Source organism: Ascaphus truei, chromosome 4 (assembly GCF_040206685.1).
Source record: "Ascaphus truei isolate aAscTru1 chromosome 4, aAscTru1.hap1, whole genome shotgun sequence".
NCBI classification, from domain to species: domain Eukaryota; kingdom Metazoa; phylum Chordata; class Amphibia; order Anura; family Ascaphidae; genus Ascaphus; species Ascaphus truei.
In genome coordinates this window covers 104,194,789-104,255,736 of record NC_134486.1, presented here as the reverse complement: position 1 = coordinate 104,255,736, position 60,948 = coordinate 104,194,789, and the positions used below count along the sequence as shown (strand labels likewise).

Sequence of the window (60,948 nt, the reverse complement as noted above, 5' to 3'; positions counted from 1 at the left end):
TAATTACTTTTTGCACACACACTGTATATGCCAGATCTCGGTTTATGATGATGTAGATTAGTGGTCTCCAAACTTTTCATTACGAGGGACACATCGTATATTCTACACATTTTCGCGGGCCAAAGGGAAAAAAAAAATATATATCTTTTTATATATTTTATAAAATGACTACATTTTATTTGGATTTTTTGGGGTAATCAGAATGATATGATCCAGAACAAAGAGAGAAATGTAACAATTACAAAGAAAGAAAGCCGTGCTTACACTGGGAAATGATATCTAATGAGATAGATATATCTATTTTTTTTTTCCCCAAGTTGCTGCGGGACGGATAAAATGTTGTGTGAGGCCTTGATGTGGCCCCCGGGCCGTATTTTGGAGTCCCCCTGATGTAGATGATCCTTTTGGACCATATAGACCCTCAAAATGCAAAAAAAAAAAAACACACAAACAAGCACAAGTTTTACATTCATTTTTATTATAGTACCATCTTTGTAGCATGTCCAAAGGCACATCTGAGCCCTCCAGTTAACCAGTCTCTTGCATTACATTGAAATGGGTCAAATGCTTGCACTAATGAATTGATGTAGCGGTCATTTAACAAACAAATAATCTACTTCTATTATTGCATACATACAACACATTCCATTATTACGCACATTACAGAAGGACATAACTGTATTAACCCTCTGGGTGCCTATAGACGTGGCTACTACATCATGGCACCTAGCACTCCAGGGGCCCCATGGTGTCAAATGCCCCTCGTTTGTCTACGGGAGATGGCGTTCTGCACTCCAGAGGAAAGCTGTGTGCAAGTGGAATGGGAGGACTCGTCCCCTGCTACTCCATCATCGCGAGTGCTGGAGGGGCCGTGGCACTCTGGGGCAGCTGCCCCATCCGCACTCAAAAGGGGTTCAACCAAAGTCCACTATGCCTCTACAAGTCATGACAGTAAGACGGACAAATTATAAACAGTTTATATGGTTTGAAATATTCTATTCTCAAAACATGCCCGGTGTACAAGAGAGACCATGGGATACTCATTTCTTACTGTCAGGCGGTGCAAAAAAGCATTACATTGCTCAATTTTTAAGCAGCCAAGGCGATAACGCTGCCATTCCATGTAGGACCAAAATGAACTGATTGTAAACCTACATTATCATTGCAGAGTCCAATCTTTAGGCGATAAAAAAAAAAAAGTAATCTATAAGCAAAGTTTGAAAAGAATTCTAATGTTGCTTTTGATGGGTTTGTAAAACTGTAAAATGAGACGCGGTTGTTTGAGATTCCTTAACTTCTGCCAGTCTTATGTTTGCAAATTAAGGACCCTAAATCTCTCCAAGTTGGTCCGCTGACCAGGAGGAGACCTGAATAAAGCCAATTTGTTATAGTAAATATAGTGAAGTGAAAAGATTGAGGGCTATAAAACACCTTCCAGTTCATAAAGTGAATTAGTAGAGTGTTATGGCATAGCCTCGCTTTGTAAATAGTCCTTAATCCATCATGATATAAAAACAATTTCCCCCAAAAGGGTTTTTTTTTATTTTAAACTTAATTTAAAGGAGTCACTTGTATAGCAAATGTAGTTTTAGTACAATACAAACTGTTACCACCTTTCATTAAACAGCAAATGCTTACATAGGCACATATACAATATTATTAAAAGCACAATGATATTGTATTCATTAGATTGTATTTACATTACAGAATAACTGCAGCATGATGTGCCATTGTGTTACCTCAAATCCTGAGATTGAAAACATAAATCAGATACAAAAACACATATATAAAATTACCAGATTTATATATAATCTTTGCTAAAAGGATAAATGTACTTTGAAAAAAGTTCACAAGCATATCAGTCTTCTGCATCATCAGAAACATGCATCACATGTACTGTATACATTTGGGATGATATTAAAAGGTGGATAGAATAGTGCAGTCACCTAAAAATAGTTCAATAGTTGGGATCATCTTATAAACTTTAACTATGGCATAAAATATTTATGCATTATTTATTAAAGTTTCTCAGCCGCAAAACTGGAACACCACAAATACAAAAATACTGGACCACATTTATGACCGAGGAAAGCCGATTGGTTTCAATGCTGTAATAGGTTTATAAATAGGGGCATATAAATAATGAATGTAGACAAGTAAACCCAAGTGTTCACTACTAGAGCAGTTGGCAATGCAGCGTTAAAGGTGCAATACTTCCATGATGTACCGGGAATATCATAGGAACTTTGCTCATATTCTAGTGCAGGAGTGGCCAACCCCAGTCCTCAAGGGCCACCAATCGGTCCGCTTTTAAATATATATCATTGCTTCAGCACAGGTGGCTCAATCAGTGGTTCAGCCGAAGACTGCACCACCTGTGCTGAAGCAGGGATATCCTGAAAAATCAGACCTGTTGGTGGCCCTTGAGGACTGGAGTTGGCCACCTCTGTACTAGGGGGGGTGATCTGGCTGACCCCCCCTATTTTAGTATCTGGCATCTGAAGCGATGACATGAGCTGGAATTGAGCGAGGTCCGATAGCACCAACATCTGGCACTGTAAAATGTAACACCCATCCATTTCGATCATAGCACAAATGTAAAACTCCTGAAAAGGCTGCAGAGAGGAAGCCGCCTGCCAACCACTTGGTAACTGGGACTTACGAGCTCACGGTTACTGACCCCGAGATGAAATAGATCTGTCGTACATTATATAGTTCTACTTCTCTTGCATCTTTACTGCGCAACCTCCTCACTCACTTTAAATTTACTTATGCAAGAAGCTTCAGTGAACAGGACCAGATTGGTGTGCAATGCAAAAAATAGTGAACGTGGCTATAAAAAAGTAGTCAAAAAAGCTTTGTAGTGGGGTCAAGAGAGTAATGGAAATAAAAAAGGAACATGGACTTGCATAATAGATCATATGTGGCTCCATATTTAAAATCATAAAAATATATCATTCGTTTATCTCTTTAAAAAAAAAAAAACACAACAAAAAATTCCCATCACAGTGTAAACATGTTATGCTCTTATGGCAAACAGTGTCCCTCTTATGAAGAGCCTACAGTCTGTGTGTTACCGTCCGAAAATGTACCAGCTTGCAAAGCAGCGTCACAGTTTAATATTAAGAGCCCTTTTCCTCAGTGGAGGATGAACAAAAATGCCCAGAGTCACATTCTTCACAGTTCTTCACCCAAAAGGGTTTCATGTGCGAAGTTAGTTCGGTATATTCATATAGTAAAAAGTTGCGCCCAAGGCCCAGCTGGTTTCTATGTTGTCTATTTTTTTAACAAGCTGTTAAGAGAAGAACACGTGTTTTATTAAAGTTTTTTAGCATATTCAATAGTTTTGTCTTTACACAAAAATAAATGGTGCGGTTTAATATAAAATACACTTCAAATAAATTCGACAAACAACAAGTCGGACTCTTGCAAATGGAAGTAATAATAATAACAACAACAACAACAACGTTTGTGTTAAAGCAGCATACCATGTAAAAAATAAAACCTTTATAGGTGGGAAGCAAGAGGTCTCGGGAGCAGAACCGCATTCATTTCAGCTCCGGGGACCCAGTGCTTCCAGAGATACTTACCGCTGAAGGTGCTGCCAGTTCTTTGAGGTTTAAATAACCCGCGTCACACGGCCAATAGGGAGCCGCAACGGATGTCATCGCAGCTTCCTATTGGCTCTAGTTGAGTGAAGAAATAGTCTATTAATATTTTTTGTATCTCTCTCCACCCCGGTATTATAAATGGCGCTATTGCTAAACACCATCGTCAAATCTCAATTCTTTAGAGAATATGTACAATTCAAGGACATGTTTAATTTAAGCAATTAGTTGTCTCAAGGGGTATTATTATTTTTTTTTTAATGAAAGTATAAATTTACCTTCAGCTCTTTCTCGTCTGGAAAACCCATATCCTGTAGGAGGACGGTTATATATGTCAGATCCATACAAAGGAATGGACTTTTTGCTGGAGCCTTTTCTGTACTCTTACATTCTAAAAAAAAAAAAAAAAAAAAAGGAGCAAGTAAAACAAGATATTACTACGGGATACCAAACCCCCAAAACATGGTGACACTATGCACTGCATTTTCTATTCCTAGAAAGGTTAGTCATGGTTATATTTATGAATAAATATAAAGACAAAAACAATTAATCACAGGTGAGCAATACCAAAATCTCTGCAGTGTTAGAGCTCAGGAACCCACTAATTAGGTCATATATTATTAAATATAATATTAAAAGACCCAAGTGTGAGAATGGTGTTCCCATGTGAAAACGGGTAATTTGCCATGGAAACACTTCTCGGCCTGTTCATGAAACACTTCCCAAATGTTCATATATTAGTATTTTATCTGGTAGTGTTAGGACTTGCGAACAGGGTCTGCCTTGTCAGGGCTCGCAAGCTTACAATGCTTTGGCCAAAGGGTTAAACTAAATGACCCTTTTTCAAGAGAATATATAAGTATTTCACTGTGTATTTTGTCACGTTGGATGTAGCATTGGGCTTCTCTGTCGACTGTTATATACATATGCCACGCTCAATAACTCTTTTTGACACATATACAGCTAAACCCCGTTATAACGCGCCTCGCTATACCGCGAATCAGTTATAACGCGGTCTGAGCATGGCTCCCGAATTGAAAGCCTCCATTTTGCTTACCTGCATCTCAAATTTTCCATTTTGCCGCCTTACACTCTCCTCTTACAGCTCATCTCTCTCCTCTTCCTGCTGTCCACGTGCTCATCTCTCTGCCCGTCGTGTACCATCGGGGTTTTTTTTTTCTTCAAACATTCAATTCAATGCTTTATTGACTACCAGACACAGACACAAATAAACATTAATACATTTTGTACAAAACACATGCAGGGATTGAACTCGTGACCTTCTGATACCAATGCCTTGCCTCTTACCTCTACACCATAGGCTTGGTGTGACAAGACAGAACCTATAAATATATTTATCCTCTACAACACAAGGTACATGTCAATGTAAAATCTTAAGTCTATTTCTAGCTGTCTTTGACATCACACAGTTCTGTGGTCTAGTGGAAGAACTTCTTACCAACATATGCAAGGGTCCTGGGTTCAATTCCAGTATGAAATGGTATAATTAACTTTTTTAATAAATTATTATTTTAATTATGTTGTATAATTTATAAATATATAATTCTTTATTAAATAATAATTATTCATTAATCAATAATGATGTATTAATAATAATTCATTATTAATCATTCTTTATGATTAATTATGTATTATTAATAAGTATGATTATTAATTATTATTAACAGTTAATTAACAATTATTACTAAATACTTAATAATAATTATTAATACTTACTTATTAATGAAACGTATTAATACTTACTAATTATTAATAATTAGTATTAATAATTACTTAATAATTATTAGCACCCAATTAGTAATAATAATTATTAATACTTAATTATTAACAACAATTATTAATACTTACTAATTATTAATAGTTATTAAGTATTAATAAGTTTTATTAATAATTAAGTATTAATAATTATTATTACTAATTGGGTATTAATAATTATTAGGTATTAGTAATACTTATTAATTAGTCAAAATTATTAATTGTTAATGATAATTAATAATCATACTTATTAATCATAATATAATTAATAATACTAGTATTATTAATTAATAATTATTAAAAAATAATTATTAATACTTAATACATAATTAATTAATTATTAATTAGTTAATTAACTGCTAATAATAATTAATCATCATACTTATTAATAATACATAATTAATCATAAAGAATGATTAATAATGAATTATTATTAATACATCATTATTGATTAATGAATAATTATTATTTAATAAAGAATAATAAAGAATTATATATTTATAAATTATACAACATAATTAAAATAATAATTTATTAAAAAAGTTAATTATACCATTTCATACAGGAATTGAACCCAGGACCCTTGCATATGTTGGTAAGAAGTTCTTCCACTAGACCACAGAACTGTGTGATGTCATAGACAGCTAGAAATAGACTTAAGATTTTACAGTGACATGTACCTTGTGTTGTAGAGGATAAATATATTTATAGGTTCTGTCTTGTCACACCAAACCTATGGTGTAGAGGTAAGAAGCAAGGCATTGGTATCAGAAGGTCCCGAGTTCAATCCCTGCATGTGTTTTGTACAAAATGTATTAATGTTTAATTGTGTTTGTGTCTGGTAGTCAATAAAGCATTGAATTGAATGTTTGAAAAAAACAATGGCATACGACGGCAAGAGAGCAGAGAGATATGAGCACGTGGACAGCAGGAAGAGGAGAGCACTGGTAAGGCGGCAAAATGGAGATTTAAATCTGTAATGAGGAAGCTCCAGAGCTGATGCCGGTGAAATTTTAACGCGACCCCGGTTGTAACGCGGTCTTTGGGTTGTGGACCCCAAGGACCGCGTTATAACGGGGTTTAGCTGTACATATATATTTTGTGGGGGCTCAGGGGTTCCCAAAAAGAGCTTGCTGGGGTTTTGTGTGTTTTGTCAACTTAAATATATAGGCTGCATATTGATGAAGTTAAACAAACTTTGCATCCATATGTTCTTACCCTTCTTGGCTGCCATCTCAAAGTCTTTAACCTTTAAAGTGCCACCAAGCTCTGGATCTGAGGAAATAAAGTTAGATAAGAAATGCATTTATTTTTCCCATTGTGCCAAGAGTCAGGATGAGTAGTAAATTCACCGACATACAAACAAATTACCCTGCAGACATTCCCCAACACAAAAAAGCCTATTTCACATCCCAGGCAGCTTTAGGCTACTCCCCCACATGCCTTCTAAGCAAAGAATTCCAATGATATCCCCAAACAGTCACAGGAAGCTAGTGGCAAAACTGGTTACAAGTCAATTGTGTGCTTGAGATTCAGGCCAGGTCCTTCTTCAGCAAATATGAATACAAAAGTAGGACTGGATCATTATCACGCAGACGATCTGGAATTGCTTGGCAAGTATACTGGTGGCTAATGTTTGTTACCCAACGACGTTAATTTATTTTGGCACAGAGACCCGAGAATGATCCTCCGAGATATTGAAAGTTCTCTTTTAAAGTTATTTTACCACAGAGCATAAACAGGAATATTAATCCTCAAGGCATAAAGAGGTAAAGTGGTTTTGTTGAAGATCAGTTTATGTAGTCAAGATCACCAACCTGACCACTACATCGCCCCTCTCTCCCTAAACAAACATACTCCCAAAGCTGTGTTTACACACTGGGGGAAAAAAGTCAATAGCTTGTTTGCTTGTATCAGCCCTATAGCAGATTCCTATACAAATCGATCCCCACCACTTGATGGACCTTAAAAGGCAGTCGGTGCTGCAGCCACTAAATGAGTTAAAAGTAAATACATATATAGCAATGGCTTACCTATCAACTGAGCATCTACAGCCCGGTCAAAGTAATAAGAACATGCATAAAAGAACAGCTGTGTTGCTTCACTGGCCTTGTGCACTCTCTCGCTTAACACGTTTGACACTCTTTTGTAACATGATTCATACAGGGGTATTTCTGAAACAAAAATAAATACATATAATAGTTTTATAGGGTGTCTCTGGCTTCAGCAGAAGTGGACCGATTAATGCAATTCAGTTTTGAAAATGGTGGTTTCAAGCTAGTGACTTGCGGTATAAAAAGTGCTTTAGGCAACACATCCCCTCTGCTTCCACGGCTGCGGACACAGGATCAGGTGGCAATGCCCCCGGCTTTCCCCACTATGGAAACAAATATTCACCATGATGGGTTCTACTCCAAGTGTGACCATCGGGCCTGCCTAAACATTACAGTAAAACGGACAACTCATACTTCTAGCGGCCAGGTGTTGCATCGCAGCCATGTGGCGGAAACAAATGATCCCCGATATCAACATCAAGCGTAAAATTTGGTATGTGTTATCTATGGAGAAGATTACAGCCTGACTGCAAGATAGATCGAACCAATTTTTACCAATTTGGGAGCTGTGGCTAATTAAAGGGGGGCGGGCCAAGCTTTTGGCCTTGTTTAGGCACGGCTATAACTCACTGAACCTGCTGGCCCACGAACCCATGGATTTGAGAGGGAACCTGATAGATGAGTAGGGACAGGCAGGTTAACTCAAACCTATATATCAAGCAAGGGAACCTTCTTACTTGCTGAAGTGTTTATTTGGGGCAACAACAAACAAATAAAAAGGTGGAAAAGTACTGAGGGAACACTGGGACATGAGAGCAATGGAGGGGAAGGGGAGCTATGAGGGAAGTGGGTTAAATGCAAGATATAGGGATAGCTAAAAAAAATTAAAAAAAATCAATAACTTTACCAGGATAGGAGAGATGTCTGCTCAAGATGGCTGCTGGTACTAAAAGACAGCAAGCTGGTCTGATGGGAAATTAAATGGGACAATACCACCTGGCAAGGGGTGGGGGAGCAGTCCATTCTGGTAAAAAGGCAGGGGGGTTGCCAAGGCAACTAGCTCAAGCTAAGAAACCCACAAGGGGTCGCAACAGATAGGCTGAGGAGTGCTGGCAGCCTGAAGACAGAAAACACAATCCTGTTCCAGGACAGCGACGGAAAATTAGTTATTTTGGCCCCCCACCCATTCCCTATTTTTTGTACCCCATAACTTATACTGCTAAATAAACAGTTGGAAAAAAAGCGCTTTAGAAATAAGAGGCAGGCGGATTTCTACCTCAAAAGAAGAGACAAAGCAAAAGCTGTGAAAAGAGCAAAGATCTACAGACTGACTAATGGATGCAATATTTTGATACCGAACTTATTGAAAAGTGATAGTGTTGTTTACAGCAGCGGTGCGCAAACAGGGAGGCGTGCCCCCCCCCTGATTTGTTTGGGGGGGGGGGTGCGGGCAGTTGCAGAGGTCCCGCGCTCTTCCCCAAGGAATTTAAATTAAATGCTGGGGGATCACGTGAGGCCTCTGCAACTCAACTTACCTTGATTGAGAAGGCTGCTCTGACGCGTCGCCATGGCACAGCGCGTCAAATGATGCCGCAATGCAATGTGACGTCATGTCACATGAGTCGCCATGGCAACGTGACCTCAAATGACGCCGCGGGGTTAAGCGGCGTGACCCCGCGGTGTCATTTGGCACCGGCACAAGAGGTGAGGGGGGTGCGAGCATGGGGGCGCAACGCTAAAAGTTTGTTTCCCCCTGGTTTACAGGTCATGACAAAGCATAGAGAGGAAAAAAAATAAAAATAAAAATTAGTTATGTAAAATGCCGTTTCCATATATGTTATCATAACCTAAAAAGAATCCAGCGTTTTCCAAAACATAAAAAATGCTACTTATTCTTCCTTGTACTTTCAATATATGGTACAACACAGAGCACGTTTCACAAAGCAATTTAGAATGAAAGTCAAATATAAAAAAAGGCAACATATGGTTTACCTGCTTGTCCTTTTATTTTATAGTTTATTCCTGCTTGATTGAACTCCGTCACAAATCCTGGCGTCAAACAGGGCGTTACCAACACCTCTCCTCCGTTCACTGTAAAATGATTTGGAGAAAAAAAAAAACACATGAATTTCTGGCACGAGACATTGACAATGCACATGTATCATTAATAGGACTGTGCTGAACTGGAAACACAAGAGACTGCAGTAACTCACAAGGCTTGCCTTCCACTCCTCCCAAGATTTTCAGTCTTGCCGACATCAATCCCAGTCCCAAATAACTGTTAAAGTAAAAACACAAACGTTGATGAATACCTTGGGGGGGGGGGGGGGGGGGAGGGGGAAAGAGCATTGTAAAGACAAAAACAGTCACTACAATGTTTTACTCAAATTCCCCAGGCCTGCTCTAATCTCTCAAACCTCATGCAGTGTTTAGGATGAGCAGGACATACTGTGGGGTGCAAGATCTGAAAACAGCTACAATGCTGACCGTTGGCCACCATTAATAATGGTAGTTGATTTTTTTTTTTGCATTGAGGGATTAGACCCTAACCAAGCCCTCTGTTTAAAGCAGCAGACCACGTTGCATTTCTCTCTTTTTGTTATAGGATTGAAGCAGGGGGTTTCTGGAGCTGAACTACGTTAATTTCAGCCCATGGGACCCTCTGCTTTCCGAGATACTTACTCATAGGGGGTGCCGGTATCTCCTTCATGTAGCAGCTTCCACGGTGCTTGTCCGGGCCAACAATGGCGGCTTAAATATCCTGCAGGCCAATAGGAAGCCACAACGTCATGCCTTGCGGCTTCCTATTGGCCCATGTGATGAGGGACATTTAAACATGGATACCGGCACCCCTCTCTACAGATGCATGTATCTCTGGAAGCATGGGGTCCCCGGAGATAGATTAAAAAATAAAAAAAAGCAAGAAATGCAAGTTTAATTACAAGTTAGACTATTGCCCCAAAATCAGTACTTCAAAAAATGTTAATAATTTGATGGGATTATTATTACACATGGATCTGCTTATCCATTGTATTTTACACATGTATAATATACATCAACACTTCTGAACTGGGATCTAAAGAATCTTTCATTTGTGATAATAAAAATGATACAAGCTACAGAAGAAAAATAGCCCGACGACGTATGTATTAATGATCTTCACAACAGTTTCCGAACCACTGCAATAAATAATTTGAAAGTTAGCTGAAATGCTTCAGATAAATACTCACCTATGAGAGTAAAGCGTGTACGTGGTGTTAAAGAGCCGAAAGGTGGAGATATAACCAGCTGGTGCACTAGGAAAAGTATTCTAAAAAGAAAACCGGTATGAAATAAAAGAAACTCAAACTGTATGTAATTCACAGATCATAAACCAGCAGAATATCTGGATAACATGTCTAGAACAAGGATATCCTACAGCACTGAAATCTTCTATAAAATAGACTACTTTCAAATGGTATCGAAAATACAACCACATTGTTTCATAGTCTCCACACACGCCAATTAGATTGTAAGCTCTTCAGGAGAGGGACTCCTTGCTTTCTCCCCATGTTACATGCATGTCTCGAAGCACTTCTCACAATATAGAGAAATTAATACAGATGGGACGTCTGTCAGGATTGTGAAACGCTGCGTACCTGGTGAGTGATATCAAAATATACATACAAATGGTTTCGTTCAGCGCTTCCCAACCGGGGACCCCAAGGAACTTGGAGCCGGCTGAGAATCACAGGAGTATACACACAGACGCAGAATGTGGTAAAGAAGAGGGAGGGCAGAGTAAGAAATAGGCAGAAACGGGGATAAAAATGTTAATGCAGGAAAACGTCTCATCTTTTAACCCAGTTTATATATGCATAAAATGTAGAGATGAAGGAATGGTCACTACTTTCTAGAGCACCAAACACAAGCGTGAAGAATAAAAAGTTCTTTATTGCAAAAAGCTGGACATCATGGAACAAAGCTCTGACGCGTTTCGTCCCGTGCAAGGGACTTTATCAAATAAAGTCCCTTGCACGGGACAAAACGCGTCAGAGCTTTGTTCCATGATGTCCAGCTTTTTGCAATAAAGAACTTTTTATTCTTCACGCTTGTGTTTGGTGCTCTAGAAAGTAGTGACCATTCCTTCATCTCTACATTTTATGCTACGTTTTTGAATGGAGCACACAGGAGTCTCCATTTGCAGCAGGTGACTATTCATCCACGGAGGGGCGGTATCCAGTTGTCAGACGCCGGATCACACCGCAACACAGATTCCCCAGTCCCAGCACAGCTGATCGCTGCTTTGGCGCGGCCCCTGGACGACCTGTGCGTGCACACGCACCATCACGTGGGTCCCCAGATCAGCGCGGCCGTCTGCAGAGGCACAGCTCCCAGACCATATACACCGGTGAGGTGAGGGGTTGGTTTGCAAGCCAGATCACAGTGCAGCGGTGCCTTCTGATGGCGTCTCCCTCAGGAACGCCGTACACGTGTTTTCTCCAAGCCACGGCACACCCGGCAGCCGTTAATGGTTCAATACGGGACATGATTTCAGTTCTCAACCTGGCTGGAAGGGGTGTATCTGATGCCAGTCGGTTAGGTTAGCAATATTGTGACTTGTATGGGTCACACGTTGTATGACGGTGGTCACATTTTCCTGTGCCCCTTGTCCACATTTGCTCATTAACCTCCGACTGGTTTATACATATACATATTATCACCACCCCACGTTCATCTATATCATATGCACTTTATACTTTATACCTGTTTGGAGACTCCAATTCTAAGCTATACCTGGACAGTGATTACATATCAAAATACTATACATATGATTGCTTAGCATTTGGATTACAGGAGTTCACTCTCCATTTTTTCTGGACAGTTTATATATGCCACTATGTGGAATCCCTAATCAATTACATCAGAACCAAAAAGGTACAATAGCTCCCCCCCCCTTTGCTTGTGTGGCGTCAAGCGACGTGACCCCATTTCCATGGAGACAGCAGTGTGACGTCACCCCGCGGCGTCATAGAGTCTGAATCAAGGTAAGTTTTATTGTTGCAGAGCACGCCCCCACTTTGCCCACCGCTGTTCTAATGTGTTAAGAAGTTGACAGGTCTCAAGTCCTACCGTCCCCAAAATGTATTTCTCAAACCTACAAAAACGTCATTGAGCATTAATGAAACGCAAAGATTAGGCCATAGCAATTAAAAAAGTCATTACATATATAAACTAGAGCGCATACGCATCTGGAATAATTTGGCATCTTTGCCACCTCATTGGTGTATGCGGAGAAGCACATGTTACTGAAGGTGCTTTGAAGCAGCTCTGAATTTTCTGCCATTTTGTTTTATGGTGCAACATAAAAATAAAATCTTGTAATGGAAGGACAATAGGAGTCTGGTCTCTTTTCTACCTTCTCAAAGCCTAAAAAACAAAAATGGCGGCAAACTTAGAGATGCTTTAGACATGATGTAGAATGTTAGCCTTGAACAGCTACAGCAAGGTCTCAGCAGATCGTGGCTTCCCAGCTTCTTGGTGAGGCACTTTGTTTTTACAACAAAAAACAACAACAACAACTCTGCTCCCGGCTGGTAGTTTTCCCCCAGTAGAGAAAGAATTTAAAGATTTTTTTTCAACCAAGAGAAAATCTAGCTTTTCATTCTTGTTATTTTGTACAAAAAGAAGAAGTTTGATGAAGTTAGCAGCTGAGCAGTTCTATCAGCTCTAGTAGGCGAGCCAGGGTTGGGCCATTTAATAGAACCCTTTGACTGGCGATCGTGCCGATGTTCTGATTGTGGCGTCACTGGAGGCCAAAACACCCTGGAAAACAATCAGCTAAAAAATAAAAAAAGGCCATGATGCAGCCACTACGTGGGGCCCCTGGGAGTACCATACTCCATGATGTAGTGACTGTCATGGGGCACACAAAGGGTTAATGAAAGGATACCAGGTCTGGCCATCGCATACGCTTAAAAAGGACATCATACAGGTAGTCCTCGTTATCCAACGTTTCCCTTCACAACAAATGGCATATCCAACGCAACCTTATGGGCCGTTTTTCGATGCCGGAATTCGTTATCCAACGCTCACCGCCACTGATTAACACAGGACTCACTTTACAGCGGTTTCACTATCCAACGCTACTTCCAGAACGGATTCCGTTGGATAACCGAGGACTGCCTGTATACTGTTTTACAAGAGTAAATACCCAAACATTACCCAAGTTAAAAGAAACTAAATGTAATTGTATCTTGACTTTTGAACGGGTAGAACAAGGCGCAGGTGAAATAAAAAGGTCAAAACATGTTCTGTCCTTACCTTACTGTAAGGATAAAATGTGACTTGTGTGGATCCTCCTCCTAGATCCAACACCCCGGCATGTTTCTTTTCTAGATTAGTTAAACTACCTGAAAACATAAGATAATTTGTGATAGATAGATCACACACACACACACACACACACACACACACACACACACACACACACACTTGGTATAACACTTTCAATGCCCACATCAAACTGCTGAGTGTGTACTTACCCATCAAAAAGTTTACGGTGATCCAAGCAAATATTCCTGGCAGAATTGATAAGATATTGGTTAGTTCCATGAGCAAAATAAAATAAAGTGCAGTGATGCATCAAGGGACTGGGCATCAACTGCAGTAAGGTGACTAGTCCCAAGGAGAAACAACTGTGTATCAAGGTCTAAGCCGTCAGTCAAGTAAGCAACCAGTTCTGACCCAAACAGACACATTTCGTTTTTGGTGTTTAATGTTTACGCATCAATACTTTTCACAAACACTATAGTTTACCCAGTTGAGTGTTTAAAAAAAAATAAATAATAGTTTTGTAACTTGTTGGATACAGTACTATTGGCAGCCTGTCCCCCCCACCTTAGCCATTGATACAAATAAAATAAAAATCTAATTTATAAATAAATTGGTGTCACAGATTTATTGCCCGTAATATTGTTTGAAGCTAGATTTTCAAATATGCCTTAAAAAAAATAAAAAATAAAGTTCTGTATTTTTTTTGTGCGGCTTGATTATGGTAAAGGCTAGAAAAAAACTGGTGGCCCCCAGAGATGTACAAAACTGGGGAGTTTTGGACATTCCCAACACGCAAACATGGATTTAAGCCAACACGTGCCACTATATTGCTTAGAATTACATGGCAGGAGATGTTAAGCAAGATTTTGCCAATCTCTTAAAAACCATTTGCTCTAATTTTCCCCCATCCCATTCGCCACCGTGCAAGTTTTATTTATAAAAAAACAAAAACACAAAACAAAAAGGTGCACGAATATGTGAGATGGGAAATGTTTGCCCATTTCCAATGGCCACAAACTTTAAAAAAGACATTGCAGTTTGACCATTTCTTTTTAAAGTCATACAGTGGGATCCCCTTTGCATCAGTATTACATACATACATATTTAGGAATGTATTACTCGAGCTTCACGTGGTACATCTGGGCTCTTAACATGATTTCTGGTATCTCACAGATACAGCTATGCATTGCAATCTCGCCATAATAATTTATTTACAACCATTAAAAACGAGGCAGGTTAACGAACTCACCTTCATCAGTTCCTTTCATTATGGAAACACTGTCATCTCCTACCAGGAAGGAAGAGGACTGAAATATTTCCTTTACCTAAAAACCATAAAAATAAAAACCATTTATTGTGGACAAAAAACAAACAATAACAAAACTAAAACACACAACAGGTAGATGAGTGACATAGGATTGATAGAGTACAACATTGACTTAATGCTTCCATTGTCTGAACATAGATCCGCAGGTTTAACCCTTTGGTGCCCACAGACATAGCTACTACATCATGGGGCCCCTGGAGTGCCAGACCCCATGACTTAGTAGCTACATCATAATCCAATAGCTCGTTTTCATAGGGGAGATCACCTTCTGTGTGTCTCCTCTTCTGTCCCATTATTAGTACCAGAGCGATCACAAGTGCCGGAGGAGCAGCGGCCCTTAAAGGGTTCATGGAAAGAAAACACATCAAGTCTTGAGCCCCTTTTTACTAAAGACGAGGCCCAAAACACAAAAAACAAACAAAAAAAACAAACCTGTCAGGGGCTGGAAATCTTAACAACATGTCCAAAAACCCATTTAACAAGTTCTTTTTACGTTACATTTGTAAAATCCTTCCCCAATTATAATCAGGGCCCCTTCGTAACCCTATAGCTACATCCGTCTGTCATTTACGCATTGGTCCGGTTACTGCTCGTTTGCAAAAGCTGCCATCCTACGACCCACAGGAAATGCATATGGTACTGTACATATATTTCAGGCAGGCCTCAGTACACACAAGGAGTTTGTTTGCTTTCTTTAATTGCCTGTCAGTTATGTCATCCAAATTACATATATTTGTTCTCCAAATAAATTGCTTGAGAGTGCCTTCAGCTAGTGCTTAGGGCTGGGGGTGGTGTTCTGCTAACAAGACGATCCTTCAGTTTCCTTGTGATTTTCCCTGATAATTCTGGTGCTACTTCATGCAGTTTAGCAGAACAGACTTAAAAATGCCAGGCCGATTCCTGATTTAATAATAAATTTGAACCGCAACCCCCCCCCCCCCCCCAAAGCTGAAAGTTGCATGCTTCAGCTCCGGGGGCCCTGTGTTGCCACTTTAAACACACAGTGCACCCCAAACAAAGGACTTGGCTGAAGGAGCTTTTTGTGCCGTGCTCCACTAATGACCCATGTTCCTTCCATTCCTCCTCAGGCAGCTCCCCAAGTCACACTGAAGTGAGACTTGGGCTGCATGGGAAGTAACTGACACGTTGCAGGTGATGGATGGAGTACAGCATGCAGCTCAGCAGCCAGGAGCTTGGTTGGACATTTGGAAAGTGGGAAAATACATTGGTCGGCAAGAGGGAGATATCAGCCTGCCGTTGTGGAGCTGCTATTTCATGCTCTGCACTGGACACTAGAATGATTCTGAAGATGTAAGAATGAGAACTGAAAGTTACAATAACTCCCATCTCCTGATTTTTATTGTTAAACATTGTGCCAAGTCTTCGGGGACAATTCTACACAGTACGAAGCGGCAGTACGGGCCGTTTTCTACCGAAAATCCCCATTAAAAAAGTCAATTTGGATTGTCGGCAGGAAACGGCCACTTCAGACAGTACAGAATAAGGCCCATTGATGCTTTTAAAGCTCATTCACTTGCAAGATTTAGCAAAACCTGTGCCTATTAAATCAGAAGTATTGATTATTAGCTAAAAACCAAGAAACATTTAAAAAGAAATAGATACACAACTAAATACTTAATAAAAAAAATTAAAAACAAAATATAAGAATTCACTGGTTTCCATTGCTTGCGAGTTAGGCCTTTTAAATTGCATACATTTCTAGCATTAAACAGGTAAATAAAATATTGCATAGAAGTCAACCGCTGCTGCAAACAGTTCAGCGCTGAATGACAATCTTTTCATGCAAGTCAAGCCAAGTATAACAAAAGGAAAATATTTATTTTCGCTCGACTTTCTTGGCTAGATCTGGCCTGGGGGCGCTGCTAACGGATGTGCATCCTTGTTGCAGGCCATATACAAACTGACAAATAATAAAATTAAAAAAGTTATATGAAGGAGACAAAGAACTGAAATGTAAAGAAATGACAGGTTGTTTGACATCTGAAAAAGTTGGAGTGACTTTAAAAAGGAGCAATTCCGGCTGTTTAAAAATTCTCATTTAAATTTGTTATTTTTTTTTTTACACAGGTTTGTAGCAGGGGGTCTCCGCAGCTGAAACCCATTCATTTCAGCTCTGGGGATCTCCTGCTTCCAGGAGGTACTTGCCTCCGTTGGGGGTGCCGTGCCGTTACCCGCTCCGGCTGAGCTAGTTTGGTTTTAAAGTTTAAAGCCCCCATTGGCTTAAGGAAGCGGAACCTGGTGACATCACGGCTTCCTATTGGCCCGCAGGGCGAAGGGAGCTTTGGAACTCCGCCACAATGTGAACCCTGGTATCGGAGCAGCTACCAGCATCCCCTACAGAGGTGTCTATATCTCTGGAAGCACGGGGTCCCCAGAGCTGAAATGAATGGAGTTCAGCTTCGGAGACCCCCTGCTTCAATACAATGTGTAAAGAACCCCCCCCCCCCCGGGTCTCATTGAAAGCTTCTACAAACGGAGACTTGAGGTTGATCTTTTTAGTGCTCTATATATTAAAAGAGGATATGCACTATGTGCCCCATTTGTTTTTTTTTTTTTAATGAAATACACTTTGTTTCTTCAAAGACAACACTATCCTGAGGTGAATATAATGCCTGCATGCTACTGATCAAGTCATTTTATGTGAGTGCAATACCTCCTGTTTAAACACAAAGTAAATGAACATACTACATTATATATTTTCCTCTTTTTAGCGTCCAAGCTCTTTTTGAACACCATTCAGTCAGCCAGCCATATTGTGGGGTTTACGACTCTGGTGGCTGCACTAATAGGGGCAGATTAGATAGAAGTACTATAATTTAAATATTTTAAGTGCATTTCTTTTGATACAATAAGTATTATCCGCACTTCTTTTTGGGTGGTAAAGTTTTTATTGTGTGCTTTCTTCACACACAGTACACAGCACTCCAAACAGGTAGTCAGTACGAGGTGCATGGTAAAGGGTGTAATATACTGGAACTGGCACACTCATGCGAACAAAAGGTAAAACGACAATAACATTTAAAAAAAAAAATTTAAAAATAAAATACATCCATTATGTTGCATTTCCTTGAAGTCCTGCGAGTGCCTCAACTTTGACCATGTCATTCTGTTTCAGGTGCACCCTAGCAAGCTATTCTAGTAGTGCATGCTGCAGATGATGTAACACACACACACACAAACACACTATTGTGATTACCTTATCAAGCAGCTTCTGTGCCTTGTCTCCTGGTAAGAGACGTAATCCAGCTGTAGCTTTGAGAACCAAAGGAGTAGAATCCCATAAATGCTTAGGTATTTCTTTCTCAGCAATAGTTAGCAGCTCAATTATTCCTGCTGTGCTCTGAAAGCATAAAAAAAAAAAAAAAAAAAAAAAAAAAAACCCAGTGAAGATTATATAAAATGGTTGATTCTAAAAAGTGTTAAAGGGGCAGTCCCACTTAGTGAGTCAACACCTCCCTCAGCAATTTATCAGTGCCATCAGCTTCCTTAGCAAGATTCAAAATCACCATTAATACCTTGCGTTCCCATGGACGTAGCTACTACGTCATGGAGTCCGGAACTCCAGAGTCTTCATGCTTGTTTTTGTAGGGGGGGAGGGGTGGGGGGGAGATCCAATTCTGGCTAATGTAGAGCTTAAAAACACAATCTTACAAAAAGATAAGGACTCCTCCCCTTCGGTTCCATTATCAGCAATAGATCACAAGTATAGGAGGGGCCACAGCACTCTGCTCACATGCCACCTCTGGCACCAACAGGGTTATGGTAAACGTTTCCTATTTTTACATATCTGTATATTGTGAAAACATGACTGACTTGTCTCAGAGTCTGATGAAGTTAGTTGCTAAATGTATATGTATGACCTTTGTAAAGTAATCATGATGCCATCATTAGTCATACAAAAGGAGATGCAATTAGATTTGAAGACAGACAGTCTTCTCACTAAATACTTTACATAACTTGAAAGATCATAGCATAAATACACACACACACACACACACACACACACACATCACTTATTTATGCTATACACAAACACGTGCTGTACCTTTACGACATCCTGGCAGTGTTATAAGTACAGCAAGAGTAATTCCACGTCAGCACAGATTGACAGTAAAATGTACGCGTTATGAAGACAACTTTCAGATGTTCCAACCTGTAGAGGTTTGAAACTCTGCATCACCAGGTACTGTACCCCAGCTGGCAATCTACCCATTGATCGGGTCGGCAGAAGTGTTGGCAATGCAGCCCAAGATTCAAAGTGGCCCAGTTTTAAGTGGCATGGTCGAGTTTAACAGGGAGTTCAACAGGAGGGAAACAATGGGACTACAGAACACCTACGGACCCTCAATCCTGGATGTGAACTACGTTGGAAAGGTGGACATTTTCTATCCCAGACCACACATCTCAGCACTAAACTACTGCTGCCATAATGCTGCTACTATTTATATTTGTTCTGACCTCGCTTCTTTTCAAAATACACATTTCTTTCTACCAGACCCATGTCTTCAACTCTATTCATATATCTCCATCTTCTTTACCCCTCAATAAAAACACCCACACAAATACTCTATTCACACCCTCTATCTACTCCTTCCTGATGCTGGGGATCTCCCCTAAGCCTGAAGCCAGACATACACACCTGATCTCACCTACGCCTCCCTGCCATCTCTTCCCCTTTAAAAATGGTGCTAACCTTTTCATATAACACCCATCTACAGCACTTATTCTCTCACCTGCTGTCTCTAAGTTTCCCCTCAAACCTCTTAGATTGTAAACTCTTTGGGGCAGGGATTTCCTTTCCCATTGTCTGATTTTTGCTGCACTTATTGTATTTTTAAAATTCCCTGTACTGTATTCTTCGTGAAGCACCGAGTACACTTTTGGCGCTATATAAATAAAGACATACAATACAATACAATGCTATTCTGTTCCCCGAAAGCCTTAATTGGTGCAATTCTAGGGCAAAATAATTGCACCATAATGTATCAAAGAGGAATTCATATTGATTGACATCACAATTTGTCTGCTTCACACATATGGTACAGTGTTTGTCCCACAATAGCACCACCACACGGCCGCCAACAGGGTGTGTCTGCGCCCTGGTGAGTCGGGGGGGGCCTGGCCGGCTGGCACTGCAAGTTGGGCCCGACTTCTAGCCAGGCCCGTCTGCCAGTCCTCTCGCGGCCGGGCCCCGGCTCTCCCTTAGCAGCAGCCAGCATGACTATCCCTCAGTCCCACACAGACGGGCCTCTGACGTCAGCGTGCTGGAAGCGCTCTGACGTCAGCCCCTCTCTGCTTCTGGTGCGCGACGGCATGAGAGTGAGGCCTGTCGGAAGCTCGGCGTGGGACAGAGGCATGCAGGCTGCTGCTAAGGGGAGAGTCGGGTTCCGGCCGCGAGATCACCGGCATCCGGGCCCAAACATCCACTGGACCCAACATGATCATCCACAAGAAGAGCAGTTCGTGATTAATGCGCTCCAGCACTGGATCCATGTCATTCAATTATAGAATAATTCAGGAAGGTGTTGGGATTGGGGCTAGTGAGCTATATAGTGATGAGAAGTCCCCTGAAGGGAAAAATGATCCCTGAAGATCAGGCTGGTGGTGATGACCCCTGTCAGATCCTCATTGAGATGGTCCCTGGACTCACAGCATACAACAATGCATAAATATAAAAAGTCAATGGTGCTCACATATATGCCCCAATCCTTGTGTCGTGGTTTGCGTGCAGCCAAGTATAGTTGCTAGTATAGTGGAAAAGAGAAAACTGGCGCACAGCCAATAGAGTGGGTCACCAAAACACTGAATAAAAATATTCCTTTATTGGTCCATATAAAACAAACAAACAAAAAAAAAAAACGGAGGTAGACACCCTCCTACGCGTTTCGTGTATCAAATATACACTTTATCAAGGTGTATATTGATAAAGTGTATATTTGATACACGAAACGCGTTGGAGGGTGTCTATCTCCGTTTTTTATATGGACCATTAGAGGAATATTTTGGTGACCCACTCCATTGGCTGTGCGCCAGTTCTCTCATCCACAAGGCAAGTCTTTTTTTTTTTTAAATACGTAGTGTGGGGGTAATTTTTATATGTATTGGGGAGGGTTTTTTTTTTTATCTGATGTGTGTGATAGAGATATATAAATATATATATATTAGATATAGATAGATCGCTATCATATATGGGGGGAGTAGAGGGAGCTCGTGAGGCTCGCAATACCACCGACATGGGGGGCCCGGCTTAAAATGTTTGTCCTGGGTCCCACGATTTCTGTTGGCGGCCCTGGCACATTTGCCTTCATACAGACCCCTCAGCTTAATTCCATTAAAAGTGAAGGGTTTAATGAAGAATAAGTTCAGTATCAGAGCTCCAGATGCTTTATGATTTAGCTGTAAAAGTGTACAAGTTGCCCTGGTCCTATTTTTCTGAGAGCAGTTAATAAGCCTGTTTCTCAGCAGACAGTTTATGTACATATGCATATACCCAGGTGTTCCAGGAGCCGCCTCCAGTATAATGTGCAGCAAAAGGGCAAAATAAAAAAGGGTTGAGACCGTCATGGCACCTACTTCCATTTCAATTCACCCGACCGATCTCAGATCTCTCATCACTGCCCCTTCTTTAACTGCTTTCATGCTAAAGGAGCCAGCAACTAATTGGTAACTTGGCAAAAGCAAAAATCTGTAGAACAGTTCTGTTAGACTTGGAGAAGACAGCTGTAATTTATAATACGATTCTCACAAATAAATATGGCCCATTTAATTTTGCACAAAATCGAAGTACTTGACACCAGTAAAGAGGACAGGATTCCACCGAACCGTGCTGGAGCGACTCCTGTATACATTTCAAAAGGAATTTAATACAAAAGTGGAAAAAAAAAGTCAAATTTCTTAGTTTTCTTTGTCATCCACGAGCCAGACCTTGACATAATATGACAGCCTTTATTGCCCGAAGCACATTTTCCGAACGTGGACCTGCTTAAGATACACCCTACAGAAGGGCATATACAGAGGAAAGCAAACCATTCCCTTGGTATATATTCTGAGGATTACAAAATGTACTTAAAAATAGGGAGGCCATGTGCCTTATTTACAAAACCACGAAATGATGATTCACTCTGATATATCCTCTTAACCATGTTACTGCCATTGGTTCATTACATTTGAAGGTGGTGACTGTTTAACACACACACACACACACACACACACACACACACACACACACACTAGTTAACACTTTATTCATATATATTTTTCCCTCGATTTACCTTATCTGGGTCATCAGCATATGCAGACAGTCCAGGCTTTAACGCTTCAAATGTTTCATGGTCTAGAATGGGTGCTCCTGGGGGGGTGGGGGGAGGCAGGAAATAAATACACATGTTATATGTAATAATAAAAACCACTCTACGTGTTTATATACTACTGCGTGGTGTACAGCACATCAACACACAAATACACAGTTATACTATTCTGCAAACTTCCTTTCCAACATATTTAGGGAAAGTCTGGTGCACGAACATGGAACTAAAAAAAGATGTAATACCTCCATGCTTTCTCCATGACTGGAGGTGTATTAATATGCAAACAGGAAGGGAAATGCATTTCTTGTCAAACATCAGTCAGATATTCTCCTTGTATGACTAAGCATGGACATATCTTCCAATTAAACACAATAGATGACTGTGCACATAGGTTGCAAGAGGAACGGTCTGCGCCAAACCCCCATCACATATCCTTGTTCCTCAGAAATTATTCTCTTGTTTCCACTACTTAAGATGTTCAAACATCTACATTTATAAACATGCTGACAAAACTAGGCATGCCCTTTAAAAACCCTGACATAAGCATGTTAGAGCAGCAGTCCGCACTGATCTCAGGGAACAAGATACTAACATAGGAGTTAAATTCATATAGGTTTCCATGGGGGAGAGGGGGTGGAATTGCAGTTTTAACATCAAACTACAAGCCAGGGAATAGGCAATAGTAACAATTACCATTACGTCATTATTTAAAAAAAAAAAAAAAAAAATCACCTTTGACAACTCCTTACAGTTTGTCTATAATGTACACACACACACACACACACACACACACACACACACACACACACACACACACACACACACACACACACACACACACACACACACACACACACAGATCAGTTCCTTAGAAGACCCAGGGTACATACATCATGCACAATAACACCGATTTCTATTTATAGAACAAAATGTTTTGCGGGTTACAAACCCTTTATAGACCAATGCGAGAGTGCTTCATAGTCCTAATTGTGTACAGTGTTTTGAGACCTCACAAGTCTCTTGTAGATACTGTAACTATGGAGCATGAATGGTGACTTTCTTTACAATGTGTGACAGCTGTAGAGCACTTTGTTTGTTTTTTGCCTTAACTTCAAACTCAAATACCCCATTACGTATCTCAATAAACCGTTTTAATAAAATAAGAATACCTTACACCAGGGGTGCACACACATTTTTATTTGCGCCCCAGCCTGCTCCCCCCTCTGCTCACGCGACCCCCCTTACCTTCTCTACGGCATCGGTGGCGCAATTTGACGTCACGGCGCCATGGCAACGCATTGCCATTTGACCCCGTGGCGTCATTTGACACTGCGTTGTCATGGCAACGTGTCGCCAGAAGCCGGCTGAGAGCAGGTAAGAGGGAGTAAGGCCGCATCCACGGTGTGTGCGTGCACACGCGGCTTCACGCGCGCCTCTAGCTGGAGCGATTTGTGCCTTCTAGGTAGATACGACAGGAAGGGGGCGGAGGCTTGGCCGTGACGTCACAGAGCTGGTTCGCCCTCATTGGGCGAACCGTTCACGTGACCTGGCCGTTACACAACAGAAAAAAATGTATTTGTTGTTTCCTTGTGCTTCGCGAGCCCCAGCGCTCTGCATCGGTCGCGCGCTTTATGGCCGCCCTCATAGAGGCACGGCATTTTGATCGCGCCGCCCGCGCTCTCCATGGACACGGCCTTGCACGCTCCCCTGGCATTTTATTTAAGTGTGTGTGTGTGTGTGGGGGGGGGGGGGCGGGGGGGAGGAGGAGAAAGAGCACGGGTCTGTAAGCGCCAGGCCCACCCTCCCCCAGAAAATCTCACACCCCCCAGCCTTACAGTAACATTCAGCAGTAAAGCCCTTCATTAATACTCGCATCATACCAAATTGTTACTTACCATTGGGTGCCCTGCTGAACTTATAAACGTGGATTCGGGTTCCTGTGCTCCCGGCATCAAACATGATGCCATAAAACACTTCATCCGGAGTCCTCCCTCTACTTTCCTCGTCTTCATTTCTGGGGGAAAGGCCAGCATTGTCTAGTATTGTACTTGGATACCATCTGACATAGGTGACAAACATTGCTATGCCCAGGACACAAAACAGCATACAGGGTAGCTTTGGTACCTTCATGGCTCAAATTTTATTAGGAGACCTGCAAGAGAGAAACAGGTTACATTGTTATACAAGAATCCCTATACAGTTACATATCCCACAAGGACGGCACCGAGGCATGCTCGCAATTTCTTGCAACAATCGCCCCTGGATCAGAAATACAGCGCTGAAGTAATTACCAAACTGTTAGAATACACAAACACACACACACCAAGGGAATGTACCTACAACTAATGGGGACTGCAACTTGCCAATGTTTTTATGGCAAATACTAAACATAGATTCCCAACCACACGCTTCCACAAACCTTAGAAATATTAAAGATACATTGATGATCGGTTTGTAATATGAACAGACGTAAGTAAATCTAAAACAATTTTAGAAGTCATGGAATTTTATTCCACCCATCAATTAAGCTCAAAATAGATTGGGCAAACCTAGTGAACTTTCTAGATACCACAGTAACATTGAAGAATGGCAAACTACACACCTGAGTCCAAGAAACCCAAAGACAGAAGTAGTTACCGCCATAACTCCAGCTTCCATCCCACGCATACAAAAAAGAGCTATTATACACAGCCAGGCTATAAGATAAGATATCACTGCATATGCTCTGACACTAAAGACAGAAACAGACACCTCACAACCCTGACAGTCATTCAGACAGAAGGGATACAAGCCAAAGACTATTGCGACAAACCACAACTGTATTAAAATACCCATGCAAACACCTGCTCCAATACAAAAAAAAATAAAAATAAAATCAAAGATCTGGAACCTATGCCAACAGAGGATAAAACATTAAAAGACATCTCCTCCAAACCTCCCATCCTGTCAACCGCCAAACCTCAGACAGAAGTTAGTCAGTCAACAGAAAACTTCATAAATGCACCTCATGGATGCTGAGAATGACAGACTACCCAGACAATATAAAAAGGTAACCGCACTAAACGTCAAAATGGTATATAAATTGCTACAGAAGATAAGGTGTGTGTCTAAGAGATAGATAGAGATTGAGATATATAGAGATATATCAAAACAGATGGCACTCCAAGCAAATAAGTCAATGGACAAGGTACATGTTTCACATAGAGTAAGCATAGGTAACAGCTGCCATCACCAAAGTGACAGCAAAGAAACAGCACTCAAATTTCATCAAAGCAAAAAAGTGTATTGACAAAACACAAAAGCACAAAGATAACTAACGTTTTGGTCCTCTAAGGACCTTCCTCATGGTGGTGCACCACCCCGAGAAAGGTCCTTAGAGGACCAAAACGTTAGTTATCTTTGTGCTTTTGTGTTTTGTCAATACAGTTTTTTGCTTTGATGAAATTTGAGTGCTGTTTCTTTGCTGTCACTTTGGTGATAGCAGAGATTATATATATATATATATATATATATATATATATATATATATATATATATATATATATATATATATATATATATATATACACATACATATACATACACACACCACATTTTTAATGACAGATCATGCGAGTATACAGACTGACCAACATCAGGCAGATTCAGTACAAAAATATTGTAGATTTCCTCTGCTTCCTTCATTGACTTACAGGAGGGGGGGGGGGGGATTAGGTGGAAGTTTCTCATATTGAAATACATACATATGTAGAGCAACTTATACACATTTATCTCTATATAAATCAACTTACATGCAATATACAGTCATATATAAATATACTTATATACTTACATACATGTATTTCAAACACATACTTACTTATATATAAACTCTCTTGACGTAGCAAAACCGTCCTATGTACAATGCATAACCGCTGACAGCCGGTCCGGGCATGCGCCTGTACCGAAGCCTGGCCCCTCCACACATAAGTACTGTAGGTGCAGTCCCTTTTAAGGGACCGGTCATTCCACCACTGCCGGGAGGCTACGTCCTCCGTGACGTCACCGCAGAGAATGTCGGGAGAGAGGCTGTAAACACCCGCGGCCATCTTGGATTCGGGCGAAACCTTAGTGTAAAGATCTGACGAGGATTGGATGCATGCACCATTTACATATCTGGTTGTTTTAGCGGGGGAATACAGAAGTCGAGTTTGTGATCCTCTTCTTTTACTTTCAGCCGCCGAAGCTGTCACCGCGAATGGGCACTAAGCACAAACATAGCATGGGCGCAGAGTCCCTCGCGTCTCAGGCGCTATAATCAATGTGGTTTTTATGTGGAGGCTTGTAGTCTTCGGCGGGTGGGAGTGTTCTGCGCATGCTCAGTATGCCGTGTGTGTAGTTAATGGGTGTTAGTGTGGAGGAAGGATAGATGGAGTCTAGGTATTCAAGACTATCAATATAGTGAAAGGATGCAGAACATATGGGCCTATTTACTAATGTCTCCGCCTACTTGCACAAAAACCCAAACAAACAGTATTTATGAAAGAAATATCTAATTCAAGGCATTTGGAGTTTTGCCATTGATGAATCTGTTGCAATTTTTGGGGCTCCCTAGTTTTGCAGACCAAATAAAAGGATGCAAGTTTATACTGATTTTATTACAGGCCATATATGCCATATAGGTCTAAATGAAGAATGATGCCTCAGTGGCAACAAGACTGAAGTTGCTCACAACGATGGCCGTTTTTATAGCCACCTGCAAAGCTAATGGGAGATTTTGCAAAAAAGGATGCAATGGAAAGGTCAAAGTGAAGTAAATATGTATGTGGAAAGATATGGGGCTGTACCTTTAACACTTTTATTATCAGGGCCAAACACATTGGTAACAACTCTTGATTCCATTTTTTTAAAACTCATTTAGCTCCAGACTGCTGTTGTGTATTTAAGATATAACATGAACATAGAGGCAGGGGAAGTACATTGCTGCGATCCTGTGATGTTATGTGACAGTTTTTTTTTGATGGGGCTGTTTTGTGACGTCATGTAAGTCAGTCATATCCGAAGGTGCAACACTGGTCCTATAGCTCTTTCATGATTTAAGGTGTTCGTGTGACCATATACAGGTAGTCCTTGCTATCCAACGTTTCACTTTACAATGAATGGCATATCCAATGCTTTACAATGCAGCCCTATGGGCCGTTTTTCGCCGCTGGAATGCGTTATCCAACGCTCACCGCCACTGAATAACATGGGATTCACTTTACAACGGTTTCACTATCCAACGCTACTTCCAGAACGGATTCCGTTGGATAACCGAGGTCTGCCTGTAGTGGATGCTTTGGGTTTTCCATTTGCCGTGATATTTCTCTTTGACTTGCCGCTTTCCTTTTGATATCAGGTGGTGCAGTGTCAGCCCGTCAGTACAGACTGGCCGTTTGTGTTGACCTTAGACAGCCTGTTATTGTACAACAGCTCTCATTTGGAACAGAGTCTAGTTTCTTGGCAGAAACAGAACATTTCCACACTGGATATGCATAGTCTGCCGTGGAGTGGCACAGGGCACTGTCAGTGGTTTGTAATGTAGCTGTGTTGGCTCCCCACTTTTAGGTGTTCAGCTTTCAGAGGATGACATTGGGGGCACTGACTTTCCCTTTTGTATTCTTGACATGTGCTTTGAAGAAAAGAGTTCGATCCAATGTCACCCTAAGTAGACAGGGGTTGGATAATTAGCCAGTTAGATTCAATTTCCCATTGCTATTTAGTTTCCACTTGGCTTCTCGTGGCATTGGTGAAAGCCTAGTCAAGCTCTCATTATAATAAGTTGAGGTTGCTCAATGCACGACAGTCTATTCTCAACAGTGACAAAATACCTCTCCTGTAACATTATGCATAGATCATCTGTGTATTTGAAGCTCCTCGTTTTTCTTTATATGGACTGTTCATTGGTATATGTGTTGAAAAGGACTAGGGCTAGCACAATGCCCTATGGGAGGTCATTTTGTTGTCGTTTCCAGAGGGTTGTTCCACAGTTCTACGTAAAAATATCTTCTCCAGGAGAGATTGGATGAGTTGCACTACTGTTGGGAATAGTAGTGAGTCTTGTCGTAGAGTTTGGCACCGTCTACAAATCCATCGTCTACAGGCTTTCCACACTAAATGAGGCACAGTGTATTCCCATGCCTCTTTTAGTGTGGTCACCCTGTATATGCTGGGTGATATGTAGTAATTGGCCAGGGTATTACTTGTCTGGTCTAAATCTGACTTCTTCCAGTATTAGATGTTGTTCAATATAAGGTGAGAGGTGACTAAGAATGAGGCATTCATAAAGTTTCTAGAAATAGCATAGGAGTGATATTGAACTGATTTTCTTTGCATTAGAGGCATCCTTCTCTGGCTTCAATGGAGCTACTTCACAGGCTTGTGACCATAATTTAGGTATTCTGAAGGTTGATGAGCAATTGTAAAACAAACGTCATGTATGAAAGAATTTGATCTGCTCTGTGCGTATATATTGCCGAGTTCAATTGCTTTGCCGTTCATCAGACGATTTATTCCAGCATCGAATTCAGTCATATTTTAGGCTGCCTATTCTGAGCTTTCCCGTTGGGCAGTAGCTGGTGAGCCACCTCCTGGCCGGCTATTATGTTGTGGTGTCGCTCAATTTTCTTCAGGTTGTTATTCAGCTTGCGAATCGTCAACCATGCTTTCCAGTATTGTGGATCGGATCAATTCCCTTGAATACCAGAAGCGGCGCCGGTCCGATACTTACAAATCTGTCACTACAATCTCAAATTATATTTAGGTGACTACACTCTATTGTGTCTATGAGAGTGTAGGAGATATTAGTTTACTATATACTGTAGTATAGTGAAAAAATGTAGCACACTGATGTCTCTTATTTTGTTACATACTGTATAATCTAGTAAATGCGCACCTTTAGATAAAGTAAAGACAACTACATGTAACTGCATATAAAATGTGGCCATCCAATTTTTTTATATGACTTAATATTATGTCTTCAGGAAATTTTCTTTTCTAAACGGAAATTAAAGTTTAAAACAGAACAGACAACATATTTATAGTCTATGATTTGTCTATACAAAGCAAACATGGATTGAGGATACTGTCAAAGTGTCATTCTCACTAGGGTGTAGTTGTAGACGTTTCTAAATCACTAAGGGGTTTTGTCAAAATCACACAGACTCAGATCCACGAAAGAGTGCTAAGCTTTAGCACGCCTCGGCAGAATCGGAGATTTGGTCGGGGTTGTTTTGCCATGATGAAATGACGGCCGGCGTTCGGCCGCAGATGGACCCCTCACCGCAGCCGATCCGCCGCTGGAACCTCTGCCAGGGCCGACCTTAGGGCAAGGAGATTGCCTTGGGCCCTCACCTTCGGGGTACCACGTGCTCCCTCTTCTCCCTCCTACTGTCGGTGCCAGGATCCAAATTCCGCCCGACGGGAGTGGAGAGTCGGATAGTCCCCGAACCAGCGCAGGACCACACCCCAAATGTAGGGGGAGGTAAGGTGGGAGTGGGTACGTGTGTGTATCAGCAAGGGGTGCGTGTGTGCACACGTAGGGGGGGTTCTTCTGCAGCATCGCATTGTCATGGCGACGCGTTGCAATGACAATGTGATGTCATGTTATGACATCACACTGCAGGAGGAGGGGCCCTGCTGCCTGCATACCTCCTTGGGCCCCGCCAAAGATTAAGGCCAGCCCTGCGGTCTTAAGATTAAGGCCAGCCGCCGCCGGCCACTTCCAGGATAAGGCCTCGGACATAGTGAGTTCTCCCGTGCGGAGGCGCATGGAGGCTGAGGGAAAGCAGCTGCTTTCCCTGGCCATACTAAAAGGGCCGCCAGGGGCATGCTGAGGGGCGTCACGGAGCTGGTTCGCCCTCATTGGGCGAACCGCTTACGTGACCGGCCTGTCGCACCAAGAAATCAGTTTGATCTGATTTCTTGCACAAAGCACGCCCCCTCCCGCTTCCGCACGCCGCATAGACGCGAACCCTGCACTACACGCACGGTCTGCGGCACCATGTCCGAGGCCTAAGGTAAGTTTTAGTGGTTAGGTATGGAGTTGGTTTTAGTGGTTAGGGTTGGGGTTTTAGGGTAGTGGCGACGGGTCGAGGCAGCAAGGTGAATCACGGCAAACCACCGGCAGTCATTTCGTCGAGGCGAAACGGCCGCGACCAAATGTCCTAGATCGCGCCTCAGCTCCCATTCATATGCATGAGAGTAAAAGTGTGCTACAGCTCAGCCCCCTTTTGTGCATCTGGGCCAACTAAAGCATTTTCATTTGAATAAATAAGGCCCCGGACATAGTGAAATCAGCGTCACTGAGGCGCGCTGAGCCACGCTGAACAGATGCACAAAGCCCCTGTATCTGTAATCAGCGCGGCTATAGTTTCTCCCTCCGCATGCGTGCTGATGCGTGCGGAGGCTGAGAAACTTCCCCGAGACAGGCAAGTTTGAAATTTGCCGCTCGGGGAAGCAGAGGAGCGGTCACGTTACCGCTCCCATCCAATGGGGCTGCAGCCGGTCCGGCATTGTAACTACAGAGCCACCAGACAAGGCAGAGGCAGCACAGAGGTGTGTGTGTGTGTGTGTATGTATGTGCGTGTGTGTGTATGTGTGTGTGCGTGTGATGTATGTGTGTGAATATATTTATCAAAGTTGCACAATGTTAATAAATAATTTATTCTCACAACATGTCTTTTTTTTTTAATTTTTAAAATATTATATAATACACACACACACACACACACACACACACACACACACACACACACACACACACACACACACACGTTCCCCAGTGACACACAAACACACAGACCACTTCAAAGTGACACACACACACTGACAGCTACCAAGTGACACACACACACAGTGATACCAGCCTCCCAAGCACGCTTGCTGTCTCCTCTGCCAGGACAGCAAAAAGCTCCTGGTAGAGCGAGCGGCAGTAAGCAACAGCGAGCAGCAGCACAAAAGTGTTTACTATATCCCAGGCCTAAGGCCCGAGATAAGTCAGTGTGATTGCTTGGCAAACATTCCGCCAGGAGAGGGCAGTGTTTTCCAAGTCATAGTGCTTCACATGTGCTGTTTTCAATGGAAAGTACTGTGACAAAGTTACCCTAATGTCTTTTTTTCTTTTAACAATAGTTTTGTAATTTCTGTACTATTTTAACCGGGCCGATATTTATTTTTATTTATGCTTCCTACACAAGAACTTAATTTTCTTTCTTAGGTTAAGTTGGTAAATTATTGCATTAAGTAGAAATCAGTATTGCCGACCTGAGGAAGAGAGGAGAACTCTCGAAAGCTTGTCTTATAATATCAATTTTTAGTCCAAATAAAATAGGTATTACCTAATACTGAAGTACTTATTTACTCTAAATTATTGCACAATAATAATATTAATAATAATACCAGGGCAGTTAATAAATATATTGCCTTTGTCTTATTTATCTATGTCTTTATTTTTTCACCATTTTTAGTTCCTCTATGTATGATAACATTACTCTCTCCTGTCAGAGGCTGTGACACTGTAACCCTTTGCTAAGTTAGACACGTACCTTGTTCGTTCATAATGCATATATATTGCGCAATGTGCATTTTATTTTGTAAAATGTTATGTGCAATATACTGTATTATAATGTAACTGCCAAATGTCAATTGTCAATTCATTGTATATCAATCAAAAATAGAAATGAATTATCAATTTGTTGCGCAAAGAGAAAGAAAATGTAAAATGTACTGTGTTGCTTAAATTATTCTCTTCCCATAAACATTACAAACATTTCAATAAAAGATACATTTTTATCAATGTATGAATAATTTCCTGAAACAAATAATGTCATAATTGGATAAAGAACACATGAGACTTATGTCAAAGTCCATGAAAGAGTGTGAAGTTTTAGCACACCAATACCCCCTTTCATTTGAACATTGATATGAATATGAGTAAAGGCGTGCTAAAGCTCAACACCCTTAGGCTGCGCCCATAGAGCCTCAGCCCACGCTCCTCCGCGCTGACGCTGAGGCTCGCCTGCACGGTCAGGAGCGATCCTATGGACTAGCAGGCGAGCCAGCGTGCGCGATCGGGAGGCGGGGCAGTGACGTCGCTGGGCCAATAGCCTGCGACGCACCGACGTCATCGTCACGGCGCCGTGACATTGACGCTGCTTTGCTGTGATTGGAGGTTTTCAGCCGACAGCGCGCTGAAAACAGTTTCGGCTGTCGGCTGAAAATCCCAACGCCTCAGCACGCCTGCGGACGCTCGCAAGACATCCTCATTGAGGATTCCAGGGCTCATCGCGGAGCGTCCTCACGGTGCAGCGCTGCATGTCCTTCCATGGACGCAGCCTTAGGCTGCGATTATACCCGTTCCGGCAGGGCGCACATGCTCCCTCAGGGCGATGCGCTCGCCCAAAACCTGCACTGCAGGCAGGAGGCATCTGGAGGCGTGGCCATGACATCACATGAGTGTTCGCCCTCATTGGCTGAACCGCTCACGTGACGCGGCTGCGGCCGTAACTCGCGAAAATCAATACCTGAGATCTGCTCTAAAATCGCGCGCCTGGCCGCCTTGTTCATGTGCACTAAGTGAGCGCTCCGTGGGAAACAGACATTTGTTTTGGCGTCGCGCGGCATTGTGCGCCCGGACGCATTTGGTATAAGCACAGCCTTATATGGAACTACTGGGCCTCAGTGTTTTTCTAATTTAAAATAAAAAAGACAATTTCCAGTTTGTTATTTTGTTTGCAGATTCTAACAATATAGGGAAGTCCCATTAGAAACGTATAAAGCAGTATTAGTCACAGCACTTTTTTGTTTGTTTTTCAAATATATGCCGCATTTGATTACCTTTTTGATGAAAACCAACTACCTAAGCTGCCGATCGATCCGTTCTCTTGTGATCAATCAGCGATTGCCCTTCAGTCAGTGGAATGCCTCAAATACTGTACAATGTAACCTTATATTACCAAGGTAACATTGTCTATTATTACAGCTTCCAGCTCAGACACATAGGATATTGAATGTGTTGCTGCTGTGGCACTTCATTTAGACATTTACTGACAGACTCCTTTTTTTTCTATTTGAAAATCTGAACGAGGGAAAACATTAGTATAAAAGGGAACCCCCAAAAACCAGGTTGTGGAATACATTTCTATCACTGAGTCTCAATTGTTCCATTATGAGACTGCTGACTGCTAAAAATCTGTGAGACCCACAGTAAGTAATTGAGAGTTATCTCCAATAGAAGGCATGTATATCTGTCTATGCCAGTCTATTTGTGCCACTTTTTGTCCCTGGTAAAAGGGATCCAACGCTCTACGGATTTGATAATAATGCTAATTTATTTGTGCCACACAACGTTTCGACCTAGATAGGTCTTTCTCAAGTGCCTAGTTACTTGAGAAAGACTTATCTAGGTCGAAACGTTGTGTGGCACAAATAAATTAGCATTATTATCAAATCCGTAGAGCGTTGAATCTCTTTTTCCTGAGTATTGCCTTGGAATAACTCTGACAGGTACTCCTCGAACGAGCAGAAACCGGTAGACTGTATGTATTGATTTTTTCATTGTGGTGTGCAGCATACTCTATTATTTCATTACTTTTTGTCCCTGAGCAGGTCAAAAAATAACATACTTTTCATGATACTTCCAAATGTATTAAGAATGCTTTGCAATGTACTGTATGTGCTGTTTCAGGAAAAATACTTTAGCTGTAACAATAGTTCCTTAACCCTTAGGTTGCCCTTAAGACATTCCCTGAATGTCATGAGGGCTGGCATGCCAGCTCATTTTCTAGTTGGAGATCACGTTCGCCACTCCATTAGAGCGGTGAACGCAATCGGAATCCCCACCCGCTTCCTTTCGTGTCACTGGGCGCCAGGAAGACCAGCTTATTTCACTATCATTCACCAGTGTATTTGTCAATATCCGATAACCGTAATATTTGCGAACGTTGGCATCCAGATGCTTTATAAGTAATATACTCGCAATTGGGGATTTTTGGTGGTTTCATACATTTGTACACTTTTTTTCTTAAGTTGTGAATGTGCAGAATTCACCAAATTTGCAAAATTGTGTGAAGGTTCCTTTAATCTCTAGAACGCAGGTGTGAACTAAATACTTGGATTACTGGACTAGAAATTCCACAGAAATATACTCTGCTGACTGTTCATTGAGATTCATAATTATAAGTCATAATTATAAAGTGATCATAATAATAAAGTTGATCTCAGTTCTGGGGGCATTTGAAGTTAAAGAACCTAGTACATAAACGTGGACTTTTTTTCAGCAGTTTTTTTGGTATGTATGCAACCCCCCTTCTAAAGGGTTATTAGCATGGTTCGTGTATGCTAGGTCCCACCGTGGGTTGCTATGGGAATCAATATGTCAGGCAGGAGTATTTAAGGGAAATGGACTGTTCTAGAAAGGTAGACATACTCCGGTTGACTATCCACAGAAATTGGTGCGGGAGGGGGTAGAATCCTGGAAAAACGGTTCCGCATGGCCGGTTTCAACAAAGAGACATGGAAGGTAGAGGGAATCTTGAGCGATGGGGGAAGTTCAAGCTAGAAGGCCACTTCAATCACCTTCCGGGATATCTTGAAAGTACCGATAAAGCGCGGTCCCAATTTGGCAGAGGGCTGGTGTAGACTGATATTATTCGTCGAGCCAGACCTGATCCCCGACTTGGTATTCAGGTGAATGCCTTTTGCATTTATCAGAGATTCTCTTCTGTGCCTCCGCCACCAAGTGAAGGGTGGCCTGTATGCCCTTCCTGAGATTCTGCAGGTTGTCAGCCCTGGTATCTGCTGCAGGGGAACCAGTGAAAGATAACTTGACTCTGAATCAGGAGCTGTGGAAAATGTGCTTTTACGCTCCTGGAAGGCACCTTTAGCTTGGGGGCCACGACAAAAAGAAAGGGGTATCTGGGAGAGAGGAGGGGTATCTGGGAGGGGTTTATCAGCAGGACCAGATGCACTGAATCAAACAGAAAGGGTCTGCAGCAAAGTGGAGATGGTGTCTATCTTCCGGTCCAATGTAGCTAGGTGATTGTCATGAATTCCAAGGAGCTGATCAATTGCACAGTCAAAACAACGATGAGGAGGTGACTCCTCCACCTGCTTTTTACTGAAGACATCCAGAAAAGCCAGGTAAGCGGAAGGAAGGCCCAAAAATGCCTCTGGTTCAGAGCAACGAGGGTTCCCCTATGAGCATAGTCTGACCAGATATTTGGACATACAGGATGGAGCCCAAGCCATCACCTAACCAAAGCCCAGTCGATCTGTGGGTTGTGAGTCCATAATCATGGAAGTCCTAGGATGATATCAATGACTGGGGATTAAATGACATCCAACTGCAAAGCCTCATCGTGAATCTCCTAATAGTAGCTGTGAGCAGACTTCTCCCCAGGGATAATTCCAGAATCCAGGGGTTTGCCATGATGGATAGGAGCAAGGACTTCTTGAGTTGAATACCAGCTTGAATGGCGAAGGCCTGATCCCCAAATGAGCCTGCGGCACCTGAGTCCATGAGAGCCAAAGTTGAAAAGGAGAGCCCTTGCCAGGTGAGACGGATGGGTAACATCAGACAGCGAGAGAAATGAACTCTAATGTGCCCAGAGAAGTTCCTCCAACCTTCTCTAGGCATTGGCATCTTCCCGGTTTCTTTGTGCAGGATTGAGCCATATGCCCCTTCTCGCCACAGTAAAAACACAACCCAGTAGTACGTCGGAGCTGCTTCACTTCCTCCGAGATATGCATACCTCCGATATAGCATGGGTTTTGCTGTATCCGTAGGTGATTCAGGAAGACGTGTTGGGGAACAAAATTCTGGAGTAACTGGTGGGGTTCTACGATCACTCCCCCATTCCAGATGCCTCTCCTGCATGCAGACGTTCATGGAAATACAGCGGGCGATCAGTCCTTCTAGGTCTGCCTGGATGTCTCTGCAAGAAAGTTCATCTTTGAACCTTTCGGTTAGACCTTGCCAGAATGCAGATTTCTGGGCTACCTCATGCCAGTCAGAGTCCGCAGCCAACGTGACGTCACACAGCGTGTGACTTCATAACGTAATTCGAGGTCGCGACATCAAGTTGCCATGGCAACGAGACATCATGTGATGTCACGGTGATTGCGTGATGCCGCGATTCAGAAGGAGAAGGAGGGCAGCAGCAAGAACGCGGTCGCCACAGACAAGTGTCTTCCCATCAGGCCTGATAGGCCAGAGAGCGTGGTATCTGTATATGGGGGTGGACATTTTTGCCATCCCAAAATGTTGCTGGCCTATCGGGCCTAATGAGTAATCTGCCACTGCATGCAGAGTAGTCATACAACACAGACATCTCCCTAGAAGCCGGGCAAGGAGGGTTATATGTACATCTTGCTTGCAAAGGTAGCTGATCAAGACCTTAACCTATTTGTAGTGCCAGTAGAAAGTTTGCAGTATATACTAAAGCAGGTGAATTTAGTGGTAGAACTGGCACTCGCCCTTCCCTCGATACCAAAGATGTGGTCTGTGGTCTGTTTTTGTACCTCCACTTCTCCGGTGGAAAACATTAAAAAGATTATACGGTAAGCGGCACTTAGCATTGAAGAAAAATGAGCAGACTCACTGTTGTACTGTATCAATAATCATCGATTTATTTAGATCACTGCATATCTCATCAAATTGTATAACAGAAATTCCATTGTATCAAGAACCAGAAAATGTGGATGGATGAGGCGGTGCAACTGCCTTGAGAAAGAATATGCAGACCGGGACTTCTTAACTGGATACAAAAAAGCTTTATTGGCACATAGTAGCAAGAGACTAGCTCTTATGCGTTTCGCGCGGTGATCCGCACTTTATCAAAGAGTACCCCGGTTGAAGCACGCCGACGTCCAGGAACCCACACACACAACACAGTGAGTTTATTCATTTACTACGGGCTTACCTAATATAAAATATACCTCGGGACAGAGGCTAATGGGGAGACCTAACCACTGTGTGAAAGCGTGCTACGAGGGACAATATTCCTTACATGGGACAGTCATTGTGACTGAACTTGAAACATTTATACCTTCATGTGAACTCTTTATATGCTGGATTTCTTTGATGTAGCGCCGCTAGGGGGGCGTGGGGCTCCCATTTCTCTTTCGGTTTGGGTATCAAGAACCAGCAATGTGTTAGGGTTGCCAGCCCCTTAGCCGGGCGAATGGAAATTCTGCTATGCAATATGATAAGATATGCATCGATCTGATTAAATCAATGATTTCTGATACAGCACAACAGGGAGTCTTCTAATTGTTTTGCAATTCTGAGTGCCGATCACCAGATAATCATTTACATTTAGATGCAATAACTAGCCTGTAAGGCTGAAATACAAAGAAGGTCGTAGAAAAATAGAAGAAATGTAATCAACAGCGGTAAGGAGGTGTGAAATGTTGCAACAATTCAGTTGTCATGAGAACAAACAAACAATGGGAGAGCATGGGATTAGAAAGACATACAATAATAATGGTGATGAATATTGACAGTAGTTCCAAAGGTGGGGGGCGGGTTGTAAATATAATAATACTTACACGGCCATGTGTAAGCAACCACAATTAGTGATCACCTCCTTGAGGGCGAGCTGTGCCTCTCCCAGCTAGATATAGCTGTATGTTGATAGGGTTAGGGGAAATGATATATAATCTATAAAGCTGTACTCACACGGCCCTGTGTGAGCTGGTGTAGAAATTGGTTACTTTGGGGTTAAATTTAACCCATCCACATCTATTCGTCACGTAATGGGGGTTTTCTCCAGTATCCAGGGCAGCAACCAACTCCCCGTGCTGCTTTGAACGCCTTTCTTTTAGAAAGTTGCCAATTAAATAAAACCTGACGTTAAGTTTGTAGAATTAGATGCATTTGTCATACCTCCACACGTGAATTAATTGAGTGGCTAAAGAGTGCTAATACATGTGATTAAATAGTGCTATATATATATACATATATATATATATATATATAGCGACTGTAAATATTACTGTATATTCATTTGCATGTCTTAGACAGGTCTGCAACCCTGTCTTTCACCATTATCGCCCAGCACACAGCACTTCAACTGCAGCAAGGGATTCTGGGGAATGACATGCAAATGAGCACACAGTGCCACCTTTTATCTCAAGCTCACATTACATGAACAACCCTTAGCCAATGCATGCTGCTTTAGACACAGCTTTTAAGCAAGGGCTTGGGAGATGCAAAGCCAGTAAACCCACTCACAGACATGTTTCAACCTTGATGGGTATCATCAGTGTGAGGTTGGCTCGCTGACATTTGCTCATTTGAGATTAAGAGTAGGTAATCACCACACTTATTAAGGTTACGGTGGGTAAAAAAAGTGACAAAAACCCTCCACAGTAAAGCATATAGCAACTGTAAATATTACTGTATATTCATTTACAGTTGCTATATGCTTTACTGTGGAGGGTTTTTGTCACTTTTTTAATTTAACACACACACACACACACACACACACACACACACACACACACACACACACACACACACACACACACACACACACACACACACACACACACACGTGTGAAAAAGAAAGTACACCCTCTTTGAATGATATGGTTTTACATATCAGGACATAATAACAGTCATCTGTTCCTTCATAGTTTGAAGGAAAAAATATAAAGTAATTTAGATTTGAGGCACACTGAGAATGTATATACCAACTAGGAGAATGTATATACCAACTAGGAGAATGTATATACCAACTAGGAGTAAAGCATATACTGTTCATCTGTAGCCCCTATTCAATATGCTTTTAAGCTGCCTTCTCCTTGCTAGGGAAGATTTAAATGAACGGGACTTTTGTCTTTCCTGGTAAGTACAAGGCTGCTTCATAGCATATTGAATAAGAGCCAATGATTTGGAAATTCTGACTGTGATAATGACACACTATTAGCTTACAATTTTCTATTTTCTACATTTAATAATTATTTGTTCTTGTATAGTGTAGCGCTTTGCAGAGACATTTTGCAGACACAATCCCTGCCCCATAGAGCTTACAATCTATGTTTTATGTGCCTGAGGCACAGGGAGATAAAGTGACTTGCCCAAGGTCACAAGGAGCCGACACCAGGAATTGAACCAAACTCAAACCACACTTCAAACTCCGTGCCAGTCAGTGTCTTTACTCACTGAGCCGCTCCTTCAGCCCATTTTTTTGAGGGCTATATTGTCAAAGCCTAACTCTGGATACCTCTTAGTGGTTAAAAGAAGAAATACAATGGTTTGAGAGGCTGTGGGTGGGAGTAGGCACTTACAAAGGTGTGAGTGAAAGTATGTAAGGGCTGTGAGCGCAGGGGTTTAGTCTAATGGAGTGTGCAGCAGGTTGAGTAAATTAAAATACAAGTATGACCCAGAAGATGTTTGAAGCTGCATGACAGCTGCCAACACTCAAAAGTCAGGGATGATTAAAGAGAGGAGAAACAAGAATCAGTTCTTAAGAATGCAGAATAGGCCGAAAGGCCTGTGCTAAACCGTGTTAGAAGCCATCATTTCACAATGCGCCAGAAAGTAACACTGAGTGTAACGAAACATTAATTCCACAACTACCCACACATTATTTGGTTGGATAGGATGAAGTAGAAAGTGCTTAAATCCTTTTTAATTATCCAAACACTTCAAAACCGTTTATCACCAAAAGCTCTCTAATTCACTGCACAGGCCTGCTGCCGTCTTGCTTGCTGTATGCTATTCAGCCTTCACATCTGCATGTGTGTGAGTGCCAGAAATTGCAACAGGAAAGCTCTCACAGGTAGACTTCTGCAGGATGGGTTACATTGACATTTCTTTCACTGGGAAGAGCTGATCGACTACGAGAGAAAAATAAAGTAGCATTTGTGTTTAGATACCCGAACACAAAAAGAGAGGGAAAAAGTGCACCAAGGTGAATATAAAAGATTTGCATTAAAGCATAGACCATTCAATTCTCACTTAGGTGTGAGTAAATACAGGCCATTGAGTATACTGGTCATAGTCCATGAGTGGAAGGATTCCCACCTAGCCAGGAGTTGGGCAGCAACCTGCAAGGCCAGCAAGCAGACACCCAAAGAGTAGGAAGAAGGGAACTCCAATGGACCGATGACTCAAGCGGAGGGTCAAAAGTGACGTCTCTGCTACCCAGAATTCCATAGGCGTTTCGTACTCCAAGAGGTACTTCGCAAAGCTGATTGACTATGAGAAAACAAAAAGTAAACATGAATGCTATATACCCCCAAGGTTGAATAATTGTGATATGATATTTAAAGCTTGCCACCCATGGTATTTTTTGATAAATGCTTCAGTGGAAAATGTACACAAATAAGTTATGGTAAATAAAAACTCTTTACTGTAGAGAATACAACATGCGAGCCATGGGAGTATAATCCTATAAACCTATACATTAACATGAATAAAACTTGGATTAAACACACAACACTCTGAGGTGGTTGTACACATTTATTACAATATTTACCATTAAACAACTACCATAACCAGGGGCGGATTATACTTACCCGCCAGCCTATCCTCCAGTCCAGCGGAAGCTGGATCTTGTCACCGATGTGAGGAGAGAGAGAATTGCATGTGGTCAGGGAGCCACAGCACCAGCCCACACTGCTGGCCCACTGCACAGAATCACCAGGGTAGCCCCGATCGCCCATGACTGTAACGTTTAAACTAGTCCTATATATTTCTTTAAATGTCATTTTGATTTCCCACCTCCAGGCCAAGCAGAAGCGGCACGCCCCCAGCTAGGATCCTATCACAACACAACCAACGTTCCTCACAACTAATTCCACAGTGTTCTTTTTCTTTTTTTTTTACATATATTTTTTAAACATAATAAATAACAATCAACAAACAACATATGACATAGGAAGGGAGGATAGAGGTTCACTGACGTAATCCTTGTACTTCAGGTGGGAAGGTGCCTCTTTGCGCCCTAAGAGACATTTTACATTATACATCCCTGCTCAAACATAAACTGCCCACCTTGCACTTCCTGTCTGCTGCTCACCTGCCAAATCAACTTGGGTACATTGTTGGTGTTCAAACTATTTGTGGATGCTTTAATATATTTTTTCCTTTGAAAATACTCGTTCTTGTTTTTGTCTGTCAATTGTAATATACTGTAGACTCCCACCAGAGGTGCTGCCACCTGATCCCCTACAATATCTCAATGGTATTTCCACTATAGGAGGACGATTAAGAGAGGAACACTGGGGGCGATACTTACGGTTTGGATTCCTACATATGTCTCAGTGTCTCTACCAGTTTTTACTCTTTGATAAAGTGCATATACGCACGAAATGCATTAGAGGTCTCTCTGCTAGTTCTGTATATTTTATAATATTGCCTACGGCCGAATAAATACGTTTTTAATCGACCTCTGAGCGATCTAGCCTTATTTTTCAGAAGTGCACCGCCTATTTCTTCCCCTGCGGGATTTCATTTCTGGCTTAACTCCTTAGTACCCAAGTGGCCAGGGAGGCGTGGTAAACCCACACCTAGCACATTACTTGGTTTACTAAGTGGTCAATATAGTAAAATATAATAAAATGTTTATGCAATGTAATTTTTATCACCTACTTCAGGTTGCCTGTAAGCTTGACTATGGATATAGTGGTTATTATATACAAAATTAGCTATCTATGATATCACGGATATAGGGTAGGGATAGGCAAGAACACTTTACGCGTTTCGTCTTAGTTCAGACTTCTTCAGAGGTAGAATTTGGTAGATTGATTGGACTATACAGACCACATGATTGGTCCAACAGGGATCAGCAATCAACCTATCAAAAAACATGTGGACCTTTATGACATGCTACAACTATACATATAGATACCTCTGAAGACGTCTGAACTAAGACAAAACGTGTAAGGCAGGCCTGCACAACTCCAGTCCTCGAGGGCCGCAAACAGGCCAGGTTTTCAGGATATCCCTACTTCAGCACAGCTGGCTCGATTAGTGCCTTAGTATGACTGAACCACTAATTGAGCCAGCTGTGCTGAAGTAGGGATATCCTGAAAACCGGGCCTGTTTTCGGCCCTCGAGGACTGGAGTTGTACAGGCCTGGTGTAAGGTGTTCTTGCCTATCCATACACTATATCCGTGCTATCATAGATAGTTATCGATTCCAATAGAAAGCTATCTCTACAAGCAGACTTTCAGCTATATGATTGCCATTATCTCACCTGAATCTCCTGCACGTCAGTGACGTCAGTAACAGCTGATGGGAGGAACAGAGGGAGGAAACAGCGCGAAAATTAGATCTAAGGGCATGAACAGCTGACTCACGCTGCTTCAGCGCAGAGGCAGAGACACCAACATTTGTGGGTTCCAGAGCAGCTCTAAAAGCTGATCTACACTGCCATAAAAGCAAAGTAAAGAGACCAACATCTGTGGCTTTTATCACAGCGTACAGCTGATCTACACTGCTTGGACATCAGGACAGAAACGCCAGCTTTCTCTGGTTTTTTTTGCGATCGCATGCAACAGCTGATCCATCTCAGCATCAAGACAGAGACTTTGATATCTGCGGCTTCTACTGCAGTTCTTGGATTGTTATCCGACATGACTGTAACTTCTGCTACACTGCGAGTAGCACTTCACCATTGTGTGATACCAATATACCAAAGAGTACGTTACTATATTGGTCTCTTCCTTTATTTCAGAAGTCTATTAAGATCACCTATTCCAACATGTATTTTACTAATATACTGGGACTTTATATTTCTATATTGTCTAGGTTTTGCGCCTAATGTTCCCTTTTCCATATATGTGTGTGTGTGTGTGTGTGTGTGTGTATATGTGGTGATAATGGTGAAAGACAGGGTTGCAGACCTGTCTAAGACATGCAAATGAATATACAGGAATATTTACAGTTGCTTTATGCTTTACTGTGGAGGCTTTTAGTCACTTTTTTTACCCACCATAACCTTAATAGTCGTGGTGATTACCTACTCTTATCTCATTTGAGCAAATGTCAGTAAGCCAACCTCACACTGATGAGACCCATCAAGGTTGAAACATGTCTGTGAGTGGGTTAACTGACTTTGCATCTCCCAAGTCCTTGCTTAAAAGCTGTGTTTAAAGCAGCATGCATTGACTAAGGGTTGCTCATGTAATGTGAGCATGAGATAAAAAGTGGCACTGTGTGCTCATTTGCATGTCATTTCCCAGAATCCCTTGCTGCAGTGGAAGTGCTGCTTGCTGGGTGATAATGGTGAAAGACAGGGTTGCAGACCTGTCTAAGACATGCAAATGAATATACAGGAATATTTACAGTTGCTTTATATATATATATATATATATATATATATATATATATATATATATATATATATATACAGCAAAAAACAAGCAGCGCCCCGTGATTCCAATTAAAAATCAATAGATATATATGATCAAAACTTGAGAGAAGTATATAGATGCTTCATAAAAATATATTTTGTTGATATATATATATATATATATATATATATATATATATCATGTAGCCATGCTGTAAAATGGACTACAGTCATCTCTCCTGCTGACAGTAAGGCCTGGTAAGTTATGGGCATGCCAGCAGTAATTATGGAGGTTTGCCCTCAGACCCTGGTGAGGTGCCCTATGTATGGATGGGAGTGGCCACATACTCTGAATCCATAATTAGTGATGTCAGAGTTGTGCCTGCCCCCAGAGGATACATAAGGCACAGCACTGCTAAAAAGTTAGAGGTTGCAGAGGGTTGGCGGAGTAGGTTGCAGTTGTTGGAGTAAGGAGCAAGTCTGAGTACAGACTTGGGAGGAGGCGGCTCATAAGACTGTGACCAGGGACCTGGCACAGGGAATATCTCCCTGAGCGGCTGAGCACAACCGCTGTGAGGGGCAGCTGGCCCATCTCACCTCAATAAAGATGATCTTGTTCAATCATACCCTTGTGTGTAAGTGTGGAGTGATTACACAGAGGAGTGCACCACAGAGGAGTTCCTCACCAGGACCATCCACAAGCGGACGCTGAGATCCTGATGAGGTGGAGGCGCTGCACTGGATATAGGTAGGACTCATGCACACTACCTCAGCTGCCTGTCTGGGTTGGCAATCCCCACACGACATCATGCGGGAGACTCAGGAGTCCTGTTACCAACAGGTGCACCACCAGACACTACACTGTAATGGGGACTGGTTAGACCACAGGGGCCAATGTGAGATTGGGTGGGTCAGGTTAGGCCAGAAAATCCGTTACATATATATAAATATATACACACACACACACACACACACACACACATACACACATCTATACACACACACATTATTGGTGGGTGCTATGTAGAAATGAAGCAGTATTTTACTAGAAGAAAAACAAGGGGTATAGTAAAGTTAATTTGTTTATTGATACTTTGGTTGGTTAAGTAGGTTTATGACTACAAGCTTTCAGGACCACTCAGGTCCATTTCCCATGTATAATGAGACCTGATGATTTAGACAATCAAGGCACCAACTTGTCGGTCTACATAGATAAACAAACCTCACCTTTGTGTGCTTGTCATGAATAGGAGTTAAAGTTTACCAGGTCACAGTGACCAGCCTCTCCTGTGCCCTGTCTATTCATTATTTCAAATAACCATCATTAGCTTGACAAATGGGCCAATCTGTTTCTCAGGGAGTTTCACAGAAAATATATGAGCCAAGCCAATTAGTGTCCTGAATCGTGCTGCTTTGGGAATTTCATTTAGTCACTTGACTGACTTAAGATACCTACATATCTGCGCCTTTTCTACAGAGAGAAACAATGTTGGTTAAATGAGAGGAACCCCCAAAAAGGCCATATGTTATCGATATACTCGCGTCTCTATGGGAGGGAAGGGCCAATGGGGTGACAATGCTTTGTTGTGGACACATGGCTCCTGTATTCTCGTGACAGCACACAGCAGCTGGACAGCACAAACTGTTGCCACCCGTGGTGGGCGGGACAGCTTCCCCTAAATAGTTGCACACTTGAGCAAGTCTATTGTCTGCATAGAAAGCATTTTAACTGCCCATTACCAGCTATCACACAAGACGAGGCAGCGTCAACCCAGGGAAAACCTGTAGGGCATATTGTTTGGGATAATTAATTTGTAAATTGCCGGTTTGCAAAACACATCATGAATAAATTAGCCACAGCGATCAAATAAGCAGGAGATAAAAATTACCAATAGCAAGGAATTCATATGAATAATTAGGGTCATCTCATCTGTTGAATTTGCCGCAAAGTTATTTGGGGGGGGGGGGGGGGGGGGGTTGATTATAATATTGTAGGAATAATAAAAGACACAGACAAAAAAGATCCTCAGCCTTCAGTCATCCAAAAAAATAATCAAAGACTAGAAGCGAGACAGTAAAGGTTAGTTGTAGTCATTGTCACTGAAATGGCTCAGTGAGGTAACAAACCATTTCATTTTGCTCTTAGGAATCCACAATGTAAGATGACCCTCAAAATGATTTCACATCAATGTTCCTCTAAAGCCGAAAACGACTGGAGGGTTTTACAATGAAATATATGTGATCAGGATTAAAAAAAAAAAAAGGGAAGGAAAAATACTATTTTTTCGTCTGTCTTAGGAAAAGCTTGCTTTAAGAAAACGTAGGTGATTGATTTATACAGGAGGATACAGAATTTGTGCAAATGTGTCAATTATCTAGGATAAGACACAATAATAAAATCAATCCCCAGTTTCTAACGTGTCAGCCTTTAGATATTATTTTCTATCTGGTAACGATTTCTCTCTGTATTATTTGAATTTCTATTGTTGTTTATACTTACCCCTTATGCTCTGTGAATTTGTCTTTTGATTTTGCCCAGGACTTATTTGTCCTACTGCGGTAATGAAATCTGTTTCAATATATATTTTTGCACAGACTACATAATTTTTTGCTTGTTTTTGGGGTATTGACTCCTTCTGTTTCAATTATTCTGTTTTGCTTGTTTTTGGGCATTGACTCCTGATTCCATTATCTTAGATAAACATTTTTTTGTGGTTATGACAATGGCAAAGACAAGAAGAAGCGGCTCAGCGAGTAAAGACACTCACTCTGTAAACAATGACACTTAGTTTGACTCAGAGGAACCTGGTTCAAATCCTGGTGTCAGCTCCTTGTAACCTTGGGCAAGTCGCTTTAGCTCCTGAGGCACGAAAAACATATATTTTAAGCTCACCGCACACACGTAAATGGAAAGCGCTCTGAGTCCCATTGGGAGAAAAGCACTACTGTATATGAAATAAAGTTATTATTAGAAGGGTTTTCTATGGAGTATTGCAGGGCTCTTCACCCGGCAACCCGTGAAGGGCCTTAATATGGCCCTCAGCAATATGAAGTATTTAATATGGAATTATCAGGAGCAAAGTGTAATTTTTCACATTAAATCTCACATGTAAGTTAAAGTAATGTAAATATATATGGTGCAGATGTTGTACATAAGCAAAATGATGAAACATCACGTTTTTAAATATATCCAAAATAATATTATAATAAGCATGTGGCCCTTCTAGTCCTAACGTGTTCTTAACTAGGCGTCTTGGGAAAACTGGTCAAAGAGTCCTGGAGTATCGTGTTATGGAATATTATATCAATGTTTATGTATACGTAAGCTGTTTTTTTGAAGTCGTCTGTACCAAAATATTATACACAAAAAAAGAACGCCTAAAAAAATGTGAATATATAACATCATTTACCCGTGTACTAGGTCGGACTCCCTCTGAGGAGGACCATGGTCCAGACAGGGGCTTGGGTCTCATAGTGGCAGTGTGGCAGTATTTGGTGTGTTATTAAGGATTGGTTGTGCATAGATGTGTGATAAAAACATACAGGGTGTAAGTAAGGCAAGAGTTAGGTTTTTTCATACCACGGTTTTTCAAGTTCTAGCTATTTTAATTTGTCTTTTTTTTTAATTTCCAACTAAAACACACAATACCATTTTCTCCTTTTTAACCTTTGTTTTATTTTATGTCATAGTTTTAATGATACATTTTTTTAATGACAAACTCCTGGCCTACAGTAGGTGTAATGGTGGACTGTGCAGCTCTGTGTGATAGATAAGTGACTGAAGTAGGTTAATAGGAGTTGAAGCTGTTTCCTTGACATGGCTTGTCTGCATCTACTTTCTCACTGGAACAAGCTCACAAATTAGAATTATTTAGGGGTCACTGACCGTCTATGGGAAGGTCACTTTAGACTTTCATTGGGGACATTAAAAAAAAAAAGATAATTTTCCCGCTAAGATCACTGAGAAGCTCCCTGGTTTCTAACAGAGAACATTGGCATGGACTTCCAACAAGTTTCTCTCCCAGGCCTGTACTTGTATTAAAAAAGAGCAAACTCTTAATAAATCTCACTGTCCCTTTGGGTGGAATGCTCCTCACGTAGTATCAATGCACAGGCTGGTAACAGCTTGCAACAGAAGCACCTCTCTGCTCACAATGAATTATATGTCTCATACAACATCACACCCAAGTGACTTATCTGCCTAAATGATGCCAGATGAGATGTTTGTTTGTTCTCGTGATTGAGTTTGCAAGGTGAGGATATAAGCTGGGCATTGTCCCCATTCCATATCCTGCATAATGACAACTGTTGCTAATGAACCGTTGTTATTATCATTATTGTTCTGATTATTATAAGAAGAGATCTGTTTAGCTTAGGCTGTGCCACTAAATGCTTAGTGAGTGCATGAAACTATTTTATCAGCCACATGCAAAAAAAAAATAATAATCGGATAAAATGCTCACTTATTGGTAGATGATTATGGGGCTGCATTATGCCATTTTGCTTTTTCCCCGATCTCTAAAATCTCTACATCTCAGATCAGATTTTGCTTTTATTCTGTGCCATTAACACTTAGGAATTATACAGGAGTATATTTCAAACGCTAAATTCTCTGGGATGCGGATTATGTTATCAAGAATAAATATGAATTTCTCAAGTTGGCCGTGACTGTGTTGGTAATCAGGAAATCGCTTAGCCTTAAGCTAAAATAGGGGATTGGATTCTTAAAAAAAAAAAAAATTGAATTTAAAATGCTTTTAGGATGATTTATTTGGAATAAAACATAGATAAAAATGTGTGTCTTTATGATGTCCTAAAAATAAAATACCACTAGAAAAAGAGCCCTACTGAAAAAGAGCCTTGTAAGCTAATATACTGCAAACAGAGTCAGGAAAAAAAATAACAGGATTTCATAATGCAAATAATTATTAAGTAAGGCTAGAAGATGGGTTGACCGGTATGGCAAAGGCTATTTCATTTGATATTTATTTCAACTTCTCATTCCACAACGGTACCAATTTGGGTAAACTAGGCTTACTGTACCTCTAATACTCTTTAAGGTTTATTTCTTCTTTCCCCCCCCCCATCATCTATTCTCTGAGAGGCTCAAATCGTGAGCAATACACCTTTTAATAACAAAACTGCTGAATTAATCTCCTTAAAAGCTCTGCAGGGAATTACCACATATAATTGAACTTACTGAGGTTACTGCAAATGCACTTGAGGAAATGAGACTGTCTTCACCAAAATTAGGTATTTTCCTCATTATGCCTGAAACTATATTTTCCACTGGAAACCTAATTAACAAACAATGAGCATTCCATACACTTTTTGACGTAACCTTGTGGTTATGCACCATACGGGCATACCCCGCATTAACATACGCAATGGGTCCAGAGCATGTATGTGAAGCGAAAAGGTACTTAAAGTGAAGCACTACCTTTTTTCCACTTATCGATGCATGTACTGTACTGCAATCGTCCTATACGTGCATAACAGATGTAAATAACGCATTTGTAACAGGCTCTATAGCAGGGGTGCGCAACCTATTTTTCAATGTAGCCACAGGTGTTGCGAATTAGAAGTGAAAATAGCCACACCATGTAAAAATTGAGGTATTATGTTGCGCATGCAAAAATGTGTTATTTCTCCTCCGCTTGTCCCCTCAACACTAGCGCCGCTGCTGATGGTGTACTCGTGCTTGCCAGGGGGATGGGAGGGGACTCGCGCTTGCCAGGGGGGTGGGAGGGGACTCGCGCTTGCCAGGGGGATGGGAGGGGACTCGCGCTTGCCAGGGGGATGGGAGGGGACTCGCGCTTACCAGGGGGATGGGAGGGGACTCGCGCTTGCCAGCGGGGTGGGAGGGGACTCGCGCTTGCCAGGGGGGTGGGAGGGGACTCGCGCTTGCCAGGGGGATGGGAGGGGACTCACGCTTGCCAGGGGGATGGGAGGGGACTCGCGCTTGCCAGGGGGATGGGAGGGGACTCGTGCTTGCCAGCGGGGTGGGAGGGGACTCGCGCTTGCCAGGGGGGTGGGAGGGGACTCGCGCTTTCCAGGGGGGTGGGAGGGGACTCGCGCTTGCCAGGGGGATGGGAGGGGACTCGCGCTTGCCAGGGGGGTGGGAGGGGACTCGCGCTTTCCAGGGGGGGTGGGAGGGGACTCGCGCTTGCCAGGGGGATGGGAGGGGACTCGCGCTTGCCAGGGGGGTGGGAGGGGACTCGCGCTTGCCAGGGGGATGGGAGGGGACTCGTGCTTGCCAGGGGGATGGGAGGGGACTCGCGCTTGCCAGGGGGGTGGGAGGGGACTCGCGCTTGCCAGGGGGATGGGAGGGGACTCGCGCTTGCCAGGGGGATGGGAGGGGACTCGCGCTTGCCAGGGGGGTGGGAGGGGACTCGCGCTTTCCAGCGGGGTGGGAGGGGACTCGCGCTTGCCAGGGGGGTGGGAGGGGACTCGCGCTTTCCAGGGGGGTGGGAGGGGACTCGCGCTTGCCAGGGGGATGGGAGGGGACTCGCGCTTGCCAGGGGGATGGGAGGGGACTCGCGCTTGCCAGGGGGGTGGGAGGGCACTTTTGCTGCTTGCCAGGGGGGTGGGAGGGCGCTTGCGGCCACGCTTCCTATTACAATGGGAAACAACAAGTAGTTACTCAATTCGCCACACTTTAACTGCCAATTAACTAGTTCAATTTATTACGGGCCTCTGAATAGGAAAGTGCTTGTCAACCAAGTGTTTTCTTTACCCTGTGCATATTTTGTCCTCATCAGAGAGATGATAAAGATAAGGGGAGAGGGGGCTGTGCGTGACTTTGCAAGTACTTGCTGTGCACACAGTAACAACAGACAAATGGGAAATGAAATCAACCCCAAGTATTAGCTCATAATGTTTTTAAATGAATCCTTATTGGTGTCAGATTTGGGTAAAAAAACATCAATCACCTAGGTTTAACCCTTTAAACATGTAACTGGAAAGTTGCAGAGGGCATGTCTTCAGGATGGTCGTTTAGCACTGATGTTCTCTGCCTGGTAATTCTTCATCCACAGTCATCCTCCTAATTTAAATTGTTGGTTTTACCTACTGTGGATTGACTGTTGCCACATTTAAGGCTCTCTTTTGAGACCTGTATTGTCTGCTATGGTTCTTCCCCCGGCTATCAAGTAATCTGTAGTTAGGTTTCAGTTTACCATGTGGTAATGTCTTCCCTGTGACTGCAATACCTGCATCAAACATACTGCAGTTCACTCCTCACATATCAAACAGTTTGTCCTGTGCTTTAAACCGGCTTTTGTCACTGGGCTATGTTCTCAGACTGCTGGTACTATCTCTCCTGGTTGATTTACTTTATGACTTGCTGGAAAAAGATATGCTTACTGCAGAAGGTGCAACGTGCCTGGTATTTACACAGCTAGCAGCTGTCTCATTCAGCTTGTCCTGCACAGAATCACGCTTGCCGGGAGGGAGAGGAGACATCTTGTCTAATGTTACTGCCGCTTTAAATACTAATGCAGGAGGCTATAGTAACAACACATGGTCCGTGTTGTTGACTGCCGGTGTGTCAGCAGGAACCTGTAGGTGCCAAATGACTATCTCTTGTCTGAAGGTAAACTGTGGTCGGACAGGAAGGGAGGGAGAGGGGGAGGGAGAGACACTCTGTTGCAGCAAAGCGGCGATGGTACACGGAGAGAGGAGAAACCCAGCTTACTGCCGTGTATGTGTCTCTGTTACTGACAGCGCTGAACAAGCGCTTGCTGAGGCGGGAGGAGTCACGCTTGCCGGGGGAGGGCCGGGGGCATTCGCGCTTGCTGGCGGGGGGGGGGGGGAGGGGGGCTCGCGCTTGCCCCACTTCGCCACACCTTGACTGCCAATTCGCCACAAGTGGCGAATGGTGACAGGGTTGCCCACCCTGGCTCTATAGTCTCCCCGCTTGTGCACAGCTTCGGTACAGGTAGGGAGCCGGTATTGCTGTTCAGAACGTGCTGACAGGCGCATGCCCGATCTGCCGTTTGCCTATTGGGCGATATGTCCTTACTCGTGAGTGTCCTTAAATCGGGGTATGCCTGTATATGTACTCCTGTGAAGCTATGATAAAATACAGGCCCAAAAGTTTGCAGAGGTAGCGAACTCCCAACTGCTTTATTTACCTCATTCCGTTCTTATTCTGTACCCTGTTTTTGTGTGTGACATAACTGACTATGTACTTGTAACAGACATTGGGGTGAATAGTTACTGAGAATAATGCTTTTCCTGAGTCCTAACTTACTTCATTTGGGCTTTTGACTACGCTATTCCGTGTTTTCTGTACCCCGGTCTCTGCATATTAGCCGGTTAGTGTAATTACAGTTGACATAAGGGTGAATACTTACACATACAAATACATTTCCTGTCAATACTCATGTACACGTGTATTATTAAGCTGATTCTGTTGTGAATATGGCTATACACATTTACATTATCCTTAATCAGCATCCATATTATGTACCCCTGCTAGTGGGTTAGAGGAAATGCTGTCCGTAATCCATATGATATCTGAGATATGTGGCTTATAGCATTGCTCCTCTTTTTATTGAGATCTCACATCTCCCATTATACATTTATGACATTAGACAGTATATTGGGGATACAACTAGGGTTAGGGGTTTGATGCCATTTGGATGTTTTTTTTAATATAAAGGTAGTCCGTGGAATCCGGAAGCGGAGCACAGCATTTGTCTGCATTATTTTGCTTCAAAAGTGAGAATTTTGTATATCTGATTTACAGTACATGAATTAATATTTTATATATTATGGTTATTTATGAATTCGTTCGGAACTATTTTCCTTAACCACATATATTTGTCATGAGTAGATTTATTATAAAATGATACCTTGTTGTAAACATTTCACGAGACACTATAATTGCATATTTGGTATTATCTTTCTACCCATTATATTACCATTATGTTTCTGCCCACTATGATAAGTACGTTGATACACTATAACTGTGAATCGGCTTTTTTGCACTTTTCTGTACAACCCATTATATTCAGCTTTTTATATACTAACTATGGATTATGCTGAATATCTGTGACATTGCTATATACCACATTAACATTATCTGTTTCCTCTGATGAATAGGTTATATGTATTGTTCGTATCTCTATTTTTATTCATTGTGACATTTTAATGATACTGTTAGTAATTGTTGTTTTTATGTTGCACTATAATCCCTTGTATATGTTTTACACAGTTGCCAGTTTAGTTCCATTATTGCTCCGCAACCATCCAATTGCTGCCTATAATTTATTCACCTTCTCAGCATAACATTGGCTGAGGGTAGGAACCAATAATAGCGCTGCAAGAAACCTTCGCGCCAAAAAAATACACTGAATGACGTCACGGTTGGGGGCGGAGCTATGGATACATAACGGGCACTGTGAACGAACATGAACCAACTCTTTGACAAAGGGATTCGTCCCGAAACGCGTCAGAGTTGGTTCTGACCCCCCCACCTCCTCACAATAAAAGGTTTTTAATTTTCATAGTAGATTGCAGCTCCTTTTTGTTTCACCGTTGCTGTGCTCCGCTTCCGGATTCCACGGACTACCTTCATCTTGCTATTCCCAGCGTGATGCACGCTCTACATGGGGACTAAGCTGCTGCATTTGTGAGTACTCTGTTGGTTGCTGTTATTGCTTTATTGCTAAGGTTGATATTTGTCCTGTGAGTTTAGCTGACAGTCCGGTCATGGTATATATGTATGGACAGTCAGCTGCTCACGGAGACTTATAAATGATTCCATACATGATACCATGTTACATATAGGCACCATACATTGAGTCTCACACAGCCTTCATAACTTTGACTACCCTAACTTCAATCAAGCCTATTGATACATCCAGTTTGCTTGTTCTGAGCCCTGAACACTGGGACTAGTGCCCTCACGAACTTTTTTTTAATATATATTTAGTTATCGATAAGATGACTCATATGCCATAGTGTGGTTCTCTACCACTTTTGATATAACATCTACCTAGACTGATACGGCCATACCCCGTACCTTGCCCGTATGTAATAATTTTGATATTATATATGTACTAGTATTGCTATAAAGTCTCATGTGCATCATGTATTTATTTTTATGTTCTGTAACTGCAAACTGTGGTTGTTGTTTTTATTGTTTTATTGATATTTACATTTGACATGTTTACGACACTAAGTCACTTTATGGCCATGCTGCTGGTGTTTTGCAGCAGTGACATCATGGTTGCTTGGTACCATTCTTTCAGGTGGCGCGCTGAGAGGTTATATATTGCATAATCTTGACAAAGGTTCGCAAGCAGACCAAAACGTTGATCTTTCCGTATTACATTTTCTCTTCTTGGGACGGCCACTGGAGTGCTTTTCTGGACTGTCGGCGTTGAGTGTTTGCACAGGCTGCTGTTGCTGAGCACCTGTGGCCGCTCTTCCAATACCATGAGTGCACCATCCCCTGGACCTGTGAAGATCGGTCTTAGGTCCCGCCTCCACCACTGGGGACGTGCCTCAAGCTGACAGGATTGTGCGTAGGCGTCGTTCTACTGTTGTCAGGCAAAGGACTCAACCAGGAGTTATCACTGACAACAGGATAACAATCTCATCTACTTCACTTGCGGTGCTTATTCCGTCCCTTGACGATTAAAGCGCGGATGGCAATCAGCATTTACAGCCATACAACTCAACGTGGATTTGTTCTGCTATCAAGTGGCAATCATCACAATCAGCCTTGTGCCTTTCCCCTGATTGGCTTACAGTCCTTAATATGCCCACCAATCCCTGCTCCAAATCGGCTGAGCATAGTAGTCCTAACCTGCGATGAAGTGCTAACCGCAAGCACCCAGCTTGCCGTGTCCTGCTTTTGCCTTGTGCAATTCTGCTAACCTATCTTGTCTCCTAATATCTTTGACCTCGGCTTGTACCTGGATCTCCACCTTCTCTTATCAAAGACCTCAGTTTGTACCTGGACTCCCACCATATCTACACCTCGACCACGCACATCAACTATTCTACATCTCCAACCCTAGACCACGGTGAGTATCAACACTATTCTACTTCTCCTACCCTGACCCGGCCACATGACTACGGATCTGCACACCGGACGCAGTCTCGCAGCTGCAGGTTGGTGTATTCTAAATCCCCACCCCAGCCTCGCGGTTCTGTCCTGGTTGTGGCGAGCACCCATTACAGGACCATTTTAAACTAAAGACACACACAGGATATCTTTGGTCATATTTTGCAGACATAGCCACCTTCATTTTCTTGATGAGAAACTTTGGGGGTTATGTACCAAGGCAATTTGCATAAATGTATCAAGCGTCTTGGTTACATTTTCATGGTGTGTGGGAGTTTGGGATTTGGGGCGTGTTCTTGTGTACAGATGTAGCAATACTTAAAGTTTTAGGTGCTGGGGTCGGTCGCCGGTCCCGTAAATCGCGATGGTCGCGGCACTGAAGGATTACCGCGGTGGTGAGGTCCCGTTGAAAAGCATGGACTCTCCCGCAGCACGATCGTGGCAGGCACTGTCCCCAGCGCCAAAGACTTTTTCTTGTTCGTCTGCTGCGCTGGTGACAGTAAGTCTTGTTATGTCTGTATATATTATAATGAGATGTATCACACTAGCCTCACTGCATAATAATGTACGCCAGATGTACGAAGCTTTGCAAACCTTCTTACATATGGAGTTAAGAATTGAACACAGTTTCCTTCGAGTGGGTACATCTCCCCCAAAGTATCACTGCAGAAAAGTGTAGTCATAACGTTTGTTGTCAGAGAGGCCGGCAACGCATTGTTAAAGGGTTGAGAGAGAAGTTAGTGAATGCTTCTTTGAGGTGGTGTTGATGGTATTTATTTTCAGACAGCAACGCTTGGCAGTGATTCAATTTTAAGCAAGAAGACAAGGGACAACAGAGAACATAATACATTAGTCCTTTTAATTACTAAGTACAATAAAATAGCGCCTTACATTTGTATAATTGAATAAAACATAGTATATATATATAGTATGAGTAGTATAACCCTCCTTACCCGGTGCTAAAGAAGGTTACATCAGATTAACTATACACATTGGCAGTCCTCAGTCTCTCAGGCCTGTGCAGGGTGCTGGGTAGGTGCAGACTGGGTGTGGATGAAGGGATAGGAAAAAGAGGTGGCCATGAACTTTAATAAAACTACAAGATGCTTTATTAACATACGGTGCATCTGGACAGAATTTGTGGCACACAATAGTATTCTGGACTTCATTCCTTAGTAGTCCTCACTCCTATTCAGGGTAGGTGCATAACTTGAGGGCCCATCATAAAGGATATAGTGAGGACCGCTTGCAGGGAGGCTATAAAGTGGTGAGAACCCGCTGGAGGAGCGGGTTCTATATAGATACAGGCTGCAGTGTTGGCAAACCGGTGAGGACAGTGGTGGTCAGACTGTGGTAGGGGCAACCCTATGAGACCAGGACAAGTGGTATCCCTCTCACACAATGTAAGGTCACGTTCCTTTAACAGGCGTTATCTTAAAGAGCACGTTATCAACTGAAAACAACAACCGGTAACAAGGCACATCTTATTATATATATATATATTACAAATGAAAGTATTACTGTATGCTCATTTGCATGTCTTAGACAGGTCTGCAACCCCGCCTTTCACCATTATCACCCAGCACACCGTGCTTCTACTGTAGCAAAGGATTCTGGGAAATGACATGCAAATGAGCACACAGTGCCACCTTTTGCTTCAAAACCATATAACATGATCCCCTATAAGCTTATGCTTGCTGCATTTCACAGCTTTTGAGCACAGCCTGGGTTAAGATGCATAGCCAGTAAATCCGCCCACAGACCGCTGTTTCGACCTTATTGGGTCTCCTCAGTGTGGGGTTGGTTATACTGGCTTTGCAAAATGAAGCATGGGATAGGTTTCACCACACTTAGTTAAGTTATGGTGGGTAAAAAAAGTGACAAAAACCCTCCACAGTAAAGCATATAGCAAATGGAAATATTACTGTATAACTTAACTAAGTGTGTATATATATATATATATATATATATATATATATATATATATATATATATTACTAAATACACAAACCTATTTACAGGACTCACAGTGAGAACCCCTGTCAGAACTCTGGAGGACCTGCTTCTAGAACATAAGGGCAGCTATATATACCATTACATCTACATCATCATACATCACTTGATGGGGAGGGGAGTAATCTGAGTGGGCCCCCACAGTTAACCCCTTAATGCAACCAACCCTTACACAGAACTAGTAGTGCTCAAAGATGGGGCTACAGTAGTAGTACTAGACAAGAGTTTAAGTAAGGAATTGCCTGACCCATGTGCTGTTTTTAATCTGAACACCACATACAGCTCAACTGTGCCTGGGGTCCAAAGAATCACATCGGGCTATAAGCGGATTGTGTTAGAATTAATGTACAATTGTATGCATTGTACAATAAAGTATTTAAGATACCAATAATCGTGTTGTAAAGTATTCATAAATACGAAAATTGGGAGCAACGCTTGCATCGTGTTATAAGCCGATTTGCGTTGTAACGGATCGCGTTATAACGGGGTTGAGCTGTATAATTTTTGGGGGTGCCAGCTGACCACTTGGGCTACTGAGGGGTTTATATATGTGGGTACCGCAGATCAAAACTGAGATCAGAAACCAATGAGGAGCTGGCTGCAGGGCAGGAAGGAGAGTGGTTTACGATCAGATGATAAACCAGGCACCAAAATTCAAAAGAGGACTACAAATATAATGAACTAAGATCAGCCATTACACTTGAAAATTAAGATTGGTTTTTAATTTTTTACTTGTAATACACCATTGGAAATGTTTTTTTGCTATCCATTATGAACTAATACATTAAAAATCATTACAAAGGGCATACAGATTGAAAACAAGCTTTAGACATGCTATCTAATACTACATAACTGATTTATTAAAAAAAAGTACATACATTGTGAATGAAATGTAGCTTTAACCTTTGAGATTTCGAAAGCGCAGGTACAGTTTCATCCATATTGATCCACTAAAATATACATCTTTATCATCAAAATCTTTTGTTTCCATTTCTCTTTGCGTCACATAAATCCGTCAGGTTTTGGTCTGCTCCTAAGAGATCTGCACCCAACATAAGAAACAAGATGAGCAAGGTTCATACATATGTTGTCTATGCAAATTGATGCAGATTTTGTATATTGCCAATCATCTCTGACTTGGGGAAAGGTGAGTCCCAGAAATCAGTGTGGCAACAATTTTTTTTGCCATGGGCAGGGGCTGGCTTAGCAGGGAGGGGGGTGGGGGAGGGAGGTGTCTGGTTTATTCTTTATTGGAATAATTCCAAAGTGCGGGGAGACAGCCTCAGGCAAGGAAAATCCTGCTTGTGATGAAAGGTCCAATATGGGACCTGAAACGTTGTCTTTGAACTGTTCCTGGCTGTCACATTAAATGAAGAACTTCATTATGAACTTGTGAGCTTTACTTTGTATCTCTGTCTTTGAGGAGACGAGTACTTTGAAGAAATTGTTTATTCTTTATTGGGTCTTCCCCTAATCAGCCCAACCCCAGCTACCGGTAGGTCCCTGCCCAGATCATATGCAGGTTCGAAGAAGGATCTCGAAGTCTCGTCTGCAACAACATCTCTGTATACGTTTGGCATCTGGTATGAGAAACGATAGCATTCTGAACATAGGTTCTCAGTCTTAATTAGATCCTGTATTTTAGAAATATATTATATATATATAAAACGCTATTAAAAAAAAAGAAAAAAAAAACTCTATTGATGAACAGAACTAAGTATGTATGGTGGTTCTACATAATTATTAATAATGAAGTACGCTGTTGCAAGGTAAAGTCTGAGAGCCCCACGGCTGCTCGGTGGAACGCAGTGTGACATTGCTATGGTTTACCATGGCTGCAAATGAGGAATAAGACAATTCCCAGAAAAAAAGGTTTTAAACTGAGCATTTGCAGCTCGACCACTGTCAAGTGTTAATCACTTTGGGTGTCTTTTGAAACCAAGCCACGGGCAGAAAAGGCTAGAAGGATGCAATTATCCCTTCAAACATATGAGGCAACTCATTCTGAGATAAAACCCGTGTGAGAGGAGATTTGAAGAAAGCTGCAATTACAACAGTTTGAAGCACCACCCTGGCAGCCGTCACACACTGGTCCCTTCTCAAAGATCTCTGACGACCACTGTGTGCTGAATTCAGTGCATGACAGGGTTAACCACTTTGTTCAGATGGCTCCGGTTTTGTTATGTTAGTGCTTTGGTCGTCCTGAGAATTAACGAAAGATAAGCTAAAAGTTCATTTATAAGAGTATTAAAGGATAATTATGATGGAGTAAATGCAGAGGGTCAAAAGGCATTATGATGAACATAGTCATAATATAGGGCTTGGGAAAATAGGCTAAAATGCATCCAGTAATACAGTACCTAATATTACCCCAAATTCCATTAGACACGGCGTACACTTCTTTTACTTCTCTAATGTAATTAATCATATTGCTATGATTTGAGATTTCGACGTTGATCTGTAAGCGCATCCTGGTAAATTGATTGCAGCGACGCAAATTAAAGTTTAAGACGGTTGCAAATTTGTGACCTTTTTAATATCAACGAAATAATATATATATATATATATATATATATATATATATATATATATATATATATATATATATATATATATATATATATATATATATATATATATATATATAAAAAAATAAAAGAAGATTTCAGAGGAAATCTGTTTGAATCAGATTATAAGAGAAGTGGGTAAAGCTGATTACAAGCCCACTAAACACAGTATTTGTGCAGTATTTGTTCTCAAACAATAGAGTTAATTCCACTTTAACAAGTATTATCTATAAAATCAATAATTAATGGAAAACCATAATCAACATGTAATTTAGCTTTGAATTGAACCTGTTCAGAAACGTGAAAAGACTTCTTTTTTTTTTTTTAACCTGTTCTGCTTTGTTGAAATATACAGTATATATATTAATTCAGGTTGGCTCATTTAAAGGATAAAACGCACAGGCTTGTTCTGTAGCAGCCGAAGCGACCGATTGGACTGTTTTCAGACAAAATTCCCCATTGAAGCCCCTTAGTGTTATGTGTTATTGAACTTGATTGGGGTACTGAATTAATTAGAAACGATGGGATACTCTTCCCTGGCACAGTACGTTTTATTAGAATGCCAATATGCCATAAATAACATTGCAAATACTGTTTTACTAATCGCCTTGCAGATTAATTTGTTTTTCTTCTGTTTGGTTGTTAAACTGGAATCTTCAATGTAATTGTCTGTCAGGGCTACCGGTAAGGGGGTGACAGGCCTGGTGAATCAAGGGGCCTGGTCATCTGAGCTCCCTGGGCCCAGGTCCCCCCATTCTCCAGGACCAGCGCGTCCCCCTGCTCAACAATGGCCAAAACTGACCCCCATTCTCACTACCATGTCCTGATGTGGTTGCAGGTCCGTGGTTGAATCCTGGGCCACGGAATGTCTTTCGTTGGTCCTGTTGTCTGGTGCTTGCTGTGGTTGCCTGAATCTCGGAAGTTTTTGAGCTACCAGGGAGCCTTGAAGTAGAGAAGTACAGAAGGATTGATTAAATGCTCATTGATTGGATTAATCAAATACAAATATACAACGAGTCTGATACATGAATGAAAAGATTCATTTAAAATGTAAAATGTATTAAAATATATATATATATATATATATATTTAAAAAAATAAATATATATATATATATATATATATATTTATATATACATATATATTTATATATACATATATATATATATATATATATATATATATATATATATATATATATATATATATATATATATATATATATATATATATATATATATATATATATAATTTTCTACCGGCATTTAATTGTTTATGCTCTTTACTAAAGCTAAGTATTTAAAATTCTCTGGTTGCAGTTTCTATCTGTACAAAATGAACAGTTATTCATACCTATTAACTAAAAAAATTAAAAAGCTGTTGCCTCAGGGTCTGCTAATATCAGTGTAATACAAAAACAATTGAAAACAGAGCAAAAATAAAGAATTAGGAAACATTTTTCATACATTGTCCATTGCAGCATAATGTTACTTTCATTTTTTGGAAGAATTTCTGCTTTACATCTGTGTCCTGCTTAGTAAATCTGAACATTTATG

The 60,948-nt window shown here is 41.7% G+C and overlaps 1 protein-coding gene across 1 annotated transcript; it reads right to left on the bottom strand.

Moving 5' to 3' along the window:
• Nucleotides 1–457: 457 nt before the first annotated feature.
• Nucleotides 458–26,708, bottom strand: ENTPD6 (ectonucleoside triphosphate diphosphohydrolase 6). The gene is made up of 14 exons (XM_075596303.1): nt 26,268–26,708; nt 24,304–24,560; nt 22,373–22,449; nt 18,298–18,441; nt 15,003–15,078; nt 13,963–13,998; nt 13,742–13,830; nt 10,669–10,748; nt 9,652–9,716; nt 9,431–9,529; nt 7,418–7,558; nt 6,603–6,659; nt 3,887–3,999; nt 458–3,292 (listed from the first exon to the last, which is right to left on the bottom strand). The coding sequence occupies exons 2-14, from the start codon at nt 24,536–24,538 to the stop codon at nt 3,215–3,217; spliced, it is 1,290 nt and encodes a 429-aa protein (XP_075452418.1). The 5' UTR covers nt 24,539–24,560; nt 26,268–26,708; the 3' UTR covers nt 458–3,214.
• Nucleotides 26,709–60,948: the final 34,240 nt, after the last annotated feature.

Coding starts and splice junctions, on each gene's coding strand:
- ENTPD6 (XM_075596303.1), bottom strand. CDS start 24,538: ATGAAGGTACCAAAGCTACCCTGTATGCTGTTTTGTGTCCTGGGCATA. Junction 10,749..13,741: donor CATTTTATCCTTACAGTAAG/GTAAGGACAGAA, acceptor TTTTCTTTTTAG/AATACTTTTCCTAGTGCACC. Junction 9,717..10,668: donor TACACGCTTTACTCTCATAG/GTGAGTATTTAT, acceptor TTACTTTAACAG/TTATTTGGGACTGGGATTGA.